Source organism: Watersipora subatra, chromosome 3 (genome assembly GCF_963576615.1).
Source record: "Watersipora subatra chromosome 3, tzWatSuba1.1, whole genome shotgun sequence".
Classification (NCBI taxonomy): domain Eukaryota; kingdom Metazoa; phylum Bryozoa; class Gymnolaemata; order Cheilostomatida; family Watersiporidae; genus Watersipora; species Watersipora subatra.
The window spans coordinates 16,274,754-16,346,842 of NC_088710.1; the positions used below are offsets into that span (position 1 = coordinate 16,274,754).

The 72,089-nt window shown below is 37.3% G+C and overlaps 6 protein-coding genes across 6 annotated transcripts; 3 read left to right on the forward strand and 3 right to left on the reverse strand.

Annotated features, from left to right (window-relative positions):
• Positions 1–1,413: 1,413 nt before the first annotated feature.
• Positions 1,414–5,568, reverse strand: LOC137390385 (uncharacterized). Its single transcript, XM_068076717.1, has 6 exons — positions 5,302–5,568; positions 3,898–4,080; positions 3,150–3,241; positions 2,644–2,736; positions 2,102–2,249; positions 1,414–1,638 (listed from the first exon to the last, which is right to left on the reverse strand). The coding sequence occupies exons 1-6, from the start codon at positions 5,566–5,568 to the stop codon at positions 1,414–1,416; spliced, it is 1,008 nt and encodes a 335-aa protein (XP_067932818.1).
• A 14,117-nt stretch (positions 5,569–19,685) lies between these two features.
• On the forward strand, positions 19,686–20,531 carry LOC137390386 (uncharacterized). Its single transcript, XM_068076718.1, has one exon. It carries the CDS (start codon positions 19,686–19,688, stop codon positions 20,529–20,531), a length of 846 nt encoding a protein of 281 aa, XP_067932819.1.
• A 16,397-nt stretch (positions 20,532–36,928) lies between these two features.
• Positions 36,929–39,552, forward strand: LOC137391409 (probable serine/threonine-protein kinase nek2). The gene is made up of 2 exons (XM_068077872.1): positions 36,929–37,500; positions 38,415–39,552. The coding sequence occupies exons 1-2, from the start codon at positions 36,981–36,983 to the stop codon at positions 39,044–39,046; spliced, it is 1,152 nt and encodes a 383-aa protein (XP_067933973.1). The 5' UTR covers positions 36,929–36,980; the 3' UTR covers positions 39,047–39,552.
• A 2,526-nt stretch (positions 39,553–42,078) lies between these two features.
• LOC137390387 (mitogen-activated protein kinase 1-like) lies at positions 42,079–44,847 on the forward strand. The gene is made up of 2 exons (XM_068076719.1): positions 42,079–42,286; positions 43,833–44,847. The coding sequence occupies exons 1-2, from the start codon at positions 42,079–42,081 to the stop codon at positions 44,108–44,110; spliced, it is 486 nt and encodes a 161-aa protein (XP_067932820.1). The 3' UTR covers positions 44,111–44,847.
• Positions 44,848–47,264: 2,417 nt separating this feature from the next.
• LOC137390122 (transmembrane protein 199-like) lies at positions 47,265–50,676 on the reverse strand. The gene is made up of 6 exons (XM_068076386.1): positions 50,295–50,676; positions 49,845–49,924; positions 49,388–49,477; positions 48,472–48,502; positions 48,273–48,391; positions 47,265–47,383 (listed from the first exon to the last, which is right to left on the reverse strand). The coding sequence occupies exons 1-6, from the start codon at positions 50,527–50,529 to the stop codon at positions 47,306–47,308; spliced, it is 633 nt and encodes a 210-aa protein (XP_067932487.1). The 5' UTR covers positions 50,530–50,676; the 3' UTR covers positions 47,265–47,305.
• Positions 50,677–63,353: 12,677 nt separating this feature from the next.
• LOC137390388 (craniofacial development protein 2-like) lies at positions 63,354–64,352 on the reverse strand. The gene has a single exon (XM_068076720.1). The coding sequence runs from the start codon at positions 64,350–64,352 to the stop codon at positions 63,354–63,356; it is 999 nt and encodes a 332-aa protein (XP_067932821.1).
• Positions 64,353–72,089: the final 7,737 nt, after the last annotated feature.

A 72,089-nucleotide genomic window follows, 5' to 3' on the forward strand; every position in this document is an offset into this window, starting at 1 on the left:
TCTCCTATTGCAGGGGGAAAATATAAAGATCTTTTCCATTCATTATTGCTGTTTGTTGTATATAATAACACCCACACCCAGTACATTACAGCTACCATTGCAGTTATCCTATTGCACTGCAGAGCCATTTGATTGCTAATATTGCATTTCTCAACCATCAGTACCCTTTATTTTTTTTGCCAATATTTCTGGCCATCTCTTTGGTCGTGGGCTGTATGACAGTGGAATTTCTAGTTATTATAATTATTATTATAAACTGTCTTCACAACCAAGTTGTTGGTAGTGATTAAGTCCAGGCCTTTGCTTAAAGCCAAAGGGTTACTAATTTAATGATTCCTTCTACTGAAAAGTCTCCTTTAGAATCCGGGCAGTTTCTAGTAACTCGGTGTTTTTTTAATTATTTCAAAAGATCGTTTAGCACCGACCTAAGGGAGATATGAGATAAGCTGGCTGGACACTGTCCCAAGTGCTCTACGCACTCTAGGTATCCCTTTTAGTTGGACATTCCATGGCCTTCAAAGCTCAAATCCCAGTTTTTATACGTACTACTCCTTTCAATGTTCTTTCTTCTCTCCCTAGCGTTTCTTGTGATTGCTAAATCAACAATCTGACACTCTGTTGTTTTTTTGTTGATTAGTACTAAATTTGGTCTCTTGGCCTCTACTGTCTTATCAGTATCATACTGATGATCATATGTATGTTTAAGTCCCATAACAGCTTCTCTTTGTTGTTCTCAGACACTGACTTCACTCCCAGTAACCTGCTGCAGCCACTTTATCTTGTCGTCATTTGTACTCTGTTTGTGCCATCTTTGAGCACTCACTATATGGCTGACTGTTTTTCCCTTCGTTTTCAGTCTAAATTTAGCATCATTGATGCTCTTTTTAATCCTTGCCTTTTATTGAGAAGAGTTTGGACACAATTAACAATTCTTGAGCAATTTTGATTAGAATTTGAAGTAACCATGTTAATGTTTATAAGAATAAGCAAACACCTATGAAAGTTTCACACGCTCTCGAAAGATGGTTGGAATTAGCAACACATTCTTCATAGAGAAAGCAACTCCATATTCTCAAGTCAGTTTCATTATGGTGGTATGTTGCAGAATTCTTATCACATACATGTAGATTAGAATATTATTATTTTAAAACTGTTTAATGATTTGCTATGATTATCAAATGTTTTGAATAACTTATTCTATAGATACAGAATGAAAACTTATACTGATACCTAATTCTCAATAGCAGTTTCTAAAACACAAGATAGTTTGTATTGAGCATCTATAAACCATCACTTTGAGTAGTCTGCGATGAATACCTATGATTTATATCAATAAAAGTAAGAGAATTTGCAGTTCTTCATTTGACTCATCAGTATAACATTAAAATTACATTAAACTTAGAGCATTGTTGGTCAGAGAGCTGTTTTTCTTGCAGCTGATTTAGAACGAACTCTCTTGTTCACCAGCCTCCACTCGCCTGATTTTTTTAGTTCTATATTATCTGTGTATAGTTGATAATAGAAAACTGGTTTGACCTTGTGACCTTTGATATCGAGAGTAGAAAGCATGAGGGTCGTGCATAAACCTTGAAAAGTCACAATCGCTTGGTGATCAGATAACATTAATAGTTCTTCAATCTGTAAAATACAAGAACATCATCTTTAGATACAATATATTGTTGTCAGTTTTTAAAAAGATTTTGGAAGTGCATGAAAGTAGGAGGAGTAGGAATAATGAACGCAGAAAAACGCAGGAACCAGAAACAAGAATGAGGCTGGAGTGAGAATTCAGTTGACGAAGAGTAGGGAAGAAAGGTACACGATAATAATCAAGCAAAGCTGCAGGAAAATGTGACTTACATGAAATTAAGAACATTACCATTACGTTGGCATAGAAATTATTATTACATGATTTTAATCTTGTTACTATAAAAATGCGACTAGAAAAAATTGGTGAAAGCCAACCAAGTTCATCACCCCTCGACAAACAAAACATTATATCTTATCACTGACCTGTTGGAGCTGTCAAATCGGATGGCAACTAAAATTACTGCTCAAGCAGAGAAAGTAAAATTCAAGTCAGATTAAAAGCAAGACTAACCTCTCCGTATGGTGAGAGGGCACTGTACAGGTCTGCTTTAGTTATAGGGTCTAGAGAACAACAGTTACGCCAAAGAAGTTTAACTGTATAATATGGAAACTGTTTGACTCCAGCCTTCTTTCTATCAACAGCTGCACACTTGTAACACCTGTAGACAAATATAGAATAACGTGAACTTTCAAGCTGAGTCAGTGATTTTTAATGTAGTAATAAGGTTCATTCTAGAAGCTTCTACTCTGAACATCACTGACTTTTAATGGTTGTCAAGAAGGACCATAAAAGCTGAGTATGGTACAAAGCCAGGATGTTTAGTCATCTAGTCAACATGTTAAAAGTGAGAGAAAACATCAAAAATCAGAAAATTGTGTTTGTGTTTAAATTCATCGTCTAAATTTCCTTTAGCTTGGTTCTTGTGTTAAACTAGAGTTACTAGACGAATCCATTTTCTATCAACTTCAGGATTCTGATAATTTGAGGTGATACAAAACTTTGCAGTGCTATAAATATCTCATATGGCAATCCACGGGTTTATATATACTCACGGAGGTTTCACTTTCAACTCTTGTATTGCCTTTTTAACAGCTGCGTCAACTTTTTGGATATAGCCAGCCGATATGTCTTCACCAGAAATGTTTCTATAAACCATTGCTAAAAGTTTGTTGCCGGTATAGTTTTATGTGTACTTGTCAATTACAGAAACACAACTATGAGAGGCTCTGCTTGTAACAACATTAAACAGACAACTCCAGTATAGGCTCACTCAATAATCTTTATTGATACCTGAATATTCAAGTAACTGGCTATCACACACTTCGGATTTGTCTTTTACTGCCGACAAGTTAAAGTAACTCGTAAAGTAAATACATCTAGTCATATACATAGTCTATAAATAATCTATTTATATAGTCTATTTCAGTGGCCATTATATATCTGAATTCTACTAGGAACCTATTGTAATACAGAATGATATTACGTGAACTATAAACTAGTTGTACTACTAGTACATTTCGTGGAACTGATACCTTGTTATAGCCTGTTTTACACTTACTCAGTGTGAGATGTTTGCTGGGTGCTTTCATCACTCCTCCTAGTTCCTTTCTTATCATTGAGCACCAAACGGTCTAGAATCTTTCTATCATTCTATAAATAGTATAATTTATCAAAAATTAGATAGAACGTTAAATTTAATGTATGTGAGAGTAGAGCGGTGATAATTAGCTGTACATAAATAATGCTACCAGAATATTATTGTGGAATCAAAGGCTATTACTGCATCTAAACAGTCATAGACATGTCTGTTATCTAAAAATCATCTAATCAGGTCTTTGATTATAGACAACAAGATGCTTGAATAGAATGCTATAAATTCTAACTTATCAAAGTAACTTTTTAAATTGGCTAGCATCAAATAAGGAAAGTCAAGTACCAAATGTTTCACAAAGCATCACAATAGAGTTATCACATTTTTGCTATTATTTTAGCTCCTTTAGGAGCCATTTAGTGGTAATTCTATGACATCTGTGCTTATATTGACTTGCAACTATTTGTCATCTTAAACATATTCAAGGTTCAAGTAAAACTGATTTCTGAATATATTTTACTTTTTTTTATATCCATTAGGCAAAGTATCATTGAAGTTGTTTTTTCCCGCAAATGTTAGCTACTGGATCAAGTAAAGCCATGACTTCATACCTCATACCTGTCTGAATTATGTATGAAGTATGAGGTCATGACAAGTCGAATGTAAACAAAGACATGTGCGTCAAATGCATTTAACTTTGTTGGCAAACCAGTACCTCAGAAATTTTCGATCTTCTGCAATATCTGCTAGAAGATAAATCAATTCTTGGGCGATCATGAAAGGTTGCTGTGTAAATTTCTAAAGAGTTCCGCCTTGAATCTTCGTCTACTGACATGTTGTTGACTTTTGGTGCATCTTTTATCATTTCTTTTGGTTTCTTTTTAGTGGCATTTTTTACCTGTAAGTAAGTCCTTCCTATGCAGCATAAAATTGACTTATGACAGAATACAGCCTCACTAGGAATATAGATAAAAGTATCTATGTTAACATTAAGTAGGCTGTCAACTTAGATATTTCTAAAAACCAGCGCAGTCAAAACTTGTAAAGCCTTCTCTCCTAACCATCACAAGTTGAAGCGTTTTAAAAACATTTTACAAGTAGCTGAACTTTTGTTCAGAAATAGATACTGTTCAGATGGTGTGTCAAAATAAGATATAACTTTTTAACTGTAACAGTCTAGCAGATGAGTAACATGTTGGATGCAATTTATAAAAGACTACATGAATGCCCGGCGTTGCCCTGGTAATAAAAAGTCTTTTTACAAAAACTTTTTTAACACATACGACATGTACTATTCTAACTTTCAAACTTCATATCGTAAAAAAGTGTTTCTGTGCAGTTAAAATAAATTAAGAGAAAAAATAAACAATGAGTACATGGAAGTGTGTGTATAAAAAAGGTTACTGTTGCAGCAGAAGCTCGTTGTATTCAAAGTTTTGATGGATGATACTGGTACCTTTTGATACTGGTACAAACGTACAAATGAAATATCCGACTTTCTTTGTCTGATAATTTGTCTGAGCAAATGGAAAGAGAATGTAGAGGTAATTCCTATTTTAAATAATACAATTGCCCAAGTGGAAACTATTTAGTTTTTAGTGGTTTACCAAAACTGGAAACATGAGTGCAATGGTGTTACGACAGAGCACTGTAACAGTGCTAGTAAGATCGACCTCACGGCCACCGGCATTGCCGAGATGAGCTTCCCTAGCATAGAAGTAGGCTCGGCCGCCGGCGAGCCGGCTCGGCCGACCAAACGAGAACAAAAGAAAAAGGAGCAATGCCTATCATAAAGACCCGATATACGAGGAAGGCTATCATGTTCTTTACAGCAGAGTTACACTGTGGACACGCTCTCTGCATACATATATTATATATACGGTATATGGTGAAAGCGATGGGTATGATAAGAACAGCTAAGCCTTGTTGTTACGCATGCATGTTAGTAGGTTTTTGATTTGGGTGTTGCGAGTTCAAATCCAGCACGGAGTGGATTTTTTGTTGCTACAACTTTATCCCTATAACTGGACAGACAAACAAACAGTAAGATTTATATATAAAGATGACAGACAGAAAGTAAAACTTTCCTTCTAACAACCAAACCACTCACATTTCTCACCTCTTTAGCGGGCTGCAACTGTTGCTGAATGATCTGTGCTTTGTTGTAGACAGCATCTGATTTCATTCTATGCTCAGCACTTTTCCTACTCACCTCAAGAGCCTGTAACTTCGAGCACAAAAACTTCAACCTTAATGAAGACTTTACCTCTACCACTGTTCTGGCACTCTTCAGCAGATGATAGAGCTCTTCATGGTGAGGCCATTGCCGATGGCGTTGACGCAGAACCTGAAGGACTTTAAAGTCACTAGGATGTTTACTTGTCATTATGCTATTTGATGTAGTAGGTGGCCGGTGTGTGTAACAATGGAGATGTTTGTTCTTCGTTCAATAGTAATAATGAAATACGGAGTAGCACAACTCTGTGTCAGAATTGTTTTTCTATATCTCAAACTCTGCACAAACTGTTAGTGAAAGAATTATCATTCTAATACAATTTCCTATATGAAACTGCTTGTACCTTTACTAAAATATGTCACACTGAAGATGGTAACTCATTGAAGGGCATTAAATCCATTCTCTTATTTGTATCTTCAAAATAGAAGTCGTATTTTTGTGTTAAGCTAATTAACTCGTCATGAAAATAAACTCTAAATTAGTCCTTGACCTTTTGTTTTTTCTTGTTATGCATCCTGAGGTTCAACTTATATCCAGTTTCTACCTCTCTTACAGGTTTCTCAACTTTTGGAGTTTACACATTCTAGATGTTCATGTGATGCATCTAAATACTTGTTGATATTTAGAGGTTTAGTAGAAGCTTGAATTTTCAATATTTTTTGGTTAGTTACATACTTGTGTACAAAACTAAAAGGGCATTTTCAATGGCAGCTGCGAAAGACTTTTTTTATTTTTCTACATTACCATTATGTGCTAGGTTTAAGGTTAAACACTTTATATATTGTAAATGTTATAATATATATAATATATACTAGAAATTCAACTGTCATACAGCTCTAGGCCGAAGTGATATTGGAAAAAAAGGGTACTGCTGGTTGAGAAATGCAGTATTAGCAGTCAAATGGCACTGCAGTGCAATAGGAGAACTACATTGGAAGCTGCAATGGTAGCTGTAATGTACTGGGTGTTATTATGTACAACAAACAGCAATAATGAAAGGGAAAGATTATATGTTTATATCTCTCCCCTGCAATGGGAGAAATGCAATACTAGAAGTAAAATGGCACTGCAGTGCAATAGGAAAACTACAATGGAAGCTGCAATGGTAGCTGTAATGTACTGGGTGTTATTATGTACAACAAACAGCAATAATGAAAGGAAAAGATTATATGTTTATATCTCTCCCCTGCAATAGGAGAAATGCAATACTAGAAGTAAAATGGCAAGCAAAATGAAAGAAGTAGAAGGAAGTAGAAGTAAAATGGATATTTGATGCGTGGTCAATGAACCTTCATGAAGAAGATCACTTACTTTAAAAATTGTCCAGAATTAACTCAAATTTGACTCAAAGTTTATCTTTTAGTTAGTTAACTATTTATGTTGACTAGCGGAAATGTTCACAGTTACTCAGTTGAGTTTTGCCTTAATCTTATTGTTATCTCTTTCCTTTTTATATATTTATCTAGCTATCTATACTTTATCATTTGTCAAAACTGCGCGTACTCCACTCCTATTGTTCATCCTACCAAATCATCCAAAGTCTACTACCACTTGTAAGCTTGACTGAACACGAACAATGACTAGCAAAAGAGTAGGATATCGAGATAAGCAGAAAATTGGAAAGATTTGAAGGGTATTTCCCGACATTTCACCATCATAAATTGATGTAATATGCAGGACTGGTTACTAGTAATATACTCCTTGGCAAGGCTTGCGTGTCACTAGGTTTGGAAAGCTACATTGACCGGCTGCGCTATATTGACAAACCATGAATTTCTCCGAAGATATGAAAGAAAGAATTAAAACATTTATAAAAGATAACATTGAAACGGGCAATCCAACGATAAACAGTAGTGGTAAGTGGGTAGATGATTACCATAAATTAACTGGTGAAGTTGCCTCATGGAAGAACCCAAAGCGAGGACGATTTGGCACAGTATACGAAGTACTATGTTTGAAGAACTCACAAAAATATGTAGTGAAGGAAATCAAGTTGAATTTCAAGGCAGATTACACCAACCCCAGTTTAACTCACCGATCACATTCCATGCAAAATGATTCCAAGGCAACGACGGACTTTTTGATGGCGTGTCAAGAGTCAGTCCTCCAACCCTCTGATCAGTTGAAACATGAGAACATCGTGAGAGTTCATGACGCCTGGATAGAGCAGCCAGAGGCGAGGGAGAGTGAAGATGAGCGTGATCGAGTGGACCCTGCAGCACTTAATGAGTTAATAGACGATGAAACCCAGCTTACAGACAGGATAAGGAGAAATCTCAGGCTAGCAAAAGGTCAGTAGCCAAGGTTAAAAAGGCTATAACAGCTAAAATATCTGGGATGTTAGCAATGCCCTATACAGCTGATCAGGCGTGTTAGAACCTTTATAGAGTGATGCTCGTTTAAACAGTGATTTACAAAGGCAACTTTTAACAAACCTACAGAGAAGGCTATAGAATTACTCATCTAATGACTTTGTGTATACAAGGCTCATCTTGCACATCATCATGATGAGCTCTAAAGTTCAGTCAAGGAAGCACAACCTTTGCTGATCACTTGTTTTGTAAGGCTTCTATACCAATTTTGTCAGGAATGAAACTAACTTGTGATAAACTTCATTACTATTTCCTAGCTGAGGGAGGTTAATAATGAGCCAGGCAGGTTTTCAGAGCTCGTCTATGAAACACTTGGCTGTTACATCTATGGTATACTTACAATCACATGAATTGCACAACTTTTTGCACAAGTTGATAGTTACACGGACATAATTCCTCCAAATGATGCTGCTTTAGAATATAAAGAATTTGTTTAACTTTATACCAATTTTTGATGAAAATGCTTTCTGTTGCAGGACTCCAATTTTTCATAGTGATGGACTTCTTTAATGAAGACTTGAAGGAGAGATATCAACATGATCCAGCACCATCTAGACAGGAAACGACAAACTATATTCGCCAGATTGCCTCTGCTCTTCAATTCATTCACAACAAAGGTTATGTACATCGCGATCTGAAACCTCGCAATATTTTTGTATCTGAAGACAAGAAGCTAGCATTGGGTGACTTTGGTTTATGTAAACGCGTAGCTGAAGGTGATGGGGATCATGGCAGTGCAGGTACACCCCCGTATAACGCAGCACCTGATTATCTCCTAACTTCAAAATGGGACATCTGGTCTCTAGGAGTAATAATATATGAGCTGTTCTATATCTCAGAGAGTGATCCACCACCTAATGAGCGTAAACTAGATACGGAAATAACCAAACTCGTTGAGTATGGACGGACCAACCGCCAGCAAGATCTCAGCAAGCATGTAGGTTTAAAAGTTAGACAAAAGTCAATAAAAAAATTAGCTATACAATGTTTCCAGCCAGTCGAGTCTCGGTGTACAGCTGACTCCGTGGTAGCCAAGCTGCAACCTAGCCATGATATTCCAACAGTTGTAGAGCGTGCCAAGCAATGATGACAATTGATGTGCTTAAATGAACGATTTAACATGCACTGTCAAGTTGAAACTTTGGCAAACTTAAATCGTAGGATTTTCATGTTGTAACTTTTAGTTTAAGTTATATTAGTATGATTAAAGATTTTACTTGAATGTTTTTACTTTTTATATCTCTATATATATTATTGTATACATATTTAGTTAGCAAGGCAGACTTGATATTGCACTCATCACAATAGTTGTCATAAGAACTGGTAGCTCCAACAATAGGTTAACAAATGTTGTGACTAATTATGATGAGACGACAGCACGGATGTGTTTAATGTTTATGTAAATGCAATGTTTCAGTGCCAACAACTTGCTTTCATTGTCAACACATTAATTTCTGTCTATTGTTGGGTCTATCTGTTGTTGACTAGGCTATACGATGAGCAGGCATTAAGGTCTGCATGCATTCATAGACTTGGAGTTGTCTTCTACACAGTAATTTCAATGAGATAGGATTGACATTGCAGTTAACCTACACTATTGAGTAAAGGATGAACCGCAGATGAATTCAATTAAATGGTCTTAGAACCCATCAAACATGTTGGTAATAAAGCTAGTGATAGAATACCCTAGCTTAAGAACATTAAGTATAAGTAAAGATCTCAGGCCACACTATTAATGACCTAATGTAATATCAAACCTGTATTCAATATTAACAAAGCTCTTTGTTCTTATGTACTTTCATGAACCATAATTTCTACTGCTTTTACAATTGCTGGCCATATGTGGTTTGATAATGAATTCTATACATTTACTTGAGAGTTGTGCTCTCTTGTGTTCAAAGAGAACAAGCAACAATGCCTCTTGTACTGATATATTGTGTTCATTTTGTACGTTCAAACGCGCAACAGGTGCTATGCCGTGTTAGACAACAGTAATACTGACTTTAGTTGTCAACTTTGAAAGCGTGGCTCAGCATAATTATGCTGCAATAATTTTTAGAATATTTCTTTCTTAACTTATGAGCATTCCATCCCAATATTTTATAAAATACGTAATTGAGATTATGGCTGTTTATGTTGAAGCTTGTATTAATTTTTGGACCAACAGAGTTAATATGTTCTACTTTGCCTTATACTGAATAGCCTATTTGTTTCAACAATATGTTCATACGTACGCTATGGTGTTATATTTTGTTAGACTATAACATACGTGTACATGTAGCTATAACGATGAATGAATGAAGATTAACGTGATTATTTAATATGAATGCATTGTATTGCCCTTGTATTAGGTCTATTTGGTAGTTAATTTATAGGGTTCTGTTTAAACAAGTATTAGAAATATGAACTGCCAGACACATTACTAATGGGTGTATGTAGCAATAAATTAATCAAGGGAGATAATACACATCAACTCTCTTAATAGTTGGTGCTCCTTAACCCTTTCTAGCATGAATTACTTTTTAGTTAATCAAACTGCTCCAAAATTTGATTTTACTATCAGCTTTAAAGGTTGACTTGCAAAAAAATTCACATTACAGTTATTTGGTATCAAAAGATTCGCCATGTCTTACTCTGTTGTGTGGTAGGTGCCAAATATGTGGAAATGTGATTAAAAGCTCTTAAAAGCTCAAAAACAAAAAGCCGCCGTAGATTGGAATCTCTTGATTTCAATGACGTATCCGCGCCATTTGGTTATTGTCTTGTCACGTGATGTTCTCGCGTGAATTGAAAGGCCAATAAAAAGCTCAATATCAAACTTATCGTAGCAATAGTTTATGACAAACACTTCGGGTTTTACCTAAGACCCCGTATCATGCTTTAAATGGGCTGTAAGCATAGGACTAGACCCTGCAGAGGACCACCCGGAACGTATTACGCAAACGGTAAAGGACAACTCCAAAAAGTTATGTTGGAATGGTGTCAACTTTCCAGCTAAAAAGGAAGACGTGTTAGCATTTGAAAAAGCAAATCCTGATATAGTGATTAATGTGTTTGGTTGGGAAGAATATAAACAAATAGTATACCCTCTATATAGCAGCCAGAACAACGAGTTGAAAAGGACATTCGCGCAAGAAAAATATCTAAAGCTGTTGCGAGAAAATGTAGACTCTAGGAAAAAGCTAATTGTAGATGAAGAGAAAAAGCTAAAAAAAGAGGTAAACGACTTGGAAGAAGAGCTAAAAAAGATGAAAGAATACTTAGAAGAAACTTTAAAGGATAAGTATGGTATAAATCATCTTGATCAAGATGATGTACAACATTTTGTTGATCAGAACGAGTTGAAAGAATTGGAAGAGTTACGGGAAAAAATAAAAATAACAAAGCTTAAGAGGGATGTAGAAGAAAAGGAAAGGTTAATTGCAGATCTGGAGAAAAAATTGGAAGACTGTAAGGAAAGGCGAGAAAGAGTGCGTGTGGTAGATATTATGCAAATATCTGATGGTGAAAAACAGCACTATTGCTGGATTAAGAATATGAGTCGATTGCTTAGCGCGCAAAAAAGTAAAAACAAGGAAGCCCAGCATGTCTGTTACAATTGTATGAACCTACGTCGAACTAAGGAAGCTCTGATAAATCATCAAAAATGGTGCTTGGAGAAAGATAGCGTTGCTATAAGATTTCCAAAGTTAGCCGACAAGATTAAGTTCAAAAACTATAACCATTCTATGAGGGTGCCGTTTGTGATCTACGGGGATTTTGAGAGCTACTTAAGACAAGTGCAATCTTGTGACCCATCACCTAATGACAGTTATACAAATACTCAACAGTACCATAAGCCAATGGGGTTTGACTATCAAATTGTGACCTCGATAGGCGAAAAGTATGATAAAGTTACCTATATGGCTAAGAATGATGACGAGGTAGAAAACATAGGACTGGTGTTTGTTAGAGAGGTGGAAAAAGAGGTAAAGAAGTTATACACCAACCACAAATTTAAAAAGCCGTTAAGCAAAATTGAGATCAACAAACATAAACAAGAACACGAAGAAGCTACGCATTGTCACATTTGCAAAAGAGAGCTTGACGGTGATAAAGTTGCGGATCATTGCCATCTTACCGGTAAATATCGAGACGCTGCTCACAACAAATGCAATCTAGACTATCGAATACCTAAATTTTATCCGATATTTTTCCACAATCTCTCCGGTTATGACGCGCACCATTTTGTAAAAAGCCTCGGAGTCGATGAAGGTAGACTGAATTGCATTCCTACCAATGAAGAAAAATACATAGCATTTTCTAAGCATATTTTAGTTGACAAGTTCATTGGTAAAAACAGACAGACTGGTGAACCAGAAGAAGTGAAAGTTTATCGTCAACTGCGATTTTTGGATAGCTTTAAATTCATGAGCTCCTCGTTAGACAAATTGGCTGCTAACCTCCAACCAGAAGACCGTAAACAGCTCAAAAGGTATTATTCCAGTGAGAAGCTTCAGCTAGTTTCTAGAAAAGGGGTATTTCCGTATGAAAACTTTGATGATCTGTCGAAGCTTGAGGCGACACAGCTACCGGCTAAAGAAGCATTCTGGTCCGAATTAAACTTACGGCACATATCTGATGAGGACTACGAGCACGCAAAAAAGGTGTGGAATAGATTTGACATGAAGACTTTTAGAGAATATTTGCAATTGTATTTAGAAACCCACTTGCTACACCTCGCTGATGTGTTTGAACGATTTAGAGACGTCTGCATGAAAGAATACGATCTAGACCCAGCTTGGTATTATACGTCTCCAGGGTTGTCATGGGATGCAATGTTGAAAACTACTGGGCTAGAATTTGACCCGATAACGTGTCCAGACATGCTGCTGTTTTTTGAGCGATGCGTTAGAGGTGGGGTCAGCATGATTATTAAGCGACACGCTAAAGCGAATAATAAGTACATGAAGAATTACGATGAAAGCAAACCCGATAGCTTCATCATATATGTTGATGCCAACAATTTATACGGTGATGCGATGAGTAGACTTTTGCCGGTAGGTGATTTTAAGTGGATGACTGATGAACAGCTTGAAAACTGGCAAGACGTGCCGTGCATGGTTGATGTTGATTTAGAGTACCCTAAAGAGCTCCACAACTTACACAATGAATATCCATTCTGTCCGGAACGAAAGACGATAAACGGAGTTCAAAAACTTGTGCCAACCCTGGAAAATAAAGAACGATACGTAGTACATTACTCACTACTCAAGCAAGCGTTGAAAAACGGTCTCGTATTGAAGAAGATTCATGGGGGGATTACTTTTAGAGAGAGTGATGCGTTGGCGAAATACATAGCTAAGAACAATACCCTCAGAGCAGCGGCTAAAAACGACTTTGAGAAGGATTTTTTCAAGCTGATGAACAACTCCGTATTTGGTAAAACCATGGAGAACATTAGAAACCGCAGCAATATTAAGCTAGTGTCTACTGAAAATGAAGCGAGAGAACATATCGCTCAACCCAACTATGAGACTCGTACAATATTTAATGAGCATTTCATATGAAGACCACGAGTCTATACTTTGATAAGCCTGTGTATCTGGGATCCGCGATCTTAGATATCAGCAAGACAATAATGTATGACTTTCATTACGATTATATCAAACCTAAGTATAGAAACAGAGCCGAGCTGCTATTTACGGACACGGACAGTCTGATTTATCACATACATACAGATGACTTTTATGAAGATATTAAGTCGGATGTACGCGAAAGATTTGACACCAGCAACTACCCGAAAGACCATCCTTCAGGCATTGAGACTGGTGTAAACAAGAAGGTGATTGGGAAGTTTAAGGATGAAGCCGGTGGCAAACAGATCACAGACTTCGTAGGTCTTAGACCCAAGTTGTACTCGCATGTATTAGAAGGATGTAATGATAAAAATTGTGTGATAGACGGCACGACTCATGTTTGTGAAAAGAAACGATGCAAGGGTGTTAAAAGAGCTGTTGTTGAAAATCGTATCACCTATGATGACTACTTGAATTGTTTGAAGTCTCACACCAAGATGCTCTCATACCGTAGAAAGGGAGTAAACGTTGATGATGGTAAAATAAAAATTGATTCATCAAAAATTAAGCAGCATTCAGAAAATATCGACGTCGATATTGTTATGGATGCTTACAACGGCTCCCACGTTTATCGCAGTATGACGGTGTTCCGTAGTCGCAAGCATAATATACACACGGAGAAAGTTAATAAAATAGCGCTATCAGCTGATGACGACAAGCGAGTGATCATGGATGACGGAATACATACACTGGCTTATGGACATAAAGATTTGGTAGAACAAATGGAACGGGAAAAACTTGAATTTAGAGCGAGAACTTTAGGAATATTTAACTATCGTGACAGGGACAATGAACAATTGAAATGTTTGATAAGTTGTTATGAACTTTTTGAGTTAGTGCATCCTCCAACATATGATAAACCTAGCGACGCATCACAGATTTATTGTTTAAAAGGAAAGCCAATGATCTTACGAGAAAAGGCGTCATTAGCAAAACTCAAGAGCCAAAGCGGAAGAACAGAGAATCAAGGGATTTTCAAGAATGAAGAAAAAGGAACTGCAACAGCTGTTGAATAAATGATATCAATAGACAATATAGTATTACCGAATGAAAGCCTCTCCAATTTCCAGTTGATGGATGCTGTGAAAGCTTTAAAAAATCATCATTTTCGAGGTGTTTTTATGCGAAATGCATTACCAAAAAAGTCTCGTTCTAAAGAATGTGGGATATTAAATTTAGATGGATCTGATGGTGATGGAACGCACTGGGTAGCTTGGTATAAAAATGGTAAACAAAAGTTTTACTTTGACAGCTTTGGGTTGAACCCTCCGGATGAAATTGTATCCTACTTAAAGAGTCCTATACGTTGGAACACAGAATGAGTACAGCCTAGTGACCAGGTATTTTGTGGGCACTCGTGTTTGTACGTTTTGAAGCAGCTGTCCAAAGGTAGACAACCACAAGAGGTGGTGAATGATCTGTTTTAATAAATGACAGAAAACGGGGTGTACAAATTTGGTGGAGAATCAGGTCGGCGTAAGAGCGGTCTTAATATCTCTAATGTTGAAGCTAAGTTAGACAACTATTTACGTCGTGATGGAGCTTCATCAGCAACTGGTACATTAGATATGGGAATTAACAAAGTGTCTAGGGTTGTTGATCCAGATGATGCCCAGGATGCAGCCACCAAAAAATATGTTGATGACAAAGAGATTACACTTGGAGAATCTAAAGGAAAAGATTATATTTTAGTCAGTGGGGAAGACAAAAAAGTGATTGAAACTGCTGCCAAACTAGCAGACATAGCAACTAAAGCTTATGTCGATGACAAAGAGATTACACTTGAAGAATCTAAAGGAAAAGATTATATTTTAGCCAGTGGGGATGACAAAAAAGTGGTTGAAACTGCTACCAAACTAGCAGACATAGCAACTAAGGCTGATGTTGAAGCTAAGTTAGACAACTATTTACGTCGTGATGGAGCTTCATCAGCAACTGGTACATTAGACATGGGTAATAACAGAGTATCCAGAGTCGTTGACCCTGCTGATGATCAAGATGTAGCAACCAAAAAATATGTCGATGACAAAGAGATATGGTTGACAGAGTCTCGTGGCAAAGACTATATTTTGGTCAGTGGGGATGACAAAAACGTAGTTGAGACCACAGCTAAGTTGACAGATGTGGCTACAACTGTTGAAACAATGATTGATGGAAAGGCTGACAAGATCACCAATTCGAGAGGAGCAGGACATTTTGTCTTAACTGGTGCTGATGGAGAACTTGTTGAATCCGCAGTCGCACAAGAAACATACCACCAAGTGCACACGCTCTTGGATAATAGGATTGATGGCATTGAAGCAACAAATATTTGCAGTGAAATGGGTTACATACCAAGTGATCTCGCTTTTTCAAGTGATAAACAAGCTTGGCTTTTTAAGTCAAATAAATTTAATGCTCATTATTCAATCCGTCTTTTACACCTTGGAATGAATGCTAGGCGTACTGGCAACCAACCATTGACATTACTAGTGGACATTAAAGAACAAAGCACACCCCTCGCAACAAAGACCTACAGTCTTAACAGTTCTTTAACTTCATTGTCACTCGACGTGCCTGCAGGAACTTCTATCACTATGCGTATAACCAGTTCAAGTGCCATAGGCTTTACGAAAGGTACCTATAAGTTGTACTACAAATATGTTTAAACAGTTTTATAAGCATACGCTTACAAAACTAATGCAAAAAAACTATTACAGAATAGCACCGAGTATTGGAATATTTTTAAATGGGCTGTTTGATCCTAACAGCAACCCACTACCAACCGGCGAAACTGCACTTCCTTTTCTTAAATACACACCATCACCAGCAGATGACAAAGCGCGTGGAGGGCCAGTTGCTTTCCGTAGGTACATACCTTCTCCATCTGTCTCCATGGTACATAGGTGTCCACCTTTTTTTAGAAACAATCCGGATCCAGACTTACTAATTGCCTTTTGCACACCAGCGCTTGCTGCTCCAGAGAGTGCCCCTAACCCAAGGGATCCCAAAATTCCAGGTAAAAATCGGGTAGCGAGCCCCACCAAAGTGCTAAGAAATCCACCTTCAATCTTTTTGTTAGCTTTGAGCTGAGCAGGATTCATCGAGATTGTAACAACTTTTTTATTGGCTGCAGCCTTTTGCATAGTATTTATTTGTGTTTTAGTCAAGGCGATGACATCGTCCCCATCTACCAAGTCTTGATAGCTAAACCTAATTGCTATGCGATCGTCACCGTCAGCAATGGCATTGCGGATCTTATCCTTTTGCGCTTGTGAAATGGTTATCTTAGTTTGTATGTATGGCATTTATTATATACTTAAATTTCTCGCAGGTGGTATCGAATGGTTACACGCCCTCCGCGTAGGTTAAGCGTTTCACCATCCTGGTCAGTAATGGTGGTTGTGAGGCTCTGGATGCTTCTGACGTGTACGGGTAGGTACACAAGGTTGTAAGGTTTTTCAACTATTTTATGGCCTGGGTCCACATTGGAGAAGAAAGAATAGATGACTGGCTGCTGACTACCATTTACGTAACTATCGCTGATAATGTCAGCATTTATGAGCAAACTGTTGACCTTTAGAATGTCTACTACATTTTGTGACTCGGTGTAGGAAGCTTGATAGCTTCCAGCTGTGAACCCCAGTGCTTTATGTAAACCACCTTGCTCTGGAAAAGTTACTCGGTACCCGTGCTTTATTTTTAAAATAGTCTTGAGTGTCACAGAATTGGCTTGTACAGTGATACCGTCTTTGTCATCACCTACTAAACGTTCAAGTTCCCTTTTAATAGCTGAGTTGATCTGCTGAATGTCATAAGATCCTGTCGGAAGACTAAATTTTCGTTGAGGCGCCCCAGTTTGAGATGTCCACCAAATTTGGTGCCGGGTCTCATCAATGTTTGGAAATGAATAATACGTTTCAATGTTGTCAAGTGCCATTTCATATCGTTTTTTTGGGTCAAGGTTTATGGGTGGGTTAAATGTCGTGGTAAATCGTGTTTTGTTATCACTCACAAAAAAAGACATGGATGTCCTTGGAGCGGTGTTAGCACTGATTTCTTTCAGTAGATCTTCCATTTATTCTATAACAAAAAAATCATCAAAACCGCTTCTGTACTTGCCATTGGACTTGTTACTGGATAGGTCAATGGTAACAAACCCGTAAGGTATTTTCCAAGCTTTAGTGCATAACCTCTTAAAATCATCTTTAGACATGTCCCCACCCACATGGTCATTGTAGATGTGGTTTATGTTTTTAGCATCTTGTGGAAATAGACAAAAAAAGTTGGCATTCTCTCTGATGGTTTGTCGAGGAAGCTTAAAATAGTTCTGAGAGAGGTAAAAGCAGTCAACATTGCTGTTTCTTCCTCGTGTGTAGTACTTTTCGCATTGGTTCTGCAGTTCTAGCATCAAGTCATCAAACACCATTAGACTGTTTGCTTCTAGGTCTATGTCTTTAGGGTCGGGAACATCATCAGCTGACTCATAAAACTGGCAAGTAATAGGATAATTTTTTTTATGTTCTTTAGCCATTGCCTCCATCACTTCTAAAGGCTCACACCCAGACTTTATGATTTCATCACGATTTTGATACACACTAACAATGTCTTTTTTAGACAATCCAAGATCATGAGCCCGTTGTAAAATCTTATATTCAGGTTGAAAAAGGCTTTTGCCATATACATACAGCTGGTTGTAGTCTAACCATCCCGGTCTGGTCAACAAATTGGTAAGCAATGTGGTTTTTCCGCATCCTGATTTGCCGACTATCACACCCCTTATACTCTTAGGTAGAAGCTCGTGGTTGCGTCGGTTTAAAGATGATCTCCATGATAAATCGTATACTTCCATTTACTTATATAATAAATGTACTGTTTAAAGTGTAAACGCTCTACTAATACACTTCAACAAGGGGAGCGTGCAGCAAAAAATGGACAACCGATGCGATTTGGTAACTGCGCCATTTGCGGATCTAAAAAGACCCAGTTTATAAAGGGAGGCAAAGGCTTGGTCAACAACCTGATCAACAAACTTCCGTTTGAGATACATATACCGGGTCACAACTTTCTCGGACCTGGTACTAAATTAAACAAGCGATTAAATCCCGATGGCACACCAAAGTCTTGGAGTAAGCCCGTCGATAGAGATGATGCCATCGCGTACGAGCATGACCTTTGTTACGCGAAACATCGTGACACTAAGACCCGTAATGAGATTTGTGACAGAGACATGCTTCAGGCATTAGACGCTATCATAGACCCTACTTTATCCGAGCGCTTTCATCGAAGTTTAGCTCGCACCGCCATTGACGCTAAAAAAAGATTTGGCTGGGGACTTAAAAAAAAATAACATGGACTGATGAGTTGGCTGAACATTTACACAAGCCCGTTAGACATAACTTTGAAAGACGTAGAGTTTATGTGGAAGGTATTGACGACACATGGGCGGTTGATCTAGAAGATATGAGTCATTTATCCAAGTACAATGGTGGTGTTAAACTTTTATTGGCTGTGATTGACGTTTTTTCCAAGTATGGGTGGTTAATTCCGTTAAAAGACAAGACGGGTGAAGGAGTAGCCCGAGAGCTAAAAAAGATATTCAAGTCTAGAAAACCCAAAAAATTGTGGGTGGATAAGGGCTTAGAGTTTTACAACCAATGGGTGCAAAGTATCATTCCATTGTATTCCACCGAAAATGAAGGAAAGTCTGTGGTGGTAGAAAGATGGAATAGGACAATGAAAGAGAGAATGTACAAATATTTTTCCGCTAACAACACGAGAAGATATATCAACGTTTTACCTGACCTGGTCAAACAGTATAATAACACTGTCCACTCGTCTACAGGTATGACACCCGTGGAAGCTAGTAAGAAACAAAATGAAGATCTTGTCAGGATGAGGCTTTATCCGTTGTTAAAGCCTGCGAGAAAGCCAAAGCTAAAAGTGGGAGACACTGTTCGAATTACGAGGAAGAAAGGGACTTTTGAAAAAGGGTATACACCTAGATGGACGGAAGAGTTATTCAAAATAATGAGTATTCAGTACACAAACCCTGTTACTTATAAAATTGCGGGGTTAGACGGTGAAGCCATCAAGGGGTCATTCTATGAGCCTGAACTACAAAAATCAACTCAAGATACTTTCCGTATCGAGCGAGTAATTCGTAAGCGTGGTAACAAGTCTTTAGTAAAATGGTTAGGATATCCTGAGAGCTTTAATTCATGGGTTGATACGGAGTCAATCATAAATCTAAAAACGTAAAACGCAATCGCGTTCGCGTTTTCGGGTTATAATAAACATGAGCTTTTTAAAAATAAAAGATCCAAAGAAAAGAGACGCGATTGTTCGTGAATATCTAAAAACAAAACGTGACATCCAGGAAGCTAGTGAGTCTGAGCGATTAGGAGAAATTTCTACTCAAAGAAACTGGGAAGATGTTTTTAAACCCGTTGTAGACTCGCAACGGGTGGTTTCTGACAATCTTACAAATGTTGTTGATGCTGTCCGTAAAATACCTCGTGCGCCTCAAGTACCACAACTAATGTATGAAAACTTTGTACCAAGAGATACAAGTCGACATCAGCTGTATGGATCGATGCCATCGTCTAGCTTTATGCGAGCTCTAGGATCTGACAAAGATCATGACACCGTTTTTGGAATTAGAATGGAAAAAGATGAACCATACATAGGACGATTACTGGTTGAGATTGACAACAATGATATAATAATTGAAGGAGACCGGTATAAGGGCACACCTGGTCTGTGGGAGCTGATACAGAGTAAAGATCCGCAAGACAATAATTACACAGCAAAAGACTTCATAGAGTATGCTAAAATCCTTTGGGCTACTGATGCTATGAAACGAGACAATGGCCCCAGCGCTAGACATCCAAAGTCGAACAGAGGAGCTAAGTGGGCTAAAATTGTTAAACCAATCTGGGAAAACAAATCTTTTCAAGGTAGTGGTACGGTTTTTCTACCTCAAGACCCTACCGCTTTAATTGATAGGTTAGAACTGCTGCGAGCGAGCAGACAGGCTGGTAACACGGGTGTAATCAATGAGATGATTAGCATCTTAGACGAACTCTTAAGACGTAAAATCATTAAAAAGAGCGAGTACAAAAAGCTATCTCTTGCCTTATAATAAAAAGATGATTATAATACGAAACCGTGGATGGCCTCTCAGACGAAGCATGGGAATGTATAAACATCCTCCTAGAGGCACGGGGCTTTTTAGCAACATAGCCCAACTAATGGGTCAAGCTATCAGCAGCCAAACCGAAAAGACTGTTGCATCTAATGCTGCTAAAACGTTGTTAGAGACTACCGCTAAAAAGGCTGGTGATGAAGCGGGTAAAAGGATTGTTGACGCTGTAGCAAACACTATTTCAAAGGTAAGACAAAGAAGCACACGACCGGAGTTTAAAGCAAAATTAGAAAACATGATTGCCAGCTCAATTACTAAAGTCACACCTAATCCTTCATTAAACAACCTCATTTCTGGCTCCGGTAAAAGAAAAGATATAATCGCTATCGAAAAACTTGTCCGTAGACTTAATGGAAGTGGATTAAAGATTGTATAAAAAATGTATATAATAAATGGCGAATATATTAAACATCACAGCGCCTGTTGAGAGAGGCGAGCTTATTGAAGAATACGAATACCACGAGTATGAACCAATTACAGGAACTAACCTAGACAACCCTGGTGAAATCCGTATCAATATCGAAACTCAAGATATTTTTACGCATCCGAATGAGAGCTATATTCTTGTAGAAGGATGTCTCACAAAGAATGATGCAACCGCCTACGCAAATGCTGATGGGGTTGCATTAATCAACAATGGTATAATGCATCTATTCAGAGATGCTAGGTATGCTCTGTCTGATCAAGAGATTGACCGTGGGAAATTAGATCGGACTGGCATCGCTTGAAGCCTTCCAGCTCCATGGCATTAGAACTGGTGGTCTCCGTTGACTGCAAAGTAAAGAAAGTTACGACCAACAATCACTTTCACATTATTTGAATGAATTATTTAGCTAGATCAGCAACTTCATGTTTATGTATTGATAACTACTAAAAGATTTGGGTTTTTGTCAGGCTGTGAAGTAAAAACTGTCAAAGTTTTACCTTGACAAGATGGCTGCTGACTATTAAACCGCAGCTCTGATCCATCATAGTGTAGGCCCCGTATAGTGCGCAATGCCCCGAACTATCGCATCTACCATCACCTGCCAAATCAAGCTCCCAATCGATTGCTACCATCAATCCCTCGTTATGCAGGGTGTACTGCTCAGCAATACACTGTAAAATATTGTAAAACTTCATTATACAAGATTAATTTGTATCATTATCATTAGACTAAGAATGTAGAATCCTCTTCCCCCTTTTTGTGCTATATTATGATGAAGAATCAAAATTTTAAATTATAATATATTTCGCTTGAAGGACGACATATTTTCATTTCAAGAAAAAAATTGTTTGCAAATGTCGTTATTCAATTAGTGTGCCAAGCTTTTACTCACATTTTCCAAGTTTATGGGTAAGTATTAACATTCACACCATGTAAGTATTCTCTTTGTTGGTAGGGGCAAACGCTGTGGCTTGGTATTGCGATGTTCAGGAGCGACAGAAAATGGAGGTTCTGCGTAAGGCATCCGCCAGAAAAGAGTGATGCAGCTGCCAGCAGGGGGTTGATGACGTGAGCTCTGTTCACCCTGGCAGTTTTTTCCCAAGTGTACGATTGGTGACAGGAGGCACATGTAACCTTGAACTCTACCCATCCGCCTTCTGGCACCATCGTGAATGAGCAGGGGAGGGCACAGGCGTGACAGTGAAATAGTCGCTGGAGTGCTGTCACACTTACTATTATTTTCTCCTCTTTGAAGGAGGATTCGGGTCTGAAATCACAACACAATAGTTGACTTGCAATAAGATTTGTACAACATCATTTCCTGTTATTATATCATATTTGCTTGATCAGGAAAAGAATAAATATATAGCCATGCAATCATGGTACAGATTTTACAAAACCTTATCAGAATCCATGATATTGTAAACATAAAAATGTGAGTAATAACTCTATGGATATTCTTTATATTTTGTCAAGTTTGGCTAAGTTCAGCTCTATCTTACATCAATGATATACAGCCCCCCAAGGATAGCCGACGGCTATCACAAAGGCGGGGTTTAATGATGGAGCTCTGTCAGGATTGTGCTAGCCTAGGTTTCGGAGCAAACACAACTCTCGCGGGGCGGTCGCGTTGCCTTGTTAGGTTTTGGAAAACACGACTCGCTGTTATCGTTTCATTAGCTCATTCAGTCAGTAGACCCCGCGGTTCACAATAGCAAACCTTTAATTTCTATAATATAGGGGTGATACCTAATCAAAATAATGGATCCATGCAAAATAAAACATTTCAAGTTACCTACTTTTAGTAATTTTTAAATTGGAAAAAGTCGTGGTATATGCTTAAAGTTGGATATAATTTACCCGAAATTACCCGAACAACGGCCTTTTTTTCCTAGTTTTTGATTAATATTTTGCCACCCCTAATATAAAATGACAAAGTCTTTCATCGTTGTCACATTATTTTACCTGGCCAATAATATGGGACAGGAGGCAAAGTTGTGCAGTGTAGTTTTCATACTCAAAATCTAAATACAAAACCAAATTTGAGCTATTTTACGATTGTGACTATTAATATCACGAATGCTTGCGAATGGCAACGGACTGATCATAATGGTGACAATATTGGGATACTATATTTATTTGACAACAAAATGAATTCAACAGATAAGTAAAATAACCACTATAGTTCATAATATTTGTAAATTTACAAGGGGCTTAATTCAGCATATTTGTTTGTTCGGGTGCCGTGTTCGGGTTCATCCCAACAGAGCTCCATCATTAAACCCCGCCCATATGAGAGCCGTCGGCTATCCTTGGGGGCTGTATATCATTGCTTACATGTAATTGGAGAGCGTTTGACGCTGGCCAACATAGCGCTCAAACTCTTCCCAGTCTTCAGTGGTTGGCACAAACTCTTCATCTAATACTAATAATAATCATCTAATAATATTAATATGCTATTAACGATGATACCAGAAAATAACAATAACTATTTTATATAACATATCTATAAGTGAGTGGGGTTAAGAAATTTGGCGAAATTAATCGTGAAACTTATAACATTATTTTATCAATTATAGATTATTATATTACGTTTTACAGATAGATATGCAGTATGAATTAGTTTTGCTATTATAATAAGAATAATACACGTAATTAAAAAAATAAAATACTAATATCATATTACAATTAAATGACATTAATATTGTTATATTAAATATAGATATATATATATATATTTCTTTATTGAACTAAACAAAGAGCCTCTTTTTGCAGGCAGAGGAAAGACCTTAACAGTATTTAAAAATATAGATATAAATGTAATAAAGGGATAAATGATAATGACAGATTGTCTTCTTAAAATATCCTTTAAATATAGATTAATACAGTAGTATTAGGAGAATACTGGAAAATAACCCGAGTTACTACTATTAATACAAGTAGTTCATAAAATAAATTACTCACGTGCTTTGGTAACACGTGGAGTATGCAAACAGGTTAGAAAACATGTCGTCTTTAAAATGGCGAAAATAAAGGTAAGAGTAAGCGGGCGAATAAATAAAGTTTGTCACATCCAGCTACACCACGCCCGGTGAAGGTCTGGTCTTTTCTCTGCTCTTGGCCAAGAAAAAAAGTGCTGTTCAGCTTGGCAGCTGCACAAACACGATGTGGCGCGTTAGACATTATGACGAATTGAAATTAACAAGTTTGATACGAGAAAGCGTGTTTGCTATTTGCAATAAATCAAACTTGAACTGAAACTAACATTATCTGATCATGTGACTTACAATTCCCGCCATATGGCGCGAACAGTTTCTACAGCATTTTTCGACCATCATAGCGGACCAAAAGGCTCATCATTTTTATCAGAGGATGATATGCAATCGTTCAAGCTAAGATTAAAAAATTAAACATATTTCTATGCTACGTTCTGAGATATCACTGCTCAAAGTTGCAGCATTACGATGCCGATAAAATAGACGCGTAATAACAATAGACATGGTTTTTATTGCAAGCGTGAAGTATATTTGTGAAAATATTTCGACGAATAAGGATGCATGAAAGTGTAAACATAAACTATCTCGCACACATTTTAGCCGTTTTAGCACACAATCGTCACATTTTAGCCGTTTTGGAAAACGAATCCAAACCAGGGCGGTCTCGTGTGGCTGCGATTTTCTGTTCGTTTTTGAACTTTTACGAGCTTTTAATCACATTCCCACAATTTTGGCACCTATAACACAATAGAGTAAGACATGGCGAATTTTTTGATACCAAATAACTGTAATGTGAATTTTGTTGCAAGTCAACCTTTAATTAACGTATGAGCATTCCATCCCAATATTTTATAAAACACGTAATTGAGATTATGGCTGTTTATGTTGAAGCTTGTATCAATTTTTGGACCAACAGAGTTAATATGTTCTACTTTGCCTTATACTGAATAGCCTATTTGTTTCAACAATATGTTCATACGTACGCTATGGTGTTATATTTTGTTAGACTATAACATACGTGTACATGTAGCTATAACGATGAATGAATGAAGATTAACGTGATTATTTAATATGAATGCATTGTATTGCCCTTGTATTAGGTCTATTTGGTAGTTAATTTATAGGGTTCTGTTTAAACAAGTATTAGAAATATGAACTGCCAGACACATTACTAATGGGTGTATGTAGCAATAAATTAATCAAGGGAGATAATATACATCAACTCTCATAATAGTTGGTGCTCCTTAATAGACTGAGGGAGTGATATTGTGATGGATTTACTAAGCTGAGCTGCTTTAATTGCCATAAGCATTCAGCTATTCTCAGATTAGCCCTATAATTTAAAAGCCAGCTTCCGCTAATTAACACTCAGCCCTTGCTATATAAGCAAAGGTGCTTCAGTGTTAAGGGGTGGAAAACAAAGAGCACAGAGCTAGCGATACAGAGTACAAATGACTAGAGGTGGAACGAGACAGGTTTTTTAAGCTCGAGACGAGACTCGAGACACTGTCTTGTAAAAATTCGAGACACGAGACAGTAAAATAATGAGCATTTGGTGATGATTTCACTACACAAGTACTAGCTACTTGGTATATATAAAATTAATAAAACTCTTTTTAAATTGAATTTTCACCTGGTGTAAACGATTTAAATACAACATTTTAATAGTGATATGCATGTAGTTTTTGTAAACAAATGTGACAAAAACAGCTCTAAAATACCGAAGTTATATATTCTAAGAATTTTGAGCTTGATTGATCATAATTATTATAAACATATTGCTTTGTACATGTATATTTTTACCATCTATTGAATAGTTCTTACTTTTTAATGTAATGTGTAATGAAACCGATAGCCGTCACTCTACAAAGAAATACCGCAACTAAAAGAACACACGATAACACTTTCATTCTTATCGTTTCATTAAAGTTTTCTTTGTGTATTAGCTGTAGTATGTGAATTATATTTAAATTGTACTCATGAAATTATATTAATTACTGTATACATGCACATGTATATTCTTACATTGAGTTAACAAAACGTCATTGTTAACCGAGCACGGACTATGGTCGACACGGCCTTTCGTTCGTTTCTCCGTGTCCGGGCAAGTTTTACCCACGATTGGTAGTATATACGTAAAATAGGCCCGAATTTTATGAAGGGCAGTTGGTGTTTAGACACGATACGATAAAATACAGACATTTTACCCGCAAAAGTCTTATTTATTAAATTGGATTATCCGAAGAGTAATTAGATACGACCCGGTATCTGTTTTAACGACACAGAACCGAACTAAAAAATAACAGGGCCGTTGTCCGGACTACATGATTAGACTCAGTGGCCAACATAATCAGTAGCAACAGGTAGTAACGGACCGGGTATAACTTTAAAGGCAGTTGCCCGCAATCCATTGCAATATATGGAGTTGTTGCTACCGCAAGAAGCCATGTTTTAACAACCGTGCGCAGGCGCTTTAGTTCTACTTCCTGTCTCGAGTTTGGCAATAGTTAAGTCGAGACGAGACCGATACGAGACAGGTCGATACTCGAGACGTCTCGTGTCTCGTTCCACCTCTACAAATGACTGAAATAAAGACTAAGAGTTACGTTCATAATCTGCATTAAGAACAGTGCGGTAACATTAACTTACCTTTGTGCAGCTTTGTATATCTTTGGTAACATATATATTGCTTAACATTCTTACATTTACAAGTGTAACTGTTTTGAGTATTTATTCTTTAACTCATTTCAGCATTGCGCTTGATTGTAGTGAACTGTTCTAATTGTTACACCTTTTCATGTTTATAGAGCTTGTGTGAATAAAAGCCATTATTTACCAGACCCTTTGTTTGCAACAATTACAGTTGTGCATGAGAGCTATTACTCATTCGGTATAAGACAACTTGTACGCAGAACCCACTTGCTAGTGGCTAGTCAGCGCTGACTTCCACAACAATATGTAAGGGTGCCAGAGTGAATAACCAAGATGGTCAGAAAGAAAAGGCAACAAAAACGAATATTAAGATTATGGGTGTGAGAATAAATTAACAAGGTTTTAGGATGTTGGAAGAATAGACATATTATTCCAAAGTTAATATAAATATTTACCTTAATAATATTTCACTTCATCATAAATTATTTTACAGTTTATTATATAACAAGTACATGTATGTTACTAAAGAGAAAGAATGGCAGCACATGGTATTCCCACGACCAAACATGAGCGAAGCGATTGGTTGGGAGATTTATGATAAATGCACATGTGCACACAACTCCCAAAAATTATTCATTAACGGCTGTTGCAAACCCTTGTACTGAAATCTCATCAACAAATTTAACCATTTTTGTGTAGAGTCGTTTAAATATAATAACGATACAAAACACATATAAACCTTTTTAAATATGTTACCAAGTCTTTGAAAGGTTACCGCAAAACCCTGAAACTAACCCATCTGATCGGATTATACATAAATAGACAGATTAATTCGGCCTTAAATCGAAATAAAAAATTTACAAGCCTAATGTAATTAAAATTAAGACCGGCACGTGAGATGCCGATAAAGCCGTGCGACAGAGAGTAAAAATATTAACTCGCCAGCAATTTACAAGAAAAGCGTGGACAATTCACCAGTCTATGGCATTGTTTAATTGCCGAAGGTTTGTGTAATTATTGTAGACAGTTTGAAGCGTAGACCGATTTACAGGTACGAAAATGTGGTACACAGTTTATCAGCCTACGTTTTTGTCCAATTACCGAAGGTTTTTTAAATTATCTAGAACATTAGCCAGATTTCTTTACATCCTATCTAAAAGCTAGGGCGGAACTACAATGCCCCTTTATGACAAGAATATTTCTTTGTTTCCCTCCAGTTTGCATAAAACTTCCAGACGCGTGAATGCTAATGCTTGCGTTCTGTTACATATAGCTGTCAAAACCATTCTACATTCACAACACAACCAACTTTCAAACTGTATATTACACGGCAGCTTGCCGTTTTACTTTTAATATTATATTTCAAAGATATAATAAACATATTTCTTTATTGTTGTTGTTAGTTGAATTACGTACAGTAGGTTAGGTCTACAGATGAATTAATATTTATTTTATTGTTCTAAAACATAAGTTTGAGATAGTAGTAGATTAGGTCTGATTTTTATACAACCTTTTGTTTTGCTTAATTGACCTTTTGAATTTTATTTCAAAACAACTTGACAACTACCATGAACATACGACCTCCCAGAACACCACGTCGTCGCATTGGCCGTCTATGCGTCTCCCAATTATTACGGAGGAGGAGAAATAGAAGGTCCTTACAGCAGCCATCAACATCAAATGTTCAACAACACGCTACTCAAAATAATAACAACAACTCATCTGATTCAGAGAATTCTTTGGTAGATGTTGTAGGCGAAGCCTACAACATCTAACTAAAGAATTCTACAAAAGTAGAATTCTGACTTTTGTAGAATTCTGACCTTTTGTAACTACTTTTTCAACAACCAGCAGTACCCTTTCTTTTTTCCATTATTACTTTGGTCGTGGGCTGTATGACAGGGGAATTTCTAGTAGTTAATTTATTCACCAAAGTAAGACAAAGTTCACCAAAGGTTGATTTTACATGAGAGATTATTTAATTACCAATACATTGACAACATTAGCAACTTAAATATACAGTACAATAAGTGATTCTAGAAGCAGAGTTCTTAAGAGCAGCAGACAAGTATGTCTAATAATAAGTTACATAGTTTAGATAGAGTGATGCTCAGCAGGTGTCATTATGTTGTCAATGTGCCGACAAATGGTACAACAAGTTTGAACTCTTTTTGACCTTTGTGATGCCATTCTATACCAAAGGGCTATAAATAAGTTGGTTAACTCCATTCGTAATAACCTTAATGCGTAACAATTTTACATCAAAGAATATCTGTTCATTTTACTCTGTAATAATATTAGTAGAATGATTAACTAGGGCTTATTAATAGCAACAAGATTTCTCTACTATCATTCCAGCTTAAAGTGCCACTGAAATGATAGACTCTGTAGGAGAGGACGACTCCCGAAATACAACAAATGGAAAGATAAAGTTCCACTTGGAACTAAGTTGATTTATGAATATCAGCTGACGAGAATCTAGGCAGAGAAACATCTTAATCACCATGAAGATGACTCAAACAGCATATCAATTACAGTAACCATATTGATGACAGTGCTGTCAGCTTTAATCCTATCGCTAATGTCCTGAGTGGCTGGCTTGTTATTTCAACAACTTTTTCTGTGAAGAAGTAAGTTGGATAAAATACATAGAGTAATTCAGTTACTTACTTCTTGTTTCAGTTTCAAATAATCTGAACGTTGTTGTAATTTTTGTTTATATAATAAATTCTTATCTGCTCGTAAGAAATTTGTATTAATGCATCACTAGCCAGTTATCAAAAGTTAAATTGTATAACTACCAATTTAATTGAATTTTTTACACATACCTACAGCAAAAACTTACTCTGTCATTGATAGTTTGTTGGATATAAAGTAGTATAATGCTGCGGTAGGTGCAAATAACATTAAACTCGTGTGGTAGAGAAATTACCGAAGATAAGGAATGAGAAAAACGGGACCTGAAAAGTGTGTCAGAAAGCTAAGTGACATGTTATACAAACCTGGTTGACAAACGTATTTGAATATCACACATTGCTTTCTGTCTGCCATGCATAGTGTTGGCTATTTGTACTGAATACATTATAAAACTTTCAAAAGCTATAGAAGCACTTTAGAAGCAACATGTATATAAATCTCAAAGTGTGATCGGTTCTGTCCATCAATAGCGATTATTATCTAGCAATGACAAATCCGTATTGCAGCAGATTCAATCTCGAATCGTCCCGTTTACTAGGCAATCACCTAACCAATTAAGCTACGCAAAATGCATGGGGGTTCATAGGGCGGTATGAGTCGTTATCTGGGTTAACATACGCATGGAACTCTGAGTTACACAGCATCACTAAAGCTTGCTCTCACGGCTTTTATTAGTAAATTGGTTCACTAGCTTACTTAAATGAACCATTCCCCATGTGCCAGACTAAAGGAAAATGGTAGGCAACTACATTACTTGCCACTGCTTATAAGCTGTTATTAGTTCCCACGCAACGCCGGCCATTCGGCTAGTTAGCAATAATTATTAAGCAATTTCGATTAAGTTGTGAGGTAACAGGGTTAACGTTTGTAAGAATAAAAAACTGTTACTATAATAAGAGCCATGTATATTCGTCTGTTCAAAGTCACGCGAAGAGCGTTAAGAAAAGGGATTCAACACGAGGGAATCGAACTCATATATTTCAATCTGCAGACAGGCAGGCGATCAACTAGGCCACTCAACCACCAAGTTAAAAAATAATTGTACGCATAGTTATTACACCATATTATCTCTCACAGCGCACTGAAATGCCAGCGTACTCGTACTATAAAAGCTTCACACACGCTAATAAAATGATTGAAGTTAGCAATATTTTCTTTATAGTGGAAGCACCTCCATATTTTCAAGTCAATCGCACTATGGTTTTGTGGTAAAGTGCAGTAACTTTCTACCATAGTATATTATTACTTTAAAATGCTTTAATGCTTTGCTATGATAATGAAATGTTCTAAATAACATATTCTAAAGGCGCAAAATGAAAACTACTGATATCTTAGTCTCAATAGCAGCTTCTAGAACAGATCATTGTTTGTATTGATCATTTATAAACCATCACTTTAAGTAGTCTGCGATGAATACCCATGATTTATATACATGGGTATTCATCGCATGTATTTGATGTAAATAAAAGCAAAAGAGTTCGCAGTTCTTCTATTGACTCATCAGTATAACATTAAAGTTGAAGTGTTCTTGGCAAGAGAGCTGTTTTTCTTGCAGCTGATTTAGAACGAACTCTCTTGTTCACCAGCCTCCACTCACCTGATTCCTTCAGTTCTATGTTATCCTTGTATAGCTGATAATAAAAAACTGGTTTGACCTTGTGACCTTTGATATCGAGGGTAGAAAGCATGAGGGTCGTGCATAACCCTTGAAAAGTCACAATCGCTTGGTGATCAGATAATATTAATAGTTCTTCATTTTGTAAAATACAAGAACATCATCTTTAGATACAATATATTTTTGGTAGTTTTTGAAAAGGTTTTTGGAAGAGTATAAAAATAGGAAGCATGTAAATGGAGACCGGGAAAAGACGCAGAGACTAGAGACAAGAATGAGGTTGCTGCAAGAGTTCAGTTGATGAAGAGGGAAGAAATGTACATGATAATAATGAGGCAATGCTGGAGGAAGATGTAACTTAAGTGAAATTAAAAACATATCCGCTTCGTAGGTGTAGAAATAATCTTTACATGACTTTAATTTTGTTACCATAACAACGCGACTAGTAAACATCGATGAAAGCTAATCAAATTCATCCCACTTCGACAAACATTACATTTTATCTCGTCACTGACCTGCTGGAGCTGTCAAATCAGATGTTAACTAAAATTACTGTTCAAGCAGAGAAAGTAAAATTTAAGTCAGATTAAAAGCAAAGGCAGGACTAACATCTCCGTATGGTGAGAGGGCACTGTACAGGTCCGCATTAGTTATAGGGTCTAGAGAAAAACAGTTACGCCAAAGTGGTTTTACGGTATAATATGGAAACTGTTTGACTCCAGCCTTCTTTCTATCAACAGCTGCACACTTGTAACACCTGTAGACAAATATAAAATAATGTGAACTTACAAAGTGAGTGAGCATGTCTCAACGGTAGTAATAATGTTCATTTTAGAAGCTTCTACACTGGACACCATTAAATTTTAACTGTTGTCAAAAAGCGCCATGAAAGCTGAGTATGGTACAAAGTCAGGATGTTTAGTCATCTAGTCAACATGTCAAAAGTGAGAGAAAACATCAAAATATCAGAAAGCTGTATTTGTGTTTAAATTAGTTTCTAAACTTTCTTTAACAGGGTTCTTGTTAAAGATTTTTACTAAAAGAATCTATTTTCTATCAACTTCAAGATTCCGATAATTTGAGGTGATACAAAGCTTTGCAGTGCTATAAGTATCTCATATGGCAATCCACTGGTTCATATATACTCACTGAGGTTTCACTTTCAACTCTTGTATTGCCTGTTTAACAGCTGCGTCAACTTTTTGGATATAGCCAGCCGATATGTCTCCACTGGGATTGTTTCTATAAACCATTGCTAAAAGTTTGCTGCCGGTATAGTTTTATGTGTATTTGTCAATTACAGAAACACAACTATGAGAGGCTCTGCTTGTAGCAACATTAAACAGACAACTCCAGTATAGGCTCATTCAATAATCTTTATTAATACCTGAATATTTAAGTAACAGGCTATCGCACACTTTGAATTTTCTTCCACTCTCTTGACATATTAAAATAACTTCTAAAGTAAATGTATATAGTCATATACATGGCCTATATAGAATCTATTTATATAGTCTACTTCAGTGGCTATTATATATCTGCATTCTATTAGGAACTTATTGTAATATTGAATGATATTACTTGAATCATCTCAACTAGTACTATTAGTATGTTTTTTGTGAAACTAATACCTTTTTATGGCTTGTTTTACACTTACTCAGTGTGAGATGTTTGCTGGGTGCCTTCATTGCCTCCCTTAGTTTCTTCCTTATCATCAAACAACAAACAGTCTAGAATGTTCCTATCAGTCTATAAATGGTATAATCTATCATAAATTAGATATAAAGTTAAATGTAATGTAGGTGAGAGCAGAACCGTGATAATTAGCTGTACGCAAGTAATGCTAACAGAATATTATTGGAGAATCCGAGGCTAGACGTACTACTGCGCAGCCACAACAGTCATAAAAATAAATCTGTTATCTAAGAGTCATCTAATCAGGTTTTTGATAATAGACAACAAGATGCTTGAATGAAATGCTATAAATTCTAATCTATTACAGTAACTTTCTAAATTGGCTAGCCTGAAATGCTGGGAGTCAACTGCCAATTGTTTCACATATCTGGCACTTGTAGCTTTAGTTGTTGCTAGGCAACATGATACATTATGTTAGCAAGATAAACAAAGCACCACAATATTATAGAGGTATCACATTACTATTATTGCAGTTCATTTAGGAGACTTTTAGTGGTAGTTCTATGACTTCTGTGCTTACATCGACTTGCTACTGTTTGATGTCTTGAACTTACTCAAAGTACATGTACAAGTAAGACAAATTCCTGAGTCTATATACCTCTTTCGACTATATCCATTGAGCAAAATATCATTGGAGTTGTTTTTCCTTGCACTTGTTGTTAGCTACTGGATCAAGTGAAGTCATGATCTCATGCCTCAGACCTGTCTGAAGTATGTCGTCATGACAAGTTGAATGTATAAAAAGGCAAGTACATCAAATGAATTTGGCTTTGTCGGTAAGCAAGTGCCAAAGAAATTTTCGCTCCTTTGCAATAACTGCTAGAAGATAAATCAATCCTTGGGCGATCATAAAAGGTTGCCGTGTGAATTTTTAATGATTCCGGCTTTGAAGCTTTGTCTACTGACATGTTGTTGACTTTTGGTGAATTTTTTATCATCTCTTTTGGTTTCTTTTTAGCAGCATTTTTTATCTGTAAGCAAAGTTACATATACAAGGCTTTTGTATGTAACACTTACCTTTATCTTTCTTTGCTAAGATCCTGCAAGCCATGATGCACAATTTCTCTGCATCTATGATATTTAAATCCTAAAGAGTTTGTTTCAATATTGGGTCTTTTCTTTTATGTATCTTATGGTCTTTTCTACCAATCTTGATTGGTCATAAGTATTCTTATTTTACGATGGATTAGAGATTAAGAGTTGTCCTTCCCATGCAATTTAAAATAGGCCTATGACAGAATACAGCCTCGCGAGGAATATAGATAAAAGTATCTACTGTAAGTTAACATCAACTAGGTTTTCAACTTGGTTATTTCTAAGAGACAGCGCAGTCAAAACTTGTAAAGATTTTTCCATAAACCATTACAAGTTGAGTCATTTTAAAAACATTTTAAGAATAGCTGAACTTTTGTGCAAAAAAAGTTATTGTTCACATGGTGTGTCAAAATAATGTATCAGCTTTTTAACTGTGACAGTGTAGTAGATGCGTAAAATTTCAAATACAGTTCATAAAAAGCTAGATGAAGGCACAGCGTTGCCCTGTTAATAAAAATTCTTTTTACAGAAAAAAATTTTTAACGTAGACAACATTTACCATTTTAACTTTTAAACTTCATATAATGAGAAAAGTGTTTCTGTGCAGTTGAAAGGAGTTAAGAAAACAAAACAATGAGTGCATGGAAATGTGCGTATAAAACAGGTTACTGTTGCAGCAGAAACTCGTTGTATTCAAAGTTTTGATGGATGATACTGGTGCCTCGCGATACTGTTACAAACGTAAAAATGAGATATCCGACTTTCTTTGTCTGATACTTTGTCTTACCGAACGGAGAGAGAATATAGAGGTAATTCTCACTCTAGATAATACAATTGTCTATGTGAAAAACATTTACATAAAAGGAAGAAGAAAAGACAAAAAAAGGGGCGGCGTTTATAAGGCTCAATATATAAAGAAAGCTATTACGATCGTTACAGCAGAGTCGTGCTGTGCACATGCTCTCTGCATGCGTGCTCATCTACTGTACAGTGCTATACATGTACATTTATACTCATACATATTGCTAAAATATATATTCTGGAGAAAAACGCTCAGTGTGTTTCTTGTCGGACTGTCTTGTGGAAAGTAAAAATATGGGCAGTTTCCTTTACAGTGGTACATTTGAAATTGAAACGGTACATTTGAAAATTAGTAATTACACATTAATTACAAATTAAGTGCACATTTGATGTGCGCGATCGCGAAAAGGGTATATAGTATATGGTAAGAGCATTAGAATGATACGAAGGGCTAAACCCTGTGGTTGCTTGTGCTTGTTAGTAGAATTGAAATTTGGGTGTTGCGAGTTCAAATCTAGCACGGAGGGGATTTTTTGTTGCCACAACCTTACCGCTATAACTGGACAGACAGACAAACAAACAGTAAGATTTATATATTCAGATGACAGACAGAAAGTAAAACCTTCCTTCCAACAACCAAACCACTCACATCTCTCACCTCTTTAGCGGGCTGCAACTGTTGCTGAATGATCTGTGCTTTGTTGTAGACAGCGTCTGATTTCATTCTATGCTCAGCACTTTTCCTACTCACCTCGAGAGCCTGTAACTCCGAGCACAAAAACTTTAACCTTAATGAAGACTTTACCTCTACCACTGTTCTGGCACACTTCAGCGGACGATAGAGCTCTTCATGGTAAGGCCATTGCCGATGCCGTTGGCGCAGAACCTGAAGGACTTTAAAGTCACTAGGATGTTTACTTGTCATTATGCTATTTGTTGTAGTAGGTGATCGGTGTGTGTAACAATGGAGATGTTTGTTCTTCGTTCAATAGTAATAATGAAGTACGGAGTAGCACAACTCTGTGTCAGATCTTTTCTATATCTCAGATTCTACTCAAACCGACAGTGAGAGAATTATTATTCTAGTACAATTTCCGACAAATAAATATGTTTACAGTAAATAAAACTGTTTGTTCTTTTGCTAAAATTTTACACTGAAGTCGGTACAACTCATTGAAGGGCATTAAATCTATTCTATTATTTGTATTTAAAAACAACATCATATTTCCATGCTGAGCTAGTTAACGCGTCATGAACCCTAAAATTAAACCTTGACCTTTGTTTCTTGCTGGTTATGCCCCTTGCAGTTTAACATATTTCCACTTCCCAACTGTCTTACAGGTCTCTCAACAGTGCGGATACACTTGCTTTTAGAGTATGCACATTATAGATGTTTATTTTGTGTGTTTATATAATTGTTGGTATTCGAAGATTTTTCAAAACAAAAGAGGGCGCTTTTAATTTCTTTTTGTAGCAGAATTTTCTACATCGTCGTTATATGTTATGTTTATTGTTGAACATATTACATATTTGAATTGTTATAAATAGAATGCATATAGAAAACGTTTAGTGAACTTTTGAGGAGACGATTTGAAATCTGCCAAGAACTAGCAATAGCAGTTCATGGATGTCTAGCTAAAGTACCGTTTTCTTTGCGCGTCAACTTACTCTCTCTATATCTACATCTTGTATTTATCTAAGCCAGGGGTTCTTAACCAGTGGGAAATTTCCCACCAGTGAGAAATTTGAGGATTTGAGGTGGGAAATTCTCAAGTTTCAGATTGAGAATATTGATTACACGCGTTTCACGGATATAGCTGTTGTACTGTATTTTCAACACATACATGGTGCAGATACGTGCTTTTATTGTGGGTACAACTGTATTAATACGGAAACCGAGCCTCGTGATGTATCAAGCAGCCTATTAGATATTTAAATTACTCTATTTTTGTGTTTATCTTAAACTTAATTTTTCCATAAATAAAAAGTATATCATGATAAACTATCCATAAAATATGATTTCTATCACAGTTCATAATAATTGATTCATTTTGACTGTATGGCAAAATGCTATCTGAAAAGCCTCCTCCTGCAATCTGAGAGTGGCAAAAATACCACAATTTTGGGCTGTTAGAGAGGGTGAAATCTCGATGTATGGTTTGTCAAAGTGGGAAATACACTGAAAAAGGTTAAGAACCACTGCTCTAAGCTGTATATACTCGGCTTAATCAGACTCCTCGTAGTGTTTGTCCTGATAAATCATCGGTCTACTAACGATTGTACGCTTGGCTGAACACAAACAGTAATGAACATAGGCAGTACATAGAAAAGTATTTGAAGGGGATTTCCCTGACATTGTACCATCGTAAAACCATGCAATACACAGGCTAGTTACTAGTAGCATGCTCCTTGCAAAGGGGCGCGTGTTTGGAAAGCTACATTGACCGGTTGCTCTAAATTGACAAACCATGAATTTCTCTGAAGATATCAAAAAGGACATTAAGAACTTTCTGAGCCAAAATATTACGGTGGGGAAACGAGATACAAACTCTGGTAAGTGGGTAGATGAATATCATAAATTAACTGATGAATTTGCCTCGTGGAAGAAGCCAAAGAGAGGACGATTCGGCATTGTATACGAAGTACTGAACTTGTGGGATTTCGAAAAATATGTAGTGAAGGAAATCAAGTTAAATTTTCGGGCAGATTATACCAACACCAGGCTAACTCGTCGATCTCATTCCGTGCAAGGTGATTCCGAGGCTACAATGGACTTATTGATGGCGTGTCAAGAGTCAGTCCTGCAATCTTCTGATGAGTTGAAACATGAGAACATCGTTAGAGTTCATGACGCCTGGATAGAGCAACCAGAGGGGAGGGAAAGTGAAGATGAACGTGATCGAGTGGACCCAGAAGCACTTATTGAGTTTATAAATGATGAGACCCAGCTTACAGACAGGATAAGGAGAAATCTCAGGCTAGCAAAAGGTCAGTAGCCAAGGCTTGGGAAGGTGGAACGGTTAATAATGACTATTGACTAACAAGCATCCTAGTAGGCTACCTGGTCCTCCTACTACAGTTTGTTCCTATGGTGCCTGGCCTTCCTAATAGTTTGTTCTTGTGGTATATAGCCTTTCTACTATGGTTTGTACTTCTGGTGCCTGGTTTTCCTTCTTATATTCCTACTGAGAATGACATTGTTAAAAGGTGCTTTAGAGAGACTACTTTTAACACAAGCACGGACATACCTGCCAACTCTCACGCATTGGGCGTGAGACTCACGCAATCACCCCAAAGAAAAAATGAAATTGCGTGAGAAATGCGTGAGATTTTTGCCCCAATTTTCACAATTTCATATATACTATCATTGATACATCAATTGCCCCAAAACCAAATCTCACGCATTGCCTCACTCTTGGGTTGGCAAGTCTGAGCACGGACGAGACTATAAAATTCCTCACCTAATGGCTCTGTGTATACCAGGCTCACCTTGCTCATAATCATAATGTCCTCTAGAATTTAATCAGGGAAACACAACTTTTGCTCACCTATGAGGGCTTGTTTTGTAAGGCTTCTCCACCAATTTTGTCAGGAATGAAGCTGATATGCAAAAATCTCATTACTATATCCTAGATGAAGAATTACTATATGAAGAATTATTACTTACTCATTATTAACCTTCTTCCTAGATGAGGGAGGTTAATGAGCTAGGCAGGTTTTCAGAGCTCGTCTATGAAACACTTGGCTGTTATATCTATGGTAGACTTACAATAACACGAATTGCACAACTTTTTGCCCAAGTTGATAGTTACACCGACATAATCTCTCCAAACGGTGCTGCTTTGGAATATAAAGATCTTCTTTAACTTTATAACTTTTGATGAAAATGCTTTCTGTTGCAGGACTCCAATTTTTCATAGTGATGGATTTTTTTAATGAAGACTTGAAGGAGAGATATCAACGTGATCCAGCACCATCTAGACAGGAAACGACAAACTATATTCGCCAGATTGCCTCTGCTCTTCAATTCATTCACAACAAAGGTTATGTACATCGCGATCTGAAACCTCGCAATATTTTTGTATCTGAAGACAAGAAGCTAGCATTAGGTGACTTTGGTTTATGTAAACGCATAGCTGAAGGTGATGGGGATCATGGCAGTGCAGGTACACCCCCATATAACACAGCACCTGATTATCTCCTAACTTCAAAATGGGACATCTGGTCTCTAGGAGTGATAATATATGAGCTGTTCTATATCTCAGAGAGTGATCCACCACCTAATGAGCATAAACTAGACATGGAAATAACCAAACTCGTTGAGTATGGACGGACCAACCGCCAGCAAGATCTCAGCAAGCAAGTAGGTTTAAAAGTTAGACAAAAGTCACTGAAAAAATTAGCTATACAATGTCTCCAGCCAGTCGAGTCTCGGTGTACAGCTGACTCCGTGGTAGCCAAGCTGCAACCAAGCGACAGTATCCCAACAGTTGTAGAGTTTATGGATGACGATGGTGACAGTGCATGTACCTAAATGACAGACTTCGCATATTTTGTCAATTTGTAACTTTGGCAATCATTAATCATGAGACTGTTGAGTTGTGGCATTTTAACAAAGTTACCGTATATTAGTATGGTTATAGAGGCTGGTTTTAGTATAGAAGCTTTAGAAGGGCTGCCTACAAAAAGGCTAAATGCATATGTTAACAGTTTCTCATGATAATACCATTTCCTGATAAATCAGAGTAGTGGTTATATCATTTTTCTTTTGTATATATTACAGGATTTTACGTGATTTTTCTGTTCATCATATGCATATATATTATTTTACACATAGTTAGCAAGACTGACATTGCAACCCTTACTATAGAGTATATAAAAGTTTGTAGTTCGAATTGTAAGCTAACAGATGTTATGATAGAGATTAAGAGATCTGACGGTAACATGGATGTGTTGAATGTTTATGTAAATACTGGATCAGTTCACAAAATCGTATTAATAATGAATCATTTACATTAATAACAATCAGTTCTCTCGTTGTCCAACTCCAAAGCTTTTCGCTCTTTTTTCGTTAAAACTTTGAAAGCAGCAACATAGAAATAATCAATAATTGTCTCAGGCTAATAGTAGTTCCTTGTTTAATGCTGTCTTAATACTTCGAAGAACATGCATATGAAAACTGGTTTGCAAGTTTTGGACTAAAGGTTACGTTTAGCGAGCAAACTATTACGCTTTGCATTTGTGCTAAATGCAACGCGTAAAAGTTCTGCTCTGTCAAAAAATTGTTTGGACGCTAATATCGACTAGTTCAGCAGTGCAGAAGGAGATTTGAGGCCGAAAAATATTGTGGAAAGTATTGGACAACCAGAAGATGTTCGTTCCATTGAAAGCAACAATCAGAACGCAGCAATCCGAGCAAACGATGGAAATATTTTTGTTTTAAAAACGTTAATTTTTGTTTATGCATGTAATAATATAAGTATGGTTCGATTATGTCACTTGTTCATGAATATATATTTGTATCATTTGATAGATTATCATTAGGCCTATATAACTTATAAATATGCAGATTCATACCATGTTATTTAACACATCCTTGTGGCAATCTTAACACGGCTTACAATGGATCGACGCGCATAACTCCTGTTCTATTGCACATAGCAAGCTAATTTTGGCTGCAAACTAGCAAACATATCAATGAGTGCATTGAGCTTTTATGCAACATTGTTAAATATAGTTATAAAATAAATATATGTTTTCGAATTTAGAATAAAATAAAAATTGAAAATGCCAACAAATTGTAAAAAAGGACACAGGCTATAATATTATCACAGGTCAATTGCAAGCAATAGATATCAACTAGTAAAGATATCTTGGTTTCTCAATGCATATTTATTAAGAGATCTTTGAGAAGTTGGAGGTAAGTTAACAGATTTATTGCATCCAAAAGGGTTAATGTCGTTCTACCGGAAAAAGAGCAAAATATAGGTGACATTCGCTTCGCCCGTAATAGGGCTAAATCTATCTTCCAAAAATACCATTCTTACCACTCTGGGCTTCTTTTATAGTTTTTTTGTGCTGTTAAGCCCCGCCCCTCGATCGCAGAGCCGAATCGGTAGCCGACCCTCAACCGACCAGATGTTCTATCAAGAACCTTTTCGGCTCGGCTTGGCTCAGTCCTGGACTCGGTCACTCCGTCATCTTCTATCCTCCTTCTCTCATCCCTCTTTTAGTCCTGGGCCTGGCAATCAGTCGTGCAATACATATCTATGTATACGTCATAATATATAGGTATCTCATTGAAAGGCATTGAATTAATTTTTTTATTTGTATGTTCATAGAAAACTTTGATTCTATACTCAGGTAGAATCCTAAAATAATTGTTGACTGTTGTTTCTTGCTTGTTATATATATGCTCCCTGCTGTTCAACTTACTTACAATTCCTAACTTTCTTTCAGGTTTCTCAGCTTTTGAACTTTAGACATTGTAGATATTGAACTTATGCATTTATCTAAAATTTGCTTCAACCAAACCTTTAAATACCTGTTGATATTTAGAGGTTTAGCAGAAGCTCGACTTTTCAATGTTTTGCCTTTTGTTACGTATTTGGGTGAAAACTAAAAAGGCCATGCTTATGGCAGCTGTGAAATATTTATTTTGTTTTTGTACAGTCAAGACTTTTTTCTACATTATTATTATGTGCTATGTTTAATGTTAAACACATTAAATATTGTAAATGTTATAATAGAATCTCTATTTTATGAGTGGTCAGTAAAGAGAAAATGTTTTAGGCTACATGTACTTGACCAACTTTCCAGAACTAGCCCACTAATTTATTATTTGTCTTGCTCTCTATTTAATGTTGACTAGCTAAAATACACATTGTCACGCCGGTGAGTTCTACCTTAAACCTATTCTCTTTGTCATTATGTTCTTTTTTCATGTATTCATTTATCGATCTACTAACTATCATGTATCTAGCCTTTGTGGGCTTAGCTTGGACACGCTGCTCGTACTTTTTACCCTAGCAACTTAACAAAGGACTGCTAACGCTTGTAAGTTTAGCTGAACACAAACAATATTTACACAATGAGCATCGTATTGAAAAAAGTATATGACGGAGATTTCCTGATATTGCCTCCTATAAACTAATGTAATATGCACACTAGGTACTAGTCACATGCTCTTTGCTAAGGTGTGCGTGTCACAAGGTTTAGAAAGCTACGTTGCCGGCTGCGCTACCTTGAAAAACCATGAATTTCTCCGAAGAAATGAAAGAGAGAATTAAAACATTTATAAGAAATAACATTAAAGTGGACAATCCAGATACAAACACTGGTAGATGGAGAGAGGATTACCGTAAATTATCTCGAGAAGAGGGTTCGTGGGAGACGCCAAAGCGAGGATGATTCGGCATCGTATACGAAGTACTGAACTTGCATGACGAAAGAAAATATGTTGTGAAGGAAATCGTGTTGAATTTCGTGGCAAATTACGCTGACACCAGTTTAACTCGTCATTCTGATGTCGTGCAAGGTGATTCAGCGGGCACAATGAAATTTCTAATGGCGTGTCAAGAGTCAGTCCTGCAGTCTTCTGATGAGTTGAAACATGAGAACATCGTGAGAGTTCGTGATGCTTGGATAGAGCAGCCAGAGGCGAGGGAGTGCGAAGATGAGTGTGATCGAGTAGACCCAGAAGCGCTTATTGAGTTTGTAAATGATGAGACCCAGCGTACAGACAGGATAAGGAGAAATCTCAGGCTAGAGCAAGGTCAGTAGTCAAGGCTGTAAAGGATATAATGGCTAAAACATCTAGTATGTTAGTAATGCCCTATATTGACCATCAGGCATGCTAGAACCCTCATAGAGTGATGCTTGTTTGCACAGTGCTTTACAAAGGCAACTTTTAAATTCAATCTTTAAAGGTTGACTTGCAACAAAATTTACATTACAGTTATTTGGTATCAAAAGATTCACTATGTCTTACTCTGCTGTGTTGTAGGTGCAAAATATGTGAAAATGTGATTACAAGCTCTTAAAAGCTCAAAAACGAACAGTTAAAAATATGGCCGCATGTTGGAATCCATGATGTTATATTAAATAAACACAAATCCATGTTTATTTCTCTGACGGAGTCAACTTGACGTGGTTATTATTATGACACGTGCTGTTATTACGTGAAATGAAATGCCAATAAAAAGCTCTATGTAACACTTCTCGTAGCATTATTTTTATGACAAACGCTTCGGGTTCTACCAGAAAGCCTGTATCAAATATAGATGCTCGCTACTTTGCAATTTAGTTTCAGCTTGGTCTAATCATCTAGTCATAATCTGATTATGTTACCCATATTTCCGCTAAATGGTGTGAACAACTTCTGCTGCATTATTTTCTGGCAAATCGCGCAAATAATTTCTGCAGCATTTTTCAACCATCATAGGTGACCAACAGGCTCTTCATGTTTATCAGATAATGATACATGTATGTACACCCTCGAGCTAAAGTGAAAAAATTAAACTGATTTTTAGGCTAGGTTTTGAGATATCAGTGTTCAAAGCGGCAGCATTACGATGATAATAAAATAGACGCGTAAGAACAATAGACATGGTTTTATTGAATGTGTGAAGTATGATTGTTAAAATATTTCGATGAATGAGGTTGCATGAAAGTGTAAACATGAAGCGCATCGTGTTCAATTACGTCACATTTGAGCCGTTTTGAGAGGGATTCTTACCTACGGTGTTTTCGTGATGGCTGCGATTAACTGTTCGATTTTGAGCTTTTAGGAACTTGTAATCACATTTCCACATATTTTGAATCTACAACACAGCAGAGTAAGACATGGTGAATCTTTTGATAGCAAATAACTGTAAAATAAATTTTGTTGCAAGTCAACCTTTAACACAAACACATATATGGCTATAGAAATACTCTTTCAATGGCTCTGGGTATGCCAGATCCAGCTTGCACACCATCATCATTGCCTCAAGATTACAGTCATGGAAACGCAAATTTTGCTGACCAGCTTGTTTTGCAAGGCTTCCATACCAATTTTGTCAAAAAGAGCTAATTTACCATAAATTTGATTACTATTTCCTAGCCGAGGAATATTAATAATGAGCCAGACAAGTTTTTAAAGCTTGTTTATGAAACCCTTGGTGGTTATACCTAGGGTAGACTTACAATCACATAGACTGCACAACTCTTTGCACAAGTTGATAGTTACAATAGCATAACTTTCAAACAACACTGCTGTGGAATATGAAGAAAATATTTAATTTTATACCAAATCTAGATGAAAGTGCTTTTTGTTGCAGGACTCAAGTTTTTCATAGTGATGGACTTCTACAAAGAAGACCTGAAAGAGAGATATCAGCGTGAGATACCAGGGAGAGATGAGACAGTCGGCTACATTTACCAGATTGCCTCTGCCCTTCAATGTATTCACAACAAAGGTTATGTACATCGCGATCTGAAACCTCGCAATATTTTTGTATCTGAAGACAATAAGCTAGCATTGGGTGACTTTGGTTTATGTAAACGCGTAGCTGAAGGTGATAGGAATCATGGCAGTGCAGGTACACCCCCCGTATAACACAGCACCTGATGATCTCCTAACTTCAAAATGGGACATCTGGTCTCTAGGAGTGATAATATATGAGCTGTTTTATATCTCAGAGAGTTATCCACCACCTAGTGAGGATAAGCTAAACATGGAAATATCCAAACTCATCAAGCTTGGCATTGACAAACGCCAGCAAGATCTCAGAGAGCATGTAGGTCCAAAAGTTAAACCAAAATCAATGAAAAGATTAGCGGTACAATGTCTCCAGCCAGTTGAGTCTCGGTATACAGCTGATGCCGTTGTAGCCAAGCAGCAACCAAGCGATGGTATTCCATTAGTTGTACAGCGTGCCTGACAATGATGACAACCGATTTGCTTGAATGAGACTTCACATGTTTTGTCAAGTTGGAAAGTTGGCAAGCTTAATTCATAGGATTTTATTGCTGCAACTTTTAATTTATGTTATATTAGTATGGTTATAGAAGCTGGTTTTAGTATAGAAGCTTTAGAAAGGCTGTCTACAAAAAGGCTAAAAGCATATGTGACCAGTTTCTAGCGAAGATACCATTTCCTGATAAATCAGAGCAGTAGTTATATGATTTTTCTTTTGTATATGTTACAGGGTTTTATGGGATTTTTCTGTTCATCATATGCATATATATTATTTTACACATAGTTAGCAAGACTGACATTGCAACCCTTGTTATAGAGTATATAAAAATTTGTAGTTCGAATTGTAAGCTAACAAATTGATGTAATGATAGAGAATAAGAGATCTGACAGTAACATGGGTGTGTTGAATGTTTATGTAAATACAATGGTTTTAGTGTCAATACATTACTTTCTGTGTCAATACATTACTTTCAGTGTCAATGCATTACTTTCAGTGTCAATACATTACTTTCAGGGTCAATGCATTACTTTCAGTGTCAACACATTACTTTCAGTGTCAATACATTACTTTCAGTGTCAATACATTACTTTCAGCGTCAATGCACTACTTTCAGTGTCAATACATTACTTTCAGTGTCAACATGATACTTTCAGTGACAATACATTACTTTCAGTGTCAATGCATTACTTTCAGGGTCAATGCATTACTTTCAGTGACAATGTATTACTTTCAGTGTCAATACATTACTTTCTGGGTCAATGCATTACTTTCATTGTCAACACATTACTTTCAGTGTCAATACATTAATTTCAGTGTCAATGCACTACTTTCAGTGTCAATACATTACTTTCAGTGTCAATATGACACTTTCAGTGTCAATGCATTACTTGCAGGGTCAATGCATTACTTTCAGTGTCAATACATTTCTTTCAGTGTCAATATATTACTTTCAGGGTCAATGCATTACTTTCAGTGGCAATACATCACTTTCAGTGTCAATACATTACTTTCAGTGTCAACGCATTACTTTCAGTGTCAATACATTACTTTCAGTATCAATGCACTACTTTCAGTGTCAATACATTACTTTCAGTGTCAATATACTTTCAGTGACAATACATTACTTTCAGGGTCAATGCATTACTTTCAGTGACAATGCACTACTTTAAGTGTCAATACATTACTTTCAGTGTCAATATATTACTTTCAGGGTTAATGCATTTCTTTCAGTGTCAATGTATTACTTTCAGTGCCAATGCATTACTTTCAGTGTCATTGCATTACTTTCAATGTCAATGTATTACTTTTAGTGTCATCATTTTCAGCATAACTGTAATGTAGGCAAAGACAATTCGTAGCTTGTTATGCTATTGTAACAGGCTTTGTATTACTTGTTGAAGGATTCACATGCAATAGACCCCTCACATCATGGACTGGAATGTCCACCTCTAGTTCAACTGGCCAGGAAGCAAATGTCACCACTAGATATCATGCATACTCATCTTATTGCACTTTTTATTACGCCATTAAAATATTTTTTAAAAGTGAATTAGTGCTGAGTTGTCACAGCTAGACAGACAGTCACCCACATTTCACTATTAGCTGACCAAAGGAAGACCAGTAAAGTATTTTACTGACAATACATGACAGGTGTTCCTTGACGATCGACCACTGTAGATAACATGATGAGAAATGAACACGCCCGTATTTAAACATGAATGAATACTTTTTAGGAAATTTAGCCCCTTGAGCTTTGACTTTGTGACATCAGCAGCTTTAATTAAAGCAGTCTCAGAGCCTTATTATCAGTGCTCTTACCAGTTATTAAGTACTGTTAAGATTACTTGCTTATTTGTATATGTTAATCAATCTGCTTTTAATACAAAGAGGTGAAGAAACTACTAATTCTTTTCTTTGACACTCATTTCTACACATTAAGAGTTATACAACCATAACACAACCATAGCACAATCATAACACAACCATAACATAACCATAACACAGAACGATAACCATAACCTGCAACAGAACGATAACATAACCATAACACAGCCATAACCTAACCATAACGCGACGTTAGCATAATCATAACAACCATAACACAACCCTAACATAACCACAACACGATCATAACAAAGCAATAACACAACTATAACATAACTGTAACACAACTATCGCATGACCACAACACGATCTTAACACAAGCATAACGATGTGATAACACACATGTAACTATAACACGACCATAACACAGCTATAGCATGATCATAACATGACCATAGCACATTCATAATGTGGCCATCAGACAACTACAGGATAATCATAACACGACCATAATACCATTATAACACAACCACAACACAACTACAACACATTACTGTTAATTCCTTCCAATCCCGAGTATTGTTTAAAAATTAATGTAGTCGGGAATAAAGACTGGAGAGGTATCTATCCTTTGTTTTTTCGTGACGCCATTTTATCGTTGTCGGCCATCTTTATAGACAATTTAATCGTTAGAAACACGAAGCTTTTGCAATAATAATTTTAAAACGATGTTTTTATTCGCAATTTTTTATTATAGTATCAAAACAACACTTAAAAGTACTAATAAATCAAAGAAAATCGTTTTCTACAAATATGGCGGCTTTTTCGTGAACGAGCGCATGTGCAAACAACTTGATGACGTCAAAAAAACGATGGATAGTATATAATAAACAACATGCACTCAATCAACCTTAACCCTCGACTAGCTGCTCAATATCCTGCAGAGACAATGAATAAAACTCAAGGTCAGCTGACTGTCAGAACTGATATTTATTGGCTGATCATAATTATACGTATTTCTTAATGATGAAGTACACGTCTGCAAAGAAGACGATGGTTGCCAGGGTTACTCCAACTGTCAGTTGCTACAACAAATGAGAGAACACTAAACAGTTTTGCTCTTTAATAAAATTGTTTGGAACATCTGGCCATAGAGATAAGAGTAGATATGAATAAGATTGACTTGCTGTAGTGTGTATAAGTTTCCAGCAAACTACCCTAGCACATATACAGTAATTTGGGATTGTCTGATTTCGAATGTCGGATAGGAAAGCATGTAACAAATTAATAGATGACAGACTATTGGCTCTTCTGGATTGCCTATTAGAATTTCATTGCTTGTTATTGAGTCATTTTCAACAACAAGCAACTAAAATGGTAATTCCAACATGGATTGAAAGATGGCCTTACTGATGGATCCAATTAAAACATTTTCAGCTTCCTCTCAAAAACTTTGTTATATGGCAGTTGGTAATAAGTTATCATAGCCTAGAAACATTAAATATTGACAAAGACATCAGGGTATGTCTCAATAGTATTTTATAGAGTCATACGCAGGTCTTTATAACTAGACTTTGCCATCTTGTATCCTAAACACTCCAAATAACATTTGAATTCTTAGCAAATAACGAGGAATAAGCAATTACAATGTAGTACATGCCCTCCTATAAGCCCTCTTATTTTGAAAAAGAAATAAAAAAGCACCCAAGTCTACATAATCGTAGTAAATAACTCATAGACAACCATCTACTACCAATGTGCTAGACTCCAACCATGTCCGACAAGTAGTAGGGCGACACAACTCCAATAAACATTTAACAAATCAGATAAACGTTACTCTCACCCAGTAAAAATGGCCATATGAAGTTGTCCTACCCTACCCTGAGAAACATCTAATTTCTATTGATGTAAATCATACACTCACTCTAGAGCATAACAAAGTAAACAAATAGTGTGGTGGTTGAGACAACTTACTAGAGAAACGTTAGGAGTCGGTAATGAATATTCCACTCCTTTGTATCCAAATACAAACGCTCCAACAACGGTGAGAATAAAGTTGAAGAGAAATGTTACCTGGCTGTCCATCACTTTTACTATCAAAATATAGAGAGTTGTGAAATATTATTAACTAATACAGACACAATATAAAAGAGAACAGAGAGATCAAACTTACATTCTTTGCCAATTCCCTCATTCGGCTCACTCTACAAAAGTATTATAGGTGTATAATATTTGGTATCCCTGTTTGTTCTTGAACAATATGGGTAAAAGTACCAACACATAAAAGGTATGAGTTTTATTGAAAGTCACCTATAGCCAGGCAGGTCATATGTTAAACTTGCGCAGGTATCATATACAGTAGCAATAATAATTATGGCACCACTTAAAATAGGAATGTTATTCGTTATTAACTGTAAAGTATTTATTAATTGAATTATAGCAATATCCACAATAATGGAAAGTTAAGAAGGTTCTATGTATGAATATTATGAAATACATGTATCAGCTGATATTTGCGTTTTTAGCCTGGTTTTGATGTGAAAGGGCGGTCGGGATCTACAAATTATGACACAAAATTTTAAACAAACTTGAAAAAAATTAGTAGGTGGTCAGATAGTTACGATTGCCATTGTACAGTAGTGTAAGCAGTTATGCCATTATGTGACAGGAATGATCAGGTCCTTGAACTAATTTAAGATGGCTAGCATGTTATACGATCTCTTATGTAAAAATATTTCAACAACTATCATATATTATCAATAGACAGATCAGAGAATAAATGCATCAGTAGATAAAAAAGTAGTTCTATACAGGCTTAGTGGTTACTCTTCATTGTGGCTGTTTAAATAATAAGAACATTGATTTTTAGGTTTCGGTAACCACAACCTCAGTGAATGACGATGTAACCTTGACATATATAACACAACTTTATCACACACACACAACTATAGAGAGCAAGTTCTAATGACAATCGCCATACTTAGCAATAACCACTCACTAGCCACAGCTACATGTATCTGATTGTGATGAATGGCGATGAGAAATGACTAAGGCTTGAGGCATGGCAAACATAGAACAGTTTTACTAACCGCGGAAGAAATGTTTTTCGTCATCTTCTGATACTCTGCCTCTTCTGCAAGCAACCTCAATCTCTCCATCCTTGCCACGTAAGCATCAGACTAAAATAAAATATGGCATCAGCATATCTCAGGCAATATTTAGCAAATAATACAGTGCCAGCTTGTCTCTTGACTCTCATTATAAGAGGGGACAGTAGCTGAAGTGATGTACAAGATGACTCACTCTGACCATAGAGGAGGTGATGAGAACTGAAGTGATGTACAAGATAACTTACTCTGACTATAGAGGAGGTGATGGTATCTGGAGTGATGTACAATATGACTTACTCTGACCATAGAGGAGGTGATGAGAGCTCAAGTGATGTACAAGATGACTTACTCTGACCATAGAGTAGGTGATGAGAGCTGGAGTGATGTACAAGATGACGTACTCTGACTATAGAGGAGGCAACGAGAGATGACTTACTTTATCTAGAGAGGGCGGTGATGGAAGCTGAAGTGATGTCATTTCCATCAACTCATAAAGATGAGGAGACGATTCCTTATCTAAAAAGAATGTAAAAATATTAGTTTGATATTTTTTGTAGAAGTCAGTAAAGTCACACAGATATTCATTAGGTTGTTGGCAGGTTGCAGACATCTTCAAACTCTCAATCATTAAAATTTATTTGATTTTACATGAATATGAATTCCGCAGCCTGAAAATCATCACTTGAGCCTATTTATTTAATTTAGAGTAAGTGCGACTTCAGCAAAGTTTAGATTTTTCACAAATTGCAACAAAACAGAAAAATCTATTTTTTTATCAGAAAAATCAGCAAATGGTTGCCTTTTAACAATCAATGTTCATGTAAAGCGAGAAAGAATAAAATTAATTTGAACTCAAAAAGACAAATTATCTGTTAAAATGTCTTACTCTCATCACAACTTTCTTGCAGACAACTATGGAGAAACTTTATGTCGGAGTACTTCAGTGTCACTCGCTTTTCCTGGTCACTCTGGTTCAATTGACTCCGCATGCTTTCCAATTTCCTTTGTTTCGACGGATCGAGTGTGTTCCGTGACAGAGCAGTATCACAGTGAGTCAATATGTCTCTGCTCACACTCAGCATATCGTAGGAGTACTCATCAAAATTACTATGAACAGCCATAATCGATCAAACTGATCCAAAACAATGAGGAAAAAAACCTTTCTAGCTGTAGTTAGTTATTGCAATGCCGAAAAAAACTAATCCAACACCTAGGTAAAGAAGACGGCTTTCTGACGCTTCTCCAAGCAACTGCCCAAAAAGGACAGTGATGACGAGAGTGAGTGAGTTAGTCAATGGAACAGCGAGTGAGAGGGTTGAGGAAGAAAGTGCCCAGAAGTAAAGAACTGAACCAGCTTGGTTGATCAAGAATGGTACGGTGTATCGCCAATTGGAAATGAGGAATATCAGTTCATACGTTCTCTTGCGGAAGAAACCGGATTGGGAAGAGGCTGATGTGTGCAGAGACTCTATTCCAGTAGAACCCTTTTTGATAAGAGGGTTAGTACAGCCCCAAAGAACTGCTACGAGAAGACAAGACAACACTTCGCTCAACAGCATCAGATTTGAGCATTGACCACCGTTTTAACACCTAAAACCAGACAACTGTTAGAGTTAACAGAAAACACAGTTAAGTTGCATGAAAACAAGATCATATTCACCGCTAGCTAAGGTATAAATGCTTTAAGATGTTTTTGCAAGTATATTCCTCAATTGACATTTCACTCAATTGATTTTATTGATTAGAGATAAACTGATTAGAATCACACAGCATAACTACGCTATCCATCATCATGCAATAAAGTTAAGTCATCATTTCCTTTATAAAACTATTGAAAGAATCGGATGAGCAGGTTTTCAAAAAGAAGCTAATCCAATGGCTCCCATCACAGGAAATCAGTAAAACAAAACAGAACTGAATGTTTCCAGCTACAGGAATAGAGTTGTTAGTTCAAGGCAGCCAGCCCTTAATGCAAGAAGTTAATTTGATCAAAGATCTCTTTGAATGTCAAAACTATAGCATGTTGATACAAGTATTTCTATAGGAACACACTGTATTGCATCTAGTCCATTCTACATCTCAAAAGATTCACGGTAAGTAAATGATTGATACTATTACATTAATAGCATTTAAACAAATGCACTACATAAAACTATATACAAAAGCCAAATGCAAAAAAAAAACAATTTATATTTAACAAACTAAACTAATAAAGCACAAGTAATATAAAATAAAAGGAGGCTTTAATTATCATATCACTTGTACATTAGACAGGCAAACAAAGGTATAGCTTTTGTCATATCTACTATATAAACGGCAATCTGTGTGTGCGTGCGTGTTGGTCCACCTTACAACCTTATAGAGCGGTCTTTCCTTTTTTGGTAGTACAAATTTCGGTCGTAAGAAGTGAACTGAACTAAAATGATATGAAAATTAAACAAATTATAGAACGGTCTTTCTTGTTTCCATTCGGTCAGACGAAGCCAACTGAATCAATATGAGTAGTAAATAGATTATAAAGCGGTCTTTCCTTTTTTCGATTCGGTAGTACGAGGCGATTTGCATTAAGATGAGTAAGTAGTAAAATTAAATTAGTAGTAAATATTAGTGGTAAATTAAATTTACTACTCATTAAATAAATTAATGAGTAGTAAATTAATTAATACTAATAAGTAATTGTAATTAATATTTACTGCCAACATGTACCGGGAAGGTCACGCAAACGTTTGTTTTTTGGGGTCACTGAGAAAACGCTGTTCTCACCTACTACATTTATACATCACAAAAGTGAGTACTTCTCATTCAATGTTGTATTGTTTATGAATTGCCACACCTCCACTACATAACCCTTTCACTTCCGTCCATGTACAAATTTACCTATCGACCTACTGCCAGCCATTTTGCCAATATTGCTTCATGATATGTGTACAATATTTTTTCAATTTCAAACTCCATCTAGAACATTTGTTTTGGTTATATATTTAATTTGGCCAACATGTTAAAAAACACTGCTATGCAAAAAATTCATTGTATCTTTACTTTGTGCATTGATAAAGCGATGTGAAGCTATGAAGCTAAAACGATCCTCTACAATGTTCCTTATTCTTACAAAACCATTACTTTCACCACCATCAGAGTCGGTGCTGCTACTGCTATTTTAATTATTTGTGTAATCACAAAAATCTGAATGGGCTATAATGTCATCACCATAAGTAGTTATTTGTTTTCTAACTCAGAGGCATTTACAGAACTTACACAAAAATGTTCGTTTTTAAGTTGAAAATTCCCAAACAAAGATTTAAAATTAAACTTTCAAGCACATAAATTACATAATTTTTTTATTGTATATTTCAATACATCAGAGTCTTGGCTTTTGAATGAGCTATTGTTTGCCATGGTGAGACAGACATGATTGGTTGGTGTTTATAGGATTTCCCCAGAGCTCTACCGCAGAAATATTTACCTGCATAGGCTCGGAAATTGTGACGTCACAATTTTCTTATGCGGTGTTGTGTGCTCTTACCGCCTATTTTATTGCTTACCGCTTATATTTATCAGCTACGATAATGACGCTAGTGTCAGGCGAAGATGGGACAACTTCAGAGAACCAATGAAGATGAAAAAGGAATCAGTGTCATTAGTTCTCCATGTACAGATTATTTCTATGATAAACAACTCGATTCCAAGCACCATACTATGTTTTCCCGATGATATTATGCACTAGCCCTGTCATTTTATTGTGATGTTGAGGGTCGCGACTGAGACTAATTAGTTTCAAGCATTGGGTGATCTCGCGAAAGTGCAAACGCAGGTCACAATTTAAACCATAACTGCCACGAACAACTTTTATCGTATTTACTAGGTAAATCAGACATGCTGATTCCGATTTTGTAATCAAAATAAAGATTAGGCCACTAACTTTCAGATGTAATAAAGGATTTTTTATAGCGTTTTAATATCGGTCTCGAAAACAACACGATCGGCATAACAAGCTCCGCCCATAAATACTTGACGTAACCTAGCTTTTTAGAAACAGAAGTTACCTAGAGATGTTTAGACCGATTTAGAATAATAGAGATGGGTGTTTTAAAATCTATTAATATCTAAATCCAGCTTTAAAAATAATATCAGTCTTTTCTGAAAGGTAGATAAGCTATTTAGCATTGCATATTTAAAAAGCGTGATAACAACGCTAGCTCGTGATAAAACCGCGCTTTATGAGCTCATTTTTCTCGACGTCCAGCCCATTTAAACGCCATGTAACAAGCTGCGAGCAATTTTAAATAGTTTATATCCCTTTCATAAAAAACTGAAATTATTTTACAAGCTGGATTTAGATAATAATGGGTTTTAAGACACCCATCTCTATTATTCTAAATCGGACTAAACTTTCCTAACTTCCGTTTCTGAAAAAGCTAGGTTTCGTCACATATTTATAGGCGGAGCTTGTAATGCCGATTGTGTTGTTTTCAAAACGGATATTGAAACGCTTTAAAAAAGCCTAAATGACTTTGAAGGTTAGTGGAGTAATCTTTATTTTGAGTACAAAATCGGAATCAGCGTGTCTGATTTACCTAGTAAATACAATAAAAGTTGTTCGTGACAGTTATGGTTTAATCGATGTGATTTCATTACCTTTATCAACGACAGTACATTTATTGAAGCATAAATAATTAACTCAGAACATGTGTTTGTATTGGTCTGGCGTTAGCACGATCCAGGGCATTGTTGATTATCTAGAATCCTAGTTTATTATTAGCGCTCTCTGGGTTTAACAGCACCGATTGTCACAGAAAAGCGCAGCCTCAATGGCAGCGAAAGGGATCGACTACCTAAGGCTAAATAATAATTGTGACATCAACTTTTGAGAACCTGAACCAAGTGTTTTTTTTTGCAGGGCATACTTTTGACACTTTGTTTTTCATAGTTCTATTATTCTTTGTGTATTGAATATAGACTGATTCGAAAGCCAAGACTTTGTTGTATTGAAACATATAATTAAAAAATTATGCAATTTATGTGCTTTAAGCTAATTTCATAGAGAAAACTTAGGAAAACACTGTCACTACTATAAAATTCCTAAAGATAGTTGGTTATGTTATTAATGAATAATAAAATTCAGTTACTAGCAATTGCTGGAAAAGTCCTAAAAATGCGTCTATGGCGGTCGACAATAGAAAGCGCATAAATTACTCTACCTCAGTAAAAGGAATAAATACGTTATTTTGCCACTGTTCGTGATAGTAAACATGCTCATTTCCTTTCGCAGCTGAGTTACTTTTACTTTTTTCCAGCTACATGTACTACAGAACTACAACTACTACAGAACTTGCACGGGTACTGCTACTGCGTTTTACCTACTAAATTTCTACTTCAAAAAGGTAAGTACTCATTCAATGTTGTATTGTCTATGAATTGTCACACTTCCACTACTGAAAAATGTTGGAATTGCCACTGTTCGTGATAGTAAACATGTTCATTTCTTTCCACAGTTGAGTTACTTTTTTCCAGCTACAAGTACTACAGAACTACAGCTACTACAGAACATGCACGGGTACTCCGAGCGTTACGATAAGCGACGGTGAGAAGAAAGAGAGCAGGGTGTATTACAAAAAAGCACACCATCTCATTCACTTTTAGAAATGCTTGAAGCAGTACAAATGCCTCCCAAAAAGCCTACTGCAAAAATGCAAGAACAGATTGATTCCCGTAGACAAAGAGACCGAATTTGAATAGCAGCAGCTAGACGAGCAGAAACTGCTGAGCAAATATGGCTACGGTGAGAACAGGCCAGAACTGATACTGCAGCAGCTAGAAGTGCAGAAACTGCAGAGCAAACACAGCTACGCCTACAACGAAACAGAATAGCTAATGCATTTGCTAGAAGAGCAGAAACCGCTGAACAAACACAGCTACATCGAGAGCAGGCCAGAATAGGTGCTGCAGCTGCTAGAAGTGCAGAGACTGCTGAGTCGACCCAGCAACTCAAACGACTCAGCGCAGCCGCTACAGCGGCCAGAAACCTCTGAGCAGATGCAGCGGGGACTAGAACATGATGCACTAACTGCAGCAGCTGCTCGGCGAGCTGAATTTCGAGAGCAGATGAAATGGCGACAACAGCAAGATGCACTAACTACAGCAGCTGCTACCAGGCGCCGTGCATGGGCAGAAAACTTCCCACTTGACTACAACTCTGCAACACAGTATAGGGCCAAATTTTTTAAGAGATAAATGTCCCAAAATGCTCCAGATGTAATGCCTTATGTTGGAAAGTTAAGAGGCCATATATGTAGTTTACATAGTAAATTTTATCAACGCAACCAATTTACTGCTGCACAGTTTGTATACACCATGTCAAAACACAGGCTATAGACAAAGAACTGGTGAGTCATGCTTAGTGTTTTAAGCATGTAGAAGTCTCAACTCAATAAATGCTGGCGATAGCTCAGCAGTGCAATAGCAAAATATTTTCTAGAATTTCATAAAATATGTAACACTTTTCAATACTGCCAGTACGAAGAACTTCAGTTTGTCTAGCAATGTCAATTTCATTATCAGTTTTATGTACAAAAATTGGACAGCTCCGATTTGAGAGGTTTGACACTGATGCATTGAAGACTAGCTGTAAAACACATTGCAGATTTTCATTGTTCTCTCCAACATTATTGACATGTTCGACTGCATATTTGTATGCAGTCTGATCAGCACAAAAATTTCAGTAGATTGGATATTTGGAGTTATTTTGAGTATGAAAGGCAACTCTCAATAAACCTATTGCTTTACGTGAATCCGTTCCCGAACAAGGATAATGCAGATAGTAAGAGATAAAGTTGAGTAGGTACTAGTAGTGATAGAGATATGGAGCTAATGTAACTGACACTACATGATATTTAAACAATATTTTTGTCTTTTTACATATAATTGATGTTTGATTCACCTGATACCTAAAAATCACATCTAGACTATAGTTGTTTCTGGCTTTCCTTTGTTTGCATTAATTTTATTTCCTTACCATAATTACTAGATGGTTTTAGAGATTTTTTAAAAGAATTAATTTAAATCTGTTCAATTTTAAAGCTGCAAAAATATAGTATACAGCACTGCTTAATATTATTTAGACACAATACAGGTCTACTGATTCACAAAACTGCAATGTAACTAGAAACTTCAGACGCGTGTTGAAAACTATTACAGATCCTGCATCAATACAGATTGTCAAATTTCTTTTTTAACAATGATTACAATCAGCAGATTTAGTGTGTCATCAGGTATGCTCTCAGTTGTGCATACAAGTGTGAATGAGATGTGCATTTTTTGGTTAGTTCGATTTTTGCTTGCTTGAAAGCCTTTGCCAGAATTTCAATTGAACCAGTTGCCTTCCACATTTTATTGCGTTAAATTCTGATTTTCGCTAATCAAGGTTGGCTCTTCTGCATGCTAGTGATGAACAGCCTGCTGTGGAACTGTGTAATAGACAGTGAAATTTTGAATCAGAAAATTTGAAAAGTGCTCTCTCCAGGAGTCCCTAGGAAGCATGTCATTCTTGTCTTCAATAAAAACAGGCTCGTGTAATCTTAATGCGCACAGTTTCCTAGCCTCAGAAAAGAATCTCTTGTTATATTAGTAAGCCTATCTGCTAAACTTTGTGTCTCCTTCACAATTTCTGTTTCCAACGCATTCTGTACCTTCAGTACTCATAACTGCACATCTGCTTTCACACTATGGTTTGTTGTTCTTGAAGTCATTTTTTCAAGCAACAAGTTTGACTAGTTTCATATTTGTTAAAGTTAGTTTTATACCCTTGATGCTCTAATCATGTACCCGTTTCAACTTTTGCTTGACTTATTCTCCAGCGGACCTCACTATTAAACAGCTGAACATATCATCTAGTTACGAAGTCAGACAATTTTTCACAAACCCTACATTTAAACATTCATAAACTGTTACGAATGCGATTAGGCGTTAGCACAGTAGTAATGATAGTCCTATAGGAATAGACGGAGATAAACCAAATTACAGACTTACGGCATTGATTAAAAATGAAAAACGTGATCACATTTGCATAGCGAAAACTCTCATAATCATATTGAAATATACTTGATAAACGAGTGCGTTTTAAATTCGAACTTTCTATTAAGTTGGATTTAAAACAACGAACAGACTGGTCACTGTAAAACAATTCTTCGTTGTACGGCAACTTTCGCTTTGCATATCATGTGACTACGGTAGGTTTTTAGCCTTCTACTTCGTTTTCTCTTGTACCTTTGTTTCGGGCCTAGAGCCCTAGACTAACTGGCAGCGTAAAACTCAACGCCATCTCTTTTGCTATATATTTTTTAAGCGTCGCTATGTAATTCGGTTCGCCAACATCTTTTCTTAAGCTAGAGTGATCACAGACTAATATTTTTCTATAGATATTATAATGTTCAGTAGGTTAGAGGCTTATGTTTTTGACCGATAAAACGGTTAGTAATGTTTCTCAGCTATAGCACGCAGTGTCGTATAGGGAGTGTCCCTATACGACACTGATAGCACGTAGCCCTTCTTATTGCCTCTGTAATGCAACACACGTAGTACCTGCTAGCTGCAGGGGTCAGGAACCTTTTTACCTAATACGGCCAAAAACCCTCATGCTTCAAAATTTACTTCTAGGAGAGCCATATGTATAATTCAAAGCTCGAAAACATGAAATGGAGAAAGAAGACCAACAAATTCATTACCTTTGAGCAATTTTTGAATATACCGAAACTGTATTTATTTTAAACGACAATTTTGAAACAAATCTTTAATGAAAAGTACTTCTTACTATTAATGCGACTTCTGATGCTGCATGCTTTTGCTGATAGCTTTTTAGTCCGGTTGCTACGTGGTGAAGTTCAGCTTCATGCAGGCATTTATGCTTCCATCTGTTAAACGTTACTGCAGGTTCGTCCTAATGTTCTTCATGTGTAAGAATGACTCCTCGTATGCATATGTAGAGCTGTTGAGAGAGAGAGAAATCTTTATTTTATATATGGAATTAAGAAAACAACAACGCCTCTATTTGCAGGCAAGATAAAAAGAAACTGTTATATAATATTATAATATATATGAGTATTTGTACTGTAATGTATTACTCTATGTGGCATTTGATAAAAATGCGCTAAGTGATTGTCAGATAATATGCTAATAAAAATGAATACATTGTTGCACTAAAGCTCTATAATGAAATTGTTTTGTTTGAGTATCTATATATATTACTACTATGTTGAGTATTCGGGTCTTTGATGAGATTTCAGGTCCTTTTTATTGGTCTGTGTCCGCGGCCCTAGTCACCGCATACCCAAACCTCAAGCACCCGTTCATGACTATGTAGCTGATTTCACTGATAGCCAATCCAGGGTGGAGGTAATAGTCCATTTTTTGCCTGACCAGGGCACATCTATGTGGGGTTAGTCAAGGTGATAATCTTTTAGTAAGACTTATGTATTCAATAACTGTTTGCCAGTTGTTTACATCTGGACTTGTGCAAGTTCTGACTACTTTGTAGTCCTTACAGTGATAGAGGAAGTGTAATACTGTTTCCTCATCTTCTAAACATGTGCACACTGGGCTGAACGTTAGTTTAGCTCTGTATTGAAACAGTTGTAGGGCACAGTGACCTGTCAATAGGTCACATAGTGTTCCTAGCTCTTCTCTTGTCTTGTTAATTGGAAGTGGCTGTAATGTCAAGTGATCAATGGGTAGATGTGAAATAAGCCCGTAAGGACAGAGTCCGTTTGCCATTTGTGCTTTATGTCGGCGTGTCCATTCCCGTTGAATGCATTTTTTAATGTTATTTTTTGAAAAAATTTTCGGATAGATGTCATCTAGATTAGTCTCTCTAGGGACAATCTTTTGTGCATCTGCTATGAACATTTTTGTGAGCAGACTCTTGGGAGTGTGAGTCAGAATGTATGTGCACTTAGTTTTGTTTAAGGTTTTCATCAGTTGGAGTCTTTGTTTTGTGTAGAGTAGATCTATTGGTGGAATGTTGATAAGTAAGTGTAGAGACTCTGTGGGAGGATTAAAATGTGCTCCAAGAATTAGTTTTAACTGTTGTGATATTGTTATTTTCTTGGTAATGTCCCATAAATATGCTGCATGTAATGACTTAGGCAATATAACTTGGGTGAGAATACTTTTCGCAGTACTACATTTGAGGCCTGAGTATATGAAAGGTTTCAGCATGTTCATTTTTTGTTCCAAGCTTCTGATGCTGTTACCGTATTGTCTTTTGAACGACATTTCTTTGTCTATAACTATTCCAAGCACTTTAGAGTGGCCTGATATCTGAATGGTGTTTGATCCCATAGATGGTGGATTAAGTTGTCCGTTAAATACTACCAGTTCTGTTTTTTGAAAGTTGATTTTCAACTTCCATTTGTTCATCCATGTTTGAATTTGCTGGCAGTTATAATGGCAGATATTTTGCAATTCTGCTGAGTCTTTACCAGACATGAGAATAGTGCAGTCATCTGTATATTGCAAGCCTGTTCCCTGCACATTCCGCAGCATATCTCTTATGTAAAGAATAAATAAGAGCGGTGATAGTACGCTTCCTTGTGGGAGGCCTACCTCACATTTCACAGGGGTGTGCAGGTAACAGTTGACTTTTAACTGTATTTCTCTAGTTGTTAGGAAAGAAGAGATTACTTGGAGGAAGTTTCCATTAACTCCTATCTCTTTCAATCTGTATATCATTTCTTGGTGTCCAACTGTGTCAAACGCCTTTTGCAGATCTAGGAAGAGAGCCGAGCAATGTCTTTTGTTCTTTAAAAGTTGTGTTGTTTCCGTAATCAGTTGCAGAAGATATACATGGGTACTCCTTCCCTCTCTAAAGCCATATTGTGTCCTGGGAAGTATGTCTAATGTTTCTACCATATTTCGGAGCCTTTGTTCTAATATTCTTTCAAAGGTTTTACCAACATGGGAGCTAAGGGTTATAGGTCTGAATGAACCTTCTGAATTGTAGCAGTTTTTCCCTGGTTTTTTTTATAAAAATAACTTTGTGTGAAATGCTCCAGGGCCAGGTGTGTGTTTTTAGGATTGTGTTGAAGAGACAGTGTAAGGCAATGAGAAAGAAGTTATTGCCTTGTTTCAGCATCTTAGGATGAATACCATCGAAGTCAGCACTTTTGCCTGAAGTCTTGAGTGCTTTTATAGCCTTCGATATTTCATCCATTGTGATAGGATTGTTAAGTCTTTTTGAATGAGTTGCATACTCGGTGGAAAAAGATTGTGGCAGAAGTGCTTCATCAAGTACAGTAGTGTCGTTTGCATCTGCTTTCCCAAATATGTATTGGAAAAGATGCTGAGCTTTACTTTTGTCGTCAGTTAATATTGCCCCTTTATCATCTTGAATATCTCCAATTTGATTGTCTTCTTTAGTATAGAAAACATTCTTAAAGTTTTTCCAGAATTTATCTTTGTTTTGTTCATTTAGCTGCTTCGTATTTTCCTCTACATATGTAGAGCTGTTATGACTCCATTTTCTGCTTTTATAACTAAGGTAATGCTATAAAGACACTATATCAAATCTAGCGCAGCTATCTCATTTAATCACAATTACTGATGATTGCAAACGGTGTAATAATTCAAAATACTTGTAGTGTCGTGAAGTAAATTTTACTAGGCAAGGATAGACGACTCCAAACTCAAAAGTGAGTTCACGCAAACTCGATGAGTCGATAAACAGACTCGTGGGCGAGCTGATAAACAGACTCGAGGATGAGCCGATGAACAGACTCGATAGTTAGCCGATAAACAGACTTGTGGGTGAGCCGATAAACAGACTCGTGGGCAAGCCGATAAACAGACTCGAGGATGAGCTGATAAACAGACTCGATTCTCTCTCTGGTGGCATGCTTCTGTCAAGGATGACAATGCTTGAATTGTGTTTCACTTTCATCTCTGAGACTTGCTCAGTCGTTGCAGCCGAAGCTTTTCCAATGTTTTTGTGCATCAGCTTTGCAACCAGCATGCAGCGAGCTCCGCCAGTTAGGTCTGTCCCTGGAGGCAGAGGTCCATGTCTCCGGCTGCATGGAGAAGTCTTTCAGGTCTCGTTTCAAGACATCTTTGAATCGAGGACGAGGTCTGCCTGTTTGGCGGGTTCCATTTTCCAACACATGAATCATGTGTGGGATTCTCATGCTCGGCATACGGTTGACATGCCCTGCCCATCGAAGCCGGATGAACTTCAGTCTAGATAAGAGGGGGCCTGAGCCAGTCTGCATGAACAGTTCTCCATTTGTCATCTTGCCCTCCCACGTTTTACCGAGAATAAATCTTAGGTTCCGAGTTTGGAAGGCACTGATCTTTGATTCCTGTGGTCGGTAGGTGGCCCATGTTTCAGCACCGTATAGAAGGCTATTGAGAACACATGCCTCATACACACAAACTTTGGTTTTGATACCTATTTGTCGGTTATTCCATACACGCTTGGTTAGTCTGCCAAAGGCGGTGGAGGCAATTTCTAGTCTTGTGGAGATTTCATTGTCTACAGTTGTATTCTTTGAGAGACATGACCCAAGATAAGTGAATTTCTCAACATCCTGCAGGTTAGTGTCATCTATTGAGAATACATGGGGGTCAGAAGCCTGTGACATAGTCAGTCTTTTTCAAACTAATCTGCAGTCCAAAGCGCTGGCAGGATACAGCGAAGTGGTTGAGCATAAACTGCAGGTCTTCTGGGGACGAGGCACATATTGCTACATCATCAGCATATAGCAGTTCCTTGATGACGAACTTCTCAGTAAGAGAGCGCGCTTTATAGCGGGCAAGATTGAAGAAGTTTTCATTGTCACGTGTGAGGAGTGATACACCACTGGATTGGTGAAATTGTCTGTCTGTCACTTTGAACACATACAAGAAGTATATGCCAAAGAGGGTTGGGGCAAGGACGCAACCTTGCTCGACACCTCGTTTAATGGGAAGTTCATCGAGAAGCTGATCATCAAACTGTACTCGAGCTTGCATTCCATTGTGGAATGACTCAATTAGGGCGAGGAGAGTGGGAGGACAGCCAGTCTTCCTGAGAACTGTGAACAGGGAACCTCGGTCGACAAGGTCAAACGCTTTAGTTAGATCAACAAAAGTCATATATAGAGGCACTCTCTGTTCCCGAGATTTCTCTTGGAGTTGACGGACAGCGAATATCATATCAGTGGTTGAGCGTCCTGATCTAAAACCGCACTGTGATTCAGGGTATACATCTTCAGCTATTCTGAGCAGTCTTGATAGAAGTATTCTTGCCAGTAATTTTCCTGTCACACTGAGAAGGGAGATACCGCGGTAGTTATTGCAATCACCTCTCTCTCCCTTGTTCTTGTAGAGTGTAGAGATCTTAGCATTCTTGAAAGCTTGGGGGACTGACTTTGTAGCCCAGCTGTTAGATATGAGTATGTATATTTGCTTGAATAACGAGTCTGGTCCCACTTTGAGAAGTTTGGGCAGAATCGCATCCATGCCAGCAGCTTTACCCAAGTGCAGGTCTTTGATGGATCTAACAACTTCGTCACGGTCAGGCGGCTCGTCTAGATCTAATCTGACTGGTAAACCAGGCAGTCTGTCTATAAACTCTCTGTCAGCATTTCCTTCGGAACCATAAATTTTACTGTAGTGTTCAATCCATCTGTCTAGCTTTGCTTCTCTATCCTCAATAACTGCTCCATCTTTCTTTTTCAAAACTCTTCTATTTTGTTTTTTGGTCCCGTAGCCACTTTGATAGCCCTGAACGTCTCCTTTATGTTACCAGAGTCTCTGGCTACTTCGATGCTGGTGCAGAGAGAGTCCCAGTAAGTCTGCACGCACAGTCTCACGGTCCTCTGAGCTTCACTTTTTGCTAAGTGGTAGTCAGCGAGGGTTTGTCTTGTAGCTTGGGATTTGTACTTCAACATGGCAGCTCGTTTCCTCTCAAGGGCAGGTTCTAGGAGTTCACGAGAGTGGCTATACCAGTCAGGATCTTGCCTTTTTTCAGACCAAAATCCTCTAAACGCGCATTGTGGATCGAAGAGCTTAGTTGCTCCCAGTGTTTTTCAGGGGATGTGTGAGTATTGATAGCAGCTATCTTCTTATCAAGTGATTGATGATAACACTCCTGAAGCTTTTGGTTCCGGAAGTTTGACACATCTATCTTCTTTGATGCTTTGATTTGATTATGGTATGGTCTTGGCTCAAGACGCAGCTTTGACACCACAAGGCTGTGGTCAGAGTCGCAGTCAGCGCTGTGATACGATCGTGTGTTGAGGAATTCTTCTTTATGCTTAGATCTGGTGATCACGAAGTCAAGTTGATGCCATTTCTTTGAACGAGGATGACACCATGGCACTTTTCTGTGCGGTTTTCCCGGAAATAGGGTGTTGGTGACAACCAGGTTGTTTCTGCAGCATAGCTGTAATAGACGCTGTCCATTCTCATTTATGTTGCCAACACCAAAGTGCCCAATGCATTCAGGCCAGCTAGAATGATCCTCACCAATCCTTGCGTTGAAATCACCTAGAAGAATTACTCTTTCCAAGATGGAGGCTTTGCGGATGGTGTCTTCCAGGGTGTGGTAAAAGCAGTCTTTATCATCAGAGCTTGCAGCTAAAGTTGGGGCATAAGCATTGACAGCGAAGATTGTACCTTGCTTGGTGTTGACTTTGAGCACTGGTATGCGATCATTGACACCAGAGGGTGTTTGTGAGCTACAGAGCAGTCGGTTGGATATCGCAAAGCCAGTACCATAGATTCTTGACTCCTCAGGTGGTCTGCCAAACCAGAAGGTATAGTTTGCCTCCTTGATTGTACCAGTGCCGGCTAGGCGTGTTCCCTGCAATGCAGCAATGTCCACACCATGGCGAGAAAGCTCCCAATCTATGGTAGCTGTTTTCCTGATAGTAGTATTCTCTGGGTCTAAATCTTTGTCCGTTGACATTCCGGTCATCATCGTTCTGACGTTCCAGGTTGCAATAATCATTTTTGTTTTCTGAGGTGAAGTTGAGCAGATATACCAGAGCACCTCCTCTGGTATTCCGTTGGTGGACTGGAGCACCTTATTGACCAGGGGCTGCCTGGTTTAAAGCGGGCGGTAGTTACCATAGGCCTAAAAAGTCCTTCCCGCTCTAGAGAGAAACCCCTGGTGCTTGAATATTACCACCATTATTCAAGACGTATCACGGGTAACTATTTCCCGCAGCTGTCCTCTGCATTTCAAATTAGCAGATGAGTTGTGAAAAACAAACCGCCAGGACTATTAAAGCAGACTTTTGTGGTCCTAACACTGATCAAGTGCTTCTCTCATCTCAGATCATCCTGGGCCAGAGAAAAGGCACAGCCGATACATTGAGGAAGATCAGGGGTGCAGGAGCTGCCGAAGAAGCCTGTAGTACAGGGCATCCAACGCCTTGATGGGGTTCCATTCCATTGTGGGAGATGGCCGTTGATTTCTTAGAAGAGATTCATCCGCCCTCGGGGGTTTCCACCAACCCTTTCCCATGTGGCAGGTGGTACCGGGTTGCATGTGTTACCGGTAGCAGATCTATAATATGACCTGACCTGGTCAGGTCATATTATAGATTCAAACAGACTCGATAGTGAGCCGATAAACAGACTCGATAGTGAGCTGATAAACAGACTCGTGGGTGAGCAAATAAACATACTCCTGGGTGAGCCGATAAACAGACTCGATAGTGAGCTGATCAACAGATTCGTGGGTGAGCAAATAAACATACTCCTGGGTGAGTCGATAAACAGACTCGAGAGTGAGCCGATAAACCTATTCGATGGTGAGCCGATAAACAGACTCGTGAGTGAGTTGATAAACAGACTCGGGGGTGAGCCGATAAACAGACTCGAGAGTGAGCCAATAAACAGACTCAAGGGCGAGTCGATAAACAGACTCGATGGTGCCTTTTCCCAACTGTTACACCAGGTAGTAAGCCAATTGCAATAGTTCTTGATGTTCGGTCAATAGCACTTATAGTGAATGCAGCTATAATACGCTGGCCAATATCACAATGCTAAAATCAGAAACAGTGACAAGAATTTTCTACACTATTTGCCTTGGAAAATCAAGCAGAGCTATTGTAAAGAACACAGCATCTTTATTGGTGTTATATTTCACAGTACCAAGCAGTAACACCACAGCAATGACAAAACTGAAAGGTTATATAGCAACCCAAGGGAAAAATCAACTTTGATTGGCTGCACAATAATTAGGTCAACCGTTTCCACAATAAAATATTTTGAATACAAAAACAAGAATTTTCTACACTATTTGCCTTGGAAAATCAAGCAGAGCTATTGTAAAGAACACAGCATCTTTATTGGTGTTATATTTCACAGTACCAAGCAGCAACACCACAGCAATGACAAAACTGAAAGGTTATATAGCAACCCAAGGGAAAAATCAACTTTGATTGGCTGCACAATAATTAGGTCAACCGTTTCCACAATAAAATATTTTGAATACAAAAACGTTAATATTTGTCACTAACTAATCATGCAATACGAGTATTAATAATTTTCTGAGTACAGTCATACTTCGACTTACGAGCTTAATGCGTTCCGAGACTGAGCTCATATGTTAATTTACTCGCATGTTGGTGCAATTTATTTATATATAGAACCATTAAATATATATTGATTGGTTACCATACTCTAAAAAATCCAAATGAAACACTCAAAACAAGATATTGTAACAGAAAGAACATGTTGGTTATTGTCCTAATTTACCAAATGCTTTCAAAAAGCAACAATTAAAAAATACTGCAAGGAAATGTGATTAATTAAAATGTAAAATTAAATACATAAAATTGCAGCTAACGCTAGCATTTGCCAGAGAGGGAGATATAAGTTATCTTTCATTACAACAGTTGACTTTGATAAATTTGGATTTTATCAATGTCTTAAAAGACAAACGTAGAATCAAACCTAAAAGCGAACTTTCATTTTTACCTTAACGTAATTAAAAGTTCTTCGGCGTTCGTAGTTTGAAGTTTCTCGCTGGTGAGCAATTTTTCCTTTGTTTCGCTTTCACGATCAGCCGGCCGTTTTAAGATAATCCTATATAAAGATGTTTGCTTTTGTCGCCCTTTCAACATGTTGCGATTAGGACGAACGCAGGTGTGGTCACAAAAGGTTAATGCACGGCCACTAGCCAACTTGTCCGGATGTCTATTTTTATAGTTTTGCTAGATAGCACCGGCCTTTTCCATATAGCATCGTTTCAGTTACGCTGTCACCGGCCACTTGTTTATCCAATGCCTGAGCAGTCTCTCCATCAGCTATCGTGAAGATCGCTGCGCCGTTTAGAAACTATGGCCAGTCCTTTTGCGAACTAAATACCCTGAATATAATCCTTCGGTTTGATAATTGTGGATGTATTTCTGTCATATTGCTGAGCTAGCTCAATCATGCATACACATTTTGCATATTTTTCAATAATTTTCCGTTTAATATCAACTGTTATCATTCGCTTTTGTTTTGCATTATCTTTCATTTTACCGGCAAACTTTCGGTCAACGCAGAGTACTTTTAATTCTGCACTTAAAATCGCACAAGAAAACACGGTACCAAAGTATAACCTGAGCAGTTAAAAAATACAGAGTGATGCTGTTCTTATAAAACACCTCCGGCATACTTGGCAACTGACTCACGTGCTCGTATCTCAAACATGGCTCATATGTTAGTGCTAAAACTTGCTTAAAAGCTGGCTCATATCTCAAGTTTCTCGTACGTTGGAGCACTCGTAAGTTGCAGTATTACTGTATTTATATAGTAACATGCAAATCTTAAAACAATATAGTAATAAATGGTTAAAATAAAAGTTTGCTAATATAAAACATACATATAATAATATACTACAATAAACATGTATTAAGCGAGCCCATTATAATTGACTTCAAATTGGAATAAACGGCGATAAATTCAGAGAGCTCTATTATGCACGCTAGCAGTCTATAAATACGAGTACCGACTGATAGTCATTTCATTAGTTCTCCCATCTCAGCTCTCCTCGGGGCCACCATTCCATCTAATAAGCTCTGTCCCATGGTGACAATGATGGGAATTCCATGTCATAATTACCGTCAACCTTTTTTATTACACTTCCCCCTCCTAAGATAGAATTCTGTTCCAGATTAGTTGATGGCTTATCAGTATATGTTTGTATTTTGTTGAGCCAATAATTTTGTAGGTGTTTCGGCTTCTTGGTTAGTCAAGGGGTCGCTGCTTTACATCATTGTTTGTTGGCTTGGCCGACGTTTCCTCCGCGGGGTGTTCGGGCTCAAAACAAGTTGCCACATCTTCTGTACTTCCTGCAAAGCTTTGTCTGCGGGCCCGAGCGTTTTCCTCCGGAGGAGCGCTTTAACCAGCTCCCTGGTATAGTTTAATCTTGCCTTAGTGCTGCACCGACAGTTTTCTGTTTCGCTCCATTTTGTATGTTTGGTAGGGGAGAGATTTGGTAATGCGGTAAGGCCCAACATACTCGGGCTGAAGTTTTGTTCCTCTATCTTATGTCTTGAAGTATGATTTGAGCCAGATTTGATCGCCTTTGACAAATTTTGGTTCTTTTTCACTGTCATTCGTTCGAGGTTTGCGTTTTTGATGCTGTCGTAGTCTTATTTATGCAGTCTGCATGTTTTTTGTAGTTATGCTGCATACTCGTCTTTTGTACAATCCATCCCGGTGGGGTAGTTGACCAGGAGGTCATGCGGCAGTCGAACATGCCGCCCTAGCATCAATGAGTTTGGCGTCTCTCCAGTGTTTTGATGTGGTGTAGCCCGTATGGTCCGCATGATTTGGGGCACTAGATGATCCCATTCTTGGTGTTCTGATTCAGCCAGCATAGCCCTCAAGGAATTTACTAATGTCCGGTTTAATCTCTCCACTATCGAATTTGCCTGTGGGTGATAGGGAGCGCAATGAGTTTTCTTGCAGTTCCACAGTTTACAGCAGGCCCTGAATAGAGCCGACTCAAACTGTCTCTTGGTTTGTGTGTATTATTTCAGGGGTCCCAAAGTAGCTGGACACTCGCTCATCTAGAACCTTAGCTACTGTTGAGGCTTGCCCATCACGAATTGGAATGGTGTCGTACCATCGGGTGAAGTGGTCTGCTAAGACCAAAATCTGGGTGTTATCTTCGGTAGTCTCTGGCAAGGGTCTACATAAATCTACTGCTATAACCTGCCATGGTCTTCCAGGCCCAGTTTGTTTTGGGAATCGCAGTATCGGTGGCGGATTCTGCATAGATCATGACTGCTGATCTATGCAGTCATGATTTTTTCTACTTCTGTACCCAGCGTACTCGAATATCAGAGTGAAATGGATCCCTTCTTGCTATTCCATTTTGCCTCACAGACTGGAATCTGTAGCCCCACTCATGGTGGAAATCAATTCGCCGACTGCCAGCCCCAGTATTGGACATGATAAAAACTGCTAACAGTAATCAACTCTAGTGCTAGCATTGAGCGAATATTCTCATCATTTGAGTTTGTCCATTCAAAAGTCAAAAATAGATTGGGCACAGAGAAAGCTGGGAAACTTGTATTTGTTTATCGTATGACCAATACCCATAGACCTATTAACTATACTAGACTGGGCAATGCGAAGCCACGGTGTCCTACATAAATAGCCACATTCTTCGCGACGTAACGTCAACGCTTTGTTCACCTGCAGCTGGTCAGGCAAGCGAGTCTTCATTGTTTACATTGAAAGAATGGCAGGAGACAGCTTTGTTGCTACATGTAATTTGACATAACTACTAAAGTACACGAGATATTGGTTTAAAATTTTAGATGCAAAGCTTATACACTATGCATTTCCTACCCTGCAAATTTGTAAACGTAAAGTTGAATATTTCATATGTAAAGTGCCAGTAAAAATGTATATTGATATATTCAAAAAATATTGCAAAATGATCAATGTTACCCTATGCTACGGGCTAACATGTCAGATAGCTAGGTGTACAAACTGATTTCAAATGCATACACACTGGTAAATGGTACACTGATCGCAGTCTGCCATGAACATAAATGTTGGGTCTTAGGTGTTATGCAAACAGCATAAGAAAAATCGTAGAAAACAAACGACAAATGGTACACTTTTCTAAACATATTGTGATCGACTACACATGACTAAAGACGACCAGTCGGCTGAGCTTTGATCTAAGATTACTCTTGTTAGCTGCTACCTTTGTAGCCTCATGGTGAATTCTAATTCTGACATATCTGGATGTGATAGTTTTAACTAACGCTGCGCTTTGACTTGAGCATGGAAATTCCTGCTGCAAATTGTTTTGTAAAACCAATGAAAAAGTCCTAGTGACCACCAGCTGGTGTATGTCTGCAGTGATTCCTTGTAAGTTAACACACTGCCGTATGATCTGTTCTGAGCCTAGACATATATTGGTGATGACAGAATGAGGTGTAAACAGACCACCTCCATATTTTACACTGATTAGTGCCGCATCATCCCTGGTGTGTAAACCTGGACAGGAGGCTATAAAGCTGGTGCAGTCATTGCAGTTGAGTTTTAAGCTCCATACCCATAGCCTGCTAAATAAATATCATGTGCTAATATTATTATAAAAAGCATATGTATCAACCGTAAAATAAATTTAACTAGATTTCACTGATCTGCTGCAGTATTATTTCAAGCCACTCTGCTTCCTATATATCTGTTCTATACACTAACAATAAGTGAAAGTAGCTAATACCAAAATACATGTACATACCTAAATCATCTGGGCAGTCTTGCAGTTTAGCACATGCAGCAAGGCTGCAATGTGTGCCAGATCTCTTTTTTTTGTAGAAAATTTGGAGGAATAGGTTGTATTTACCTACCGATGTACTTCACTATGTCCGAGACAGATTTTGACAGATCGATTTCCAGCCGTTTGCTTGATTCCAAATAATCATGGAAGTCATCGTCACTTTCTACATGAAATTTTCTTCGTTTTACCAAAAACATTTTGGAAAAAACTATTATTTGTATGTATATTTTGGAAAAATCCGCAAGATTTTTTGCTCTTCATATCTAGGTACCTCTCACAACCACACTTGAAAACAATTGGAGTAAAATTTACCATCGAATAATTTCCAGTGCTGGTAGTTGCTCCACTCTCCATAGCTTCCTACTTAAAACTATGGCCTGGACTAGGCAAAGTGAACAGAGCAACAAAGGGAACATAGACCTATTTTCTGATGCTGTTTGCATAACACCTAAGACCCAACATTTATATTCATGGCAGACTGCGATCAGTGTACTCTTTACCAGTGTGTATGCATTTGAAATCAGTTTTTACACCTAGCTATCTGACATGTTAGCCCGTAGCATAGGGCAACATTGATCATTTTGCAATATTTTTTGAATAGATCAATATACATTTTTACTGGCACTTTACATATGAAATATTCAACTTTACGTTTACAAATTTGCAGGGTAGGAAATGCATAGTGTATAAGCTTTGCATCTAAAATTTTAAACCAAAATCTTGTGTACTTTAGTAGCTATGTTAAATTACATGTAGCAACAAAGCTGTCTCCTGCCATTTTTTCAATGTAAACAATGAAGACTCGCTTGCCTGACCAGCTGCGAGTGAACAAAGCGTTGACGTTACGTCGCTAAGAATGTGGCTATTTAAGTAGGACACAATGCTGAGCCGTGATGCATTAGATTGCCCAGTCTAATATAGTTAATAGGTCTATGCCAATACCTAAGTACATCGAGCTGTATGTAATATATTCACTTTATTTGATCAGATTTCTGCTCTGTATTTCTTCAATCATGTTTGACTACAAATTCATTGTGAAATTTCCATATGTTTTCTTGCTTTTTTCCCCATAACAACTCCCACAGTACCTTCATTAACAGATGATTCCACATATGTATGTTCAATACTCAATCGTGTAGCTATAGTAAGTGATATTAATTAGACTTCAAAGTTGCAAAAAACAGGTCAAATTATCAAAACCCGTTAAACCAAAAAACCAGTTTTTTTTTTCTTAAAAACCGTGTTTTTTTTCAACCCTGCTTTGTACTCTACATCGAAAGAGCGAGTAAGTGAGTAGCTCATGTGCAAACTGTTCATCATTAAGTCCTTCAAAATTCTTTTTGGTATTCCCAACTTGCTTTACTTTGTTGTCCGATCTATCACCGTGGTTGCTATTACTTTGGTTGCTATAACAGTTTTCCGTCCAATGATTTTTCTTCTTGCAAATTTTACAGAACTCAGTTGGGGAATATTTTTTGCCGTTGGAAGCCGCGTGGTTGTTTAACTGCTTCCTTTGTCCATAATTAACTCCTTGAGCTGTTTGACCGCAGTTTTGACGAAACTGTTGCCTGTCTCTATTACTAGTAAGATTTTGCGCTGTCTGACATTTAGAAATTTGGGATTTCACCAGTTCAGTCAATGCCTTGACCTGATTGGCTAACCCCTCTACTCTTGAAACTTCCGGTTTTTCTTTTGATTTTTGATACCAAATTTAGTTCACATTATGGGCGTTAGCTGCCACAAGTCTTTGTCCTTTGCCAACAGCGTCATTGTATTATGTCGTCTTAGCTATCTCTAGTGCTCAAGCCAATGTGCAATCCCTGTAGCCATTATTTTGTCCTGGTATGTCTCTTTCAGGCCATTTATCAAGGCATCCCTGATAAGTTGATCTTTGTAGTGTTCGGGGAT

What these genes read in the sequence shown, in the direction of transcription:
- LOC137390387 (XM_068076719.1), top strand. Translation starts at nt 42,079, where the DNA reads ATGGCGTGTCAAGAGTCAGTCCTGCAGTCTTCTGATGAGTTGAAACAT. An exon ending in AAATCTCAGGCTAGAGCAAG is followed by an intron (nt 42,287 to 43,832) that starts GTCAGTAGTCAA and finishes TTTTTGTTGCAG; the next exon opens with GACTCAAGTTTTTCATAGTG.
- LOC137390388 (XM_068076720.1), bottom strand. Translation starts at nt 64,352, where the DNA reads ATGACCGGAATGTCAACGGACAAAGATTTAGACCCAGAGAATACTACT.
- LOC137390122 (XM_068076386.1), bottom strand. Translation starts at nt 50,529, where the DNA reads ATGGCTGTTCATAGTAATTTTGATGAGTACTCCTACGATATGCTGAGT. An exon ending in CGAAAAACATTTCTTCCGCG is followed by an intron (nt 48,503 to 49,387) that starts GTTAGTAAAACT and finishes ATACTTTTGTAG; the next exon opens with AGTGAGCCGAATGAGGGAAT. An exon ending in CGACTCCTAACGTTTCTCTA is followed by an intron (nt 47,384 to 48,272) that starts GTAAGTTGTCTC and finishes CATTTGTTGTAG; the next exon opens with CAACTGACAGTTGGAGTAAC.
- LOC137391409 (XM_068077872.1), top strand. Translation starts at nt 36,981, where the DNA reads ATGAATTTCTCTGAAGATATCAAAAAGGACATTAAGAACTTTCTGAGC. An exon ending in AAATCTCAGGCTAGCAAAAG is followed by an intron (nt 37,501 to 38,414) that starts GTCAGTAGCCAA and finishes TTTCTGTTGCAG; the next exon opens with GACTCCAATTTTTCATAGTG.
- LOC137390385 (XM_068076717.1), bottom strand. Translation starts at nt 5,568, where the DNA reads ATGACAAGTAAACATCCTAGTGACTTTAAAGTCCTTCAGGTTCTGCGT. An exon ending in GAAGATCGAAAATTTCTGAG is followed by an intron (nt 3,242 to 3,897) that starts GTACTGGTTTGC and finishes TACTATTTATAG; the next exon opens with AATGATAGAAAGATTCTAGA. An exon ending in CAGCAAACATCTCACACTGA is followed by an intron (nt 2,737 to 3,149) that starts GTAAGTGTAAAA and finishes AATGGTTTATAG; the next exon opens with AAACATTTCTGGTGAAGACA.
- LOC137390386 (XM_068076718.1), top strand. Translation starts at nt 19,686, where the DNA reads ATGAGCTTTTTAAAAATAAAAGATCCAAAGAAAAGAGACGCGATTGTT.